We start from the raw sequence: 72089 nt of genomic DNA, 5'->3' as shown, positions 1-72089 counted from the left end.
TAGGAACAAACTAAAAGTAGGGTTTAGGCGTTTAAAGTTAACGCGAATAAAGCAAAAAGAAGAGGCATCGCAACAATCTCTATAGAGATTTCCAATGATGGAAGATTACTATGATTACCATGATTACTATGATGCTGGTTTTTGAATTATTCCAGGTGTTTATAGCAAGATGACTCTGTACTCCATTTTATTCACACACACATCAACTGCATTCTAAACATTATGTAACTGTATTGATAAACAGTCTTATCTTCATTTTGCTAGGTGTTCATTAATTTTGCCAAGCTGCAGACAGACTTGTTGGATGATGAACCAGATCAAAAGGAACTGGATAAAGGTATGTTAACATGTTAGACACAGGGACTGGTAGACACACTGGACACTGTGTACGTGGACACACTGACCACAGACTGGAAGACCCACTGGACACTGTGTACGTGGACACACTGACCACAGACTGGTAGACACACTGGACACTGTGTACGTGGACACACTGACCACAGACTGGTAGACACACTGGACACTGTGTACGTGGACACACTGACCACAGACTGGTGGACATGTTAGACACAGGGACTGGTAGACACACTGGACACTGGGTACGTGGACACACTGACCACAGACTGGTGGACATAATAGACAAATGGACTGGTAGATAATACACTGACACTGTGCAGGTGGACACACTGACCACAGAGTGGGGGTAATACTGAACACAATAAACTGGTAGATACTACAGATGGAAACACTGACCACATACTGGACACAGAAAACTGGTAGATACTACAGGTGGACACACAGACCACTTACTGGACACAGGAACTGGTAGTTACATTGGACACAGTGCAGACGGACACACACTGGCCAGACTGGTAGACACACTGGACACTGTACCTGGACACACTGACCACATACTGGACACAGGGACTGGTAGTTATGTTGGACACCGTGCAGACGGACACACACTGGCCAGACTGGTAGACACACTGGACACTGTGTACCTGGACACACTGACCACATACTGGACACAGGGACTGGTAGTTACATTGGACACTGTGCAGACGGACACACACTGGCCAGACTGGTAGACACACTGGACACTGTGTACCTGGACACACTTACCAAATACTGGACACAGGGACTAGTAGTTATATTGGACACAGTGCAGACGGACACACACTGGCCAGACTGGTAGACACACTGGTCACTGTATGTGTACAAACATGACTGATGAACTGTGATTTCTGTACAAATATGACTGATGAATTGTAATGTCTGTACAAATATGACTGATGAACTGTAATTTCTGTACAAATATGACTGATGAACTGTGATTTCTATACAAATATGACTGATAAACTGTAATTTCTGTACAAATATGACTGATGAACTGTAATTTCTATACAAATATGACTGATGAACTGTAATTTCTATACAAATATAACTGATGAACTGTAATTTCTATACAAATATGACTGATGAACTGTAATTTCTATACAAATATGACTGATGAACTGTAATTTCTATACAAATATGACTGATGAACTGTAATTTCTATACAAATATGACTGATGAACTGTGATTTCTATACAAATATAACTGATGAACTGTAATTTCTATACAAATATAACTGATGAACTGTAATTTCTATACAAATATGACTGATGAACTGTAATTTCTATACAAATATGACTGATGAACTGTAATTTCTATACAAATATGACTGATGAACTGTAATTTCTATACAAATATGACTGATGAACTGTAATTTCTATACAAATATGACTGATGAACTGTAATTTCTATACAAATATGACTGATGAACTGTAATTTCTGTACAAATATGACTGATGAACTGTAATTTCTGTACAAATATGACTGATGAACTGTGATTTCTATACAAATATGACTGATAAACTGTAATTTCTGTACAAATATGACTGATGAACTGTAATTTCTATACAAATATGACTGATGAACTGTAATTTCTATACAAATATAACTGATGAACTGTAATTTCTATACAAATATGACTGATGAACAGTGATTTCTATACAAATATAACTGATGAACTGTAATTTCTATACAAATATAACTGATGAACTGTAATTTCTATACAAATATGACTGATGAACTGTAATTTCTATACAAATATGACTGATGAACTGTAATTTCTATACAAATATGACTGATGAACTGTAATTTCTATACAAATATGACTGATGAACTGTAATTTCTATACAAATATGACTGATGAACTGTAATTTCTATACAAATATGACTGATGAACTGTAATTTCTATACAAATATGACTGATGAACTGTAATTTCTATACAAATATGACTGATGAACTGTAATTTCTATACAAATATGACTGATGAACTGTAATTTCTATACAAATATGACTGATGAACTGTAATTTCTATACAAATATGACTGATGAACTGTAATTTCTATACAAATATGACTGATGAACTGTAATTTCTATACAAATATGACTGATGAACTGTAATTTCTATACAAATATGACTGATGAACTGTAATTTCTATACAAATATAACTGATGAACTGTAATTTCTATACAAATATGACTGATGAACTGTAATTTCTATACAAATATGACTGATGAACTGTAATGTCTGTACAAATATGACTGATGAACTGTAATTTCTGTACAAATATGACTGATGAACTGTGATTTCTATACAAATATAACTGATGAACTGTAATGTCTATACAAATATGACTGATGAACTGTAATTTCTGTACAAATATGACTGATGAACTGTGATTTCTATACAAATATGACTGATAAACTGTAATTTATGTACAAATATGACTGATGAACAGTAATTTCTGTACAAATATGACTGATGAACTGTAATTTCTGTACAAATATGACTGATGAACTGTGATATCTCTACAAATATGACTGATGAACCATAATTTCTCTACAGATCTGGATGCGACTACAATGCCCGTTACTGGAATGTCTGGTGAAACAAATATTGATGAAGAAAGTGTTGCAGGCAGTACTCTAGATCTTCTTCCTGGCAGGAACAGGAGTGTATCAGGTGAGTAAATATAACCGACCCAGTCTATATTCAATCCTAACACAACCCAGTCTATATTTAATCCTAAAACACAACCCAGTCTATATTTAATCCTGACACAACCCAGTCTATATTTAATCCTTACCCAACCCAGTCTATATTTACTCCTAACACAACCCAGTCGATATTTAATCCTAACCCAACACAGTCTATATCTAATCCTAACGCAGCCCAGTCTATATCGAATCCTAACACAGCCCACTCTATATCTAATCCTTACACAACCAAGTCTATATTTAATCCAAACACAACACAGTCTAAATTTAATCCTAACACAGCCCAGTCTATATCTAATCCTAACACAACCCAGTCTATATTTAATCCTAACACAACACAGTCTATATCTAATCCTAACACAGCCCAGTCTATATCTAATCCTAACACAGCCCAGTCTATATCTAATCCTAACACAGCCCAGTCTATATCTAATCCTAACACAACCCAGTCTATATCTAATCCTAACTCATTGTTCGGTTTCCTGATATTCCACAGTTGTGTGGGTGTATTTTACATGGATGAGAAAAGAATGGTGGCAAAAGGATAAACATTCGGCATGTTGGTAAAAAATTGTGATATTGTAAAGCTTCCTATATACACTAACAGGAATAACATTACAGTACCACTGTATCTATATGTGATACAGCTGTCAGGCACCCAGTCCAGGAGTTAGAGATATTTTATCAATTAAACAGGAACCAAGAGGCCATCAAGTAAAATTGTTTGGGATATATGGGCCCTTTTTGCGTATCCAGTTCAACCGGTTTGTCTGTCTTTAAATGTAACATTTTCTGGTATAATTCTTGGCGGATCTGCAAATGCTTATGAAGGCCTTGCAAGGCTTCGTCAAGGCTCGCCTGAAAAAGCACCATCAAATTACGAAGTGTGACCTTATTTCATAAATGAACAACTCTGGTCCAACTGGTTCAACTGTTTGGATTGAGATGAACGAATGCGACCTTGGAAATGAAAATTGAGAAAATTGAAAATAAATGACTTTTGATCAGTAATCGTATTAAATTTGATAACACTAAATTGTTATCTTTCGTAGAAGTTACCAGGTATAAGGGTATGCCATTTATACGAGTACAATGTGACCTTTTAACCATTCAGATGTAGACCGGACGCTGAACCTGAGAGAGATAAACAATCGCTATGAGTACACAGACGAGGAGAGTTTAGCCGGCAGTACAGTTGACCTGATTCGCCCTGGCAGTGCTCGTAGCAGTCAGCGCAGTACTCTCCAATCAAACGATTTCCCAAACGTGGATATATTCTAACTGTGATGTGTGGATCGTGGTATCCAAAACAGACATTGTCTTGTGGATCAAGACAATATTTATTGATGTATATAAAAAAAATGCATTTCAAGGTTCATTTATGGATGTTACATAAACTCCAGGCTTCTTCTTATGGATCAAAACTTTACCTAAAGTGCTGTTTTGTGATGGACCAATAATAATTATAATATAAGTGGCACACAGAAAACTATCTGTAAATCATATTTTTACTTTGTACATATAAAATGGCATCACACGACATTCTGTAAAGCCTACTATTACTTAATACATATGAAATGGCGTCACACACAAGACATTCTGTAAAGCCTACTATTACTTTATACATATGAAATGGCGTCACACACAAGACATTCTGTAAGGCCTACTATTACTTGGTACATATAAAATGGCGTCACACAAGACATTCTGTAAGGCCTACTATTACTTAGTTCATATGAAATGGCGTCACACACATGACATTCTGTAAGGCCTCCTATTACTTAGTACATATGAAATGGCGTCGCACACAAGACATTCTGTATGGCAAACTATTATTTAGTACATATGAAATGGCGTCACACACAAGACATTCTGTAAGGCCTACTTTTACTTTGTACTTACAAAATGGCACCATCATACACAAGACACCATCATACTAAAGCCTACTATTACTTTATACATATGAAATGGGGTCACACACAAGACATTCTGTAAGGCCTACTTTTACTTTGTACTTACACAATGGCACCATCATACACAAGACACCATCATACTAAAGCCTACTATTACTTTATACATATGAAATGGGGTCACACACAAGACATTCTGTAAGGCCTACTTTTACTTTGTACTTACACAATGGCACCATCATACACAAGACACCATCATACTAAAGCCTACTATTACTTTATACATATGAAATGGCGTCACACACAAGACATTCTGTAAAGCCTACTATTACTTTATACATATGAAATGGGGTCACACACAAGACATTCTGTAAGGCCTACTATTACTTAGTTCATATGAAATGGCGTAACACACATGACATTCTGTAAGGCCTCCTATTACTTAGTCCATATGAAATGGCGTCGCACACAAGACATTCTGTAAGGCCTACTATTTCTTAGTTCATATGAAATGGCGTCACACACATGACATTCTGTAAGGCCTCATATTACTTAGTACATATGAAATGGCGTCGCACACGAGACATTCTGTATGGCCTACTATTATTTAGTACATATGAAATGGCGTCGCACCCAAGACATTCTGTATGGCCAACTATTACTTAGTACATATGAAATGGCGTCGCAGACAAGACATTCTGTATGGCCAACTATTATTCAGTACATATGAAATGGCGTCACACACAAGACATTCTGTAAAGCCTACTATTACTTTATACATATGAAATGGGGTCACACACAAGACATTCTGTAAGGCCTACTTTTACTTTGTACTTACACAATGGCACCATCATACACAAGACACCATCATACTAAAGCCTACTATTACTTTATACATATGAAATGGCGTCACACACAAGACATTCTGTAATGCCTACTATTATTTAGTACATATGAAATGGCGTCGCACCCAAGACATTCTGTATGGCCAACTATTACTTAGTACATATGAAATGACGTCGAACACAAGACATTCTGTATGGCCAACTATTATTGAGTACATATGAAATGGCGTCACACACAAGACATTCTGTAATGCCTACTATTATTTAGTACATATGAAATGGCGTCGCACTCAAGACATTCTGTATGGCCAACTATTACTTAGTACATATGAAATGGCGTCGCAGACAAGACATTCTGTATGGCCAACTATTATTTAGTACATATAAAATGGCGTCACACACAAGACATTCTGTAAGGCCTCCTATTATTTAGTACATATGAAATGGCGTCGCACACAAGACATTCTGTATGACCAACTATTATTTAGTACATATGAAATGGCGTCGCACTCAAGACATTCTGTATGGCCAACTATTACTTAGTACATATGAAATGGCGTCACACACAAGACATTCTGTAAGGCCTACTTTTACTTTGTACTTACAAAATGGCACCATCATACACAAGACACCATCATACACAAGACACTATCATACACAAGACACCACCATACACAAGACACCACCATACACAAGACATTCTGTAAGGCCTACTTTTACTTTGTACTTACAAGATGGCACCATCATACACAAGACCCCATCATACACAAGACACTACCATACACAAGACGCCATACACAAGACACCACCATCCACAAGACACTCCCATACACAAGACACCATACACAAGACACCACCATACACAAGACATTCTGTAAGGCTAACTATGGATTATGCTATGATGGGAATTTTACACGTTACCCTCATATTTTAGCAAAGCATTTGTGATGAAAACTTATGGATCCGACATGTAGTTTGAATATCAATTTTTACTGACATAATAATTGAAGTGTGTTTTTATTTTCATCTGACATGAAGATTAATGCCATGACAAAGCCTTCCTTTCCTGGCTATGTTGTCGACTTTTTCACATTTTCTTAATACAGATTTCACCTCACTTGCTCAAGCATTGCACACACTTAGAAAACAATGTTTCACATATTGGCAATACTCAATATTCTTTGAAGTTCTATAACTGTCAATGCTTTTGATATTATTATAATTATAACAAATATATATATACATTTTATACTGTTCAAACTTGGGTCACTAAAGGGTGATGCCCTAAGAAAATTAAGCTCATTATGAACAAAAATTATTGAAAAGTTTAAAAGAAATGGTGTTGGTTGGTGAAATCCTAACAAGTCGGTGTCAGTAAAGCAGACCTGTTAGTTTTTGTTTACTTTACAGATAAAAGAACACCAAGGATCTGTTTCGGCACTGTTTCCTCGTAGCCAACTCTACCCCTATATAATGACTCGTGAGTTTTATTGTAGATGGTACAGATCCGCAGTTTTTTTTAATATTATGATGATGAAATATATCAAATGTTATGTTTCGCATACAACTGTTGTCTAAGCTCTATAGATCATTGTAGGCTTTCGAATCAATTCTGAAATTAAGGTCAAGACATCATTCCTGAACATGCAAAAAGAGTTTTTTCCGTCCTGATTACGTAATTGACTGCTGAAACATATGTCATGATGACGTAATTCATGGGCTAAACTTATTTCTGGGGTTTAACATGCAAACGTGATGTTATCCATGAATTAGAATTAGTTCATGGGTTAAATATGTGATCATGATGTAATTTACTGCTTAAACATGTCCTAGTGGCGTGATTCATGGGTTAAACATGTCATGTTGACATGACAACATATCCTTGTGGCGTTACTTATAGGTCAAACACTTCATGTTGACATGATTTACTGTTTAAACATTTCTTTGTGATATAACTCGTGGATTAACTATATATCCACATATGATGTCTTTCAGAAATCTGTAGTTGGATTCAAGTTGTTAAGGATTTTATTATTTTCACTTTTGTTAATTGTAGTAGGCATTATATTTGGTAGTCAAAACAACTGTATGGCAAAAGTTAAGTAGAGGATAAGCTTGTTCTTTGATTAGAGACTGTGCCATGTGACAGGAATGTCATGTCCTGTCACAGGGATGGTGTAACTTGTGGCAAACAAAAATGGTGTCTTTGATGGGGATGGTGTGACTTGTAATTGGGATGATACAGGGGATGGCATATTCTGTGGCTGGGATGGTGTGTTCTGTGATCGGGTTAGTGCATCTTGTGAGGGGATGGTGTGTCTTGTAACGAGTCCTGTGGCAGATGAAATGTCGGGCAGGAATATTGTTTCTGTTGATGTCATTGATCTGAAAATAATAAGTAAGAATAACCTCCCTATTGGCTTTATAGAGTGAAAACATACAATTCTTCTAAAGCAGAATTACTGCGTTTGTGTTTATGAATGCTCAGACAGTGATGCTGTTTAATTAATTTAATAGAGCTGACAAGGGCAGCGTAATGTGAAAGTATAGGTTCTTTACAAATTTGATAATGGTTTTATGTATAAGGATTTCTTTTTTCTACAGTATTTGCAATATGATGAAATGAATTTTGATGGCATTAAAAGACTAATTTCTACAATTAAGTGCACTTCATTTATAAATATATATATCCAAATGTCAAAAGACTTACTTCAGTTTCCAATTGGATTCTATGTGAATTTACGGGGTTTTATTACAAAATATTTTCGAGACTTTGTTCGATATCCAATTTTACTAAAGATTGAAATCCGGTCTGATAATCATCCAATATTTTTTGTGGTAATATTTATATTATTGTCTGTGCATCTGTTGTTGAGGTACAACTCTCCATGCCAGCGTAAACAATTATAGTTATTCCCTTAGACACAATGTTAAATTTTGCCTTAAAATTGTTTTGCCCAATTTACTCATCATGGTTTAAATTCTAGGAAACAGGTAATTATTTAAATATTACCAATAGAAGCGCTAGATAATTCTCCAGCTCTGTGTCAAATGTCATCATTTTTTTACTGAAAATGAAGCCAGGATAACTAATTTTCATAAAGATTAACATGGAGTCTAATGGGAAAATGACGTAACATGTATTTCATGTTTATTGCTATGTATCTCATGACATTTATTGGTTTTATATAATGTAATGCTAAAAAATCAAACTAAATTCAGTGATAATCATGTGATATATTGGTGAATGAATCACTCTCTTGTTTAACTGTACTGTTTGTTACGCTCTATTGAAATGTTTAAATTACTATAATGACTATAACAGGAATGCCATAACCTTTGTGATCACAGAGTTATACATGTAGCATCACTGTTGGACTTTGTTTATGATAATGGAAATCCCTTTGTCGTGTTCACAATACTTTATTATTTGGAATTTTATTTGTAACCTGTTTTGATTGTTTTTATTGTTATGTGTTACCAAATTATGTACTTAATATTGTTTTATTTTATGTTAAAATATGAGTATAGAATTTTAATATCATAACATACCTGCATAATGCATTGTTATCTTGTGTATGTGATAGATCACTTGGCTCATGATTCACCTTAAGTTTCGATTTCCTACATTCCAACATATGTTGCCTGCGTTTGGCTTTAGCAGTAGAAATGATGGATGCTTTTGTGTCGCGTCATTGGATTTAATGCCAAATTTGATTTTGTTGATATTTTAATATGTATGGATATACATCAATTTGTTTTATGTAATGGACTGGTATAAGTAAATTTAATTGCAATCTGATTAAAACTGAATCTTTAATTCCACTCCAATACTCTAAGTTCCAGTCCAACTGGAGCATAGAGTATCAGAGTGGAATAAAAGATCTGGTTTTAATCAAATTGTTTTAATGGGCACTTAATTTCCTCAAGAATAGATGTTGTGTATAGGAAAATATGATACACTGCATTGGTATGTATATTTCCATTCATTATACAGAAATACATACTTGTCAACTCTCCCTATTTAAGAGTGAGACTCCCGATTTTGGACCCTAAAATTAAGGATTTTCAACCTGTGAACTTGCTGGACTATTCCTATTTTCTAAGATCTGGTGATATTATCTGATAGAACAGCTCAAAGATGTCGTTGAAGTATTCATTTTTCTCCTAGGGTGTACATACAACCATTATATTTATGCTTATAGTTCTGAGCACATCGATCTCCCCCATAGGTGAATATGGAATTTTAGGCAAAGGACGAAAGTTGGACTTGGCGAAATTTCCCGGGTTTACATTAGTACCACTGACTTAGTACGATACATGGAGAAGGTTGGAGTTCATCAATATAAACCTTTTGGCTGTGCTATTTCTCTGTGCTGCCTGTAATATTCTGTGATCATCGTGATTATACAGTAGATTTTGCTTTTTGTATAATCAAGAGTTTGTGTGAATATGTACATGTTTGTATGTACTGTTTGTATGTACATGTTTTATGTACTTTTTGTATGTACATGTTTTTATGTACTGGTTGTATGTACAGGTTGTATGTACATGTTTGTATGTACAGTTTGAATGTACAGGTTTGTATGTACAGGTTTGTATGTACAGTTTGTATGTACAGTTTGTCTGTACAGGTTTGTATGTACAGTTTGTCTGTACAGGTTTGTATGTACGGTTTGTATGTACCTGTTTTTATGTTCAGGTTTGTATGTACAGGTTTTATGTGCAGTTTGTATGTGCATGATGTATGTGCAGGTTGTATGGACAGTTTGTATGTACAGATTGTATGTGCAGTTTGTAGGTACAGTTTGTATGTCCATCTAGTATGTACAGTTGGCATGTACAGGTTGTATGTGTAGTTTGTATTTACAGATTTTATGTACAAATTTGTATGTACAGGTTGTATGGACATGTTTGTATGTCCTGTTTGTATGTACATGTTTTTATGTGCAGTTGTTATGTACAGTTTGTATGTGCATCTAGTATGTACAGTTTGCATGTACAGGTTGTATGTAAATCTAGTATGTACAGTTTGCATGTACAGGTTGTATGTGTAGTTTGTATTTACAGATTGTATGTACATCTAGTATGGACAGTTTGTATGTACATCTTATATGTACAGGTTGTATGTGTAGCTTGTATTTACAGATTGTATGTACAAATTTGTATGTACAGTTTGTCTGTACAGGTTTGTATGTACAGGCTTTATGTGCAGTTTGTATGTACATGTTTTATGTCCTTTTTGTATGTACATGTTTTTATATACAGTTTGTATGTAGTTTGTATGTACAGGTTGTATTTGCAGTTTGTATGTACAGGGTGTATGGACATATTTTTATGTATAGATTGTACATGTTTTTATGTGTAGTTGTTATGTACAGTTTGTATGTACAGGTTGTATGTGCAGTTTGTATGTACAGATTTGTATGTACATGTTTTTATATACAGTTTGTATGTAGTTTGTATGTACAGGTTGTATGGACATATTTGTATGTATAGATTGTACATGTTTTTATGTGCAGTTGTTATGTACAGTTTGTATGTACAGATTTGTATGTATAGATTGTACATGTTTTTATGTACAGTTTGTATGTATAGTTTGTATGTACTGTTTGTATGTACAGGTTTGTATGTACAGGTTTATATGTACAGTTTGTATGAACACTTGTTTGACAGTATATCGAGGTGATACACTGTATATGTTGGTTGTCTTTGTACTTATGGAATAATTTTCAAAAAACAAATTGTAAAGTATGTTTCAGGAATCTCTTATATTAACAAGTAATATGATGTGATAAGTGTGATGAAACAAATTATATTCAGTGTTTTTTTTATCTGCATGCTTGTTGGTGTACATATTTTCTATCTTCTATAAAAGTACTAGGCAACTTTGAATTCTAACAGTTATATACTTGATATATTATATACCTGTGTCTTTCAAATGACTTTGTAATTCCTGTCTGGCATATCAATCCCTTCGTCAATTTAATCTTGTTTCATCATTTAATTGAAATTTTCTTTTCTTTCTCCACTTGTTATTCATTTTATGATATACAAAAGTACATTTGTAAGTCTACAAAACAGGCATGATAGCAGTAATTGAATTTCCTTTAACTTGAAAGTGACGTTAATAAAAGCATTAAAAACATGCATGTAAATTTACTTATTTCCCATTATGTCTGTGAGCGGGAAAAAACGACATGTAAAAATTGCAAAAATTAAAACAGTTACCAGGTAGTCACCATACAATAAGTTCTTATAATTTGTAGTTGTATTGTGTTTTTGAATTAGAAAAAGAGCCATATTTGTATTTTGGTAATATAATAGAGATGCTTTACCAGTTGTTATTTCTGATTCATTCAGGATTTTACATTGTCATTATCAACATTTCATTGAAAATAAATGTTATTCAGTGTTATACTTGTGCATTTTGTGTCATTATTATACAGGAGACGTTTAAACATGTGAAGTCTAGAGGGCTGAAACATTTTAACTTGTGATATCAGGCTACTCCTGCAAAGAGCTGTTGAAGAAATATTTCTTGTCTGCGCATCCACAGGTACTAGCCTCATCTGTCAATACAGTGGCGGATCCAGAGACCTATCTGGGGGGGTTTCCAAATTTCCTGGGGGGGGTTCATGTAGGGAAAAATTGAGGAAAATGGTGAAAATACATGATTTTTAAAGAAAATTCTCAGGGTGGGGGGTTTTCCTGAAGCCCAAAAACCCCCTCTGGATCCGCCACTGCAATACACCTATAATAAATAGGTGTATTGACAGACGAGGCTAGTACCTGTGGCACATCAGTTTATAATACAAATGTTTATGCTAAATGTAACAGAATAATGACAGAAGTATACTGTCTTTATGAGTGGGGAATCAAGTGTCGGTTTACTTACCGAAATGGTCCAAGATAATTTAAGCTCGGCACAAAAACATCTAAGTCATTAATTGAAGCGAAGAGTCTGTTAAAATGCTGCTATAAAAAGAAAAACCGATCTGCAGAAATCCTCTGATGTGAATTCCAATATCACCAGATCTCACAAAATTGATGTAGGGCTGACTTAGGGATGCATGTCCACAAGAATCTTCATCGTCCAAGGATTCAGCTCTCGTATCTTCTCAACTTTCAAAACATTTCAAAACCCGTAGGTTTGTGCTTTCATAGATTTTGATAAAGTGTTTGACAGTGTCTGAAGAATAGGGTTGTGGAACAAATTAATAACAAATAATGTAGATGAAAAATGTTTTAAAGTTATTGTTAATATGTACAATGGAATTGAGGCTAAAGTCATGAAAGATGGAACATTCTCCAATATCTTTACCTGTAATTCAGGAGTTAGGCAGGGTGAAAATCTTTCCCCATTTTTATTTTTATGGTATCTAAATGACCTTGAAATGTTTTTAGAATCTAATGACTGTACAGGCCTATCAAATTTGGCGGGAAAACTTGAGAATGAGTTACACGTATATCTCAAGTTGTATGTAACGTTATATGCTGATGACACTATTTTGTTAGCAGACACCCCAGAAGATTTACATATTCAAAATACAAAATTATCATTTCTGGTGTTGGAACCAAAGGAAACTTGGGATAGGCTGTAGCCTTGGTATCAACTTTCAATATATATCTGCGTGAATACTATCGGTCTCTGCTGCCTAACCTCTTTTCACAATCCAAATGACCACCTCGGTTTGACGTTGATAAGGTCTTCCTCTGGTGTAGAGGGTCAGTGGTATAATTAGTGTATGATCCTTTGAGAACCTCTAAAAATATGCATCCATGTTTATTCCCACTTCGGCTTTGAGGTCACCGATTACCAGAAGGCAGCATACCGCGCAGCACGACCTTGACGACGCCGCAACGTTAGCCTTCAGTTGCTCACAATAAAGATCTTTCACTTCCTCGATTGTGCCGTTCGTAGGTGCATGACGCTGAATGATGGACACGGCAAGCCAAGTTGTCATTTATTTATGGAGCAATGTTGATCCAGTACTTAACCAAATTATATAGATGGATAACCAACAGAACTCAATCATTATAATACCAGTCTCAAATTAGCAAGTTCCCATTCAGAGATACAATATTACTCCGACCAACAATGAACCATACAATGTGAAGGACTGTTGTTCCTGAATAACTCTGTCTTCGGTCACCTGTTTTTCCTGGTCCCTTTCCATTGGTTCTCGCTGATTTGTAATGTGTCCATGCAGATTGTATACTTTCGTCTCTCTTGGCCTGTACAGCCTTTGAGAGTGCGTACACCGTTCTGACATTCATAATTTTTAACATACACACCCAGCAAAGGTACTAGCCTCGTCTGTCACCTAGCAAAGGTACTAGCCTCGTCTGTCACCTAGCAAAGGTACTAGCCTCGTCTGTCAATACACCTGTACGAGTATATTATAGGTGTATTGACAGACGAGGCTAGTACCTGTGTACCTAGCATTCAACCGTCACCTGCATGATTTATAATTGTATTTTAACATAGACCCTGATGTTCCTGTAGTATGCTTAAGAATTTCCGTAAAACGTGTTAGGCTGAAGGTGTTATAAGCTAGTAGGTCCACAGTTATCATGTTGCTGTTTTAATTACCTAGCCACATTATTCGGTTATGTGAAGGAGCCGGCTGCCCGCCTTTTACCATAGTTTCTCATTGGAACATTACACATAGTTGGACGTGATATGTTGGTAAAGTATTAAGCATCAAGAAGGCAAAATCGGTACTAACAATGTACTCGTATGTGGCACCAGATCTCACCGTCAATAGTTGGTTTAAAAAGCTCCCATAACACGTAATATCTCATCTATATATTACACTGTATCTGAATGGATTAATGTAATAGTCGTCTTTTATCGTGGATATACGACAACTCCTGGGTTCTTTTCTCAGTTAATTTATTACGTAAGTAAAAACCCTGTAACATGAAATACATCATATTACTACACATATAACATTTATACAATCACATAAGCTAAGACATGTCAAACAACTACCTGGCCGTAGCCAGTTACATAAGTTACAATAATGGAATACGTATTACAACTGTTACATTCAATCTATATATTATATAGAAATACAGCATAATTACAAATATATTAAAATACCCACCTCTTCAATGTGAAGAGGGTTTTCTCGGACAAAGCCCGCCGAGTCCTCAGTCTTACTCGTTCAATGTAAGCTATAAAAGGAAACAATATATATTAAAAACTTGCTTCTTCGAAATCACTTGTCTACTAAATTGACCACGCCCGATTTCTAAATTTACAAAGACTTTCAAAATATTAACTTTACTTTTAACAAAAATATTACGTTAATTAAATATATTATTGAATAGATACTATAATGAATTAAACTTATATTTATACGCGAGTACTTACATTATTTGCTTTTGGCTCTAGTGCCCGCTACCTCTTTTAATTCCTATGCTGGCTAGGTAAAGATATAGGTGTACAAATGTTCGCTGTGCTCGCTCTGGCCGCTCTGTTCAAAGTGACCAGTGCACCAGGTAAATTACCCTACATTCCACACTAGGTATTCTATACATAGACAATACGTGCTGGACAAACAGGATTACAACACATTACATCACATCCGCTCAGTACCTTACTCGCATTTACGCGTGCTATTTCCGCGCGCGCGCTAAAAGTTTTGCCGCAATGCGTGACGTACAAAATTACACGGAAGGCTGATTTCCGTTACATACGAACGCGTATAGCTAAATACCACAAATATATTAAAAGTAATAATGACAAATAATGACACTACTACATTAAGTTGAGCACATGCCGAAACTATCGTGTATCTCACGCGCTCGAGTTTTCCTTGGCATACTTTCTTCATTCGAGGTCCCTCTATAAAAATGAGTTTAAATCATCACATTTTTGTTCGGGTGGCTGACGCAGACGACAACAATGGCGCCTAAGCCTATTCATCTTTATTGATGAATCATTTGAAGAAGATACTTATTTGATAAGGAAAACTGCTTATTAATATTGAAATTGAATGGTCCAAAAATAGAAAACCAGTACTCTTATGGAGAAAGGAAAAAGTATAGTCCCACCGGCCTTTGAACTGTAGTGAAAAAATAGTTTCAATTCATACAAACATCACCATAGGCCAAAAATAATTACGTGACAGCCTTCAATTAAGATATAAAATTTGATGCAGAATACACGTTTTGTTTGTAGTTAAAAAACTTTCTGGTTAGAGATATAATAGCTATACCGAAGTACGTGTTCCTTTCGGGGTACAGTTACGCCGTTTTTTCGCGTTTTATTTATAGACCATGCGCCCGATATATCAACTTGTAATAGAAATGGAAAGTGTATAGTATCTATTTATGATAAATGAACAAATATTTTTTGGAACTGATAGTATGGTATAAAGAACATTGATATTTACATAAAAAGTTCCCGATTTGGGTACAGTGACGTTAGGCCCAATAAGAGCGGCATTATGTCCATTTTGAGAAAGGCAAAATTTTGAAACTGTTATGTTACTGAATTATCCCTAAGTAGGCCTAGTACAATGAAAGAATTAAGATATTATTACTGAAATTAGCAATGATTTCCCTCCAAACGCACTTATATTTCTGAAGTCAACATTTCAATAATTCTTCCCAAGGTCATTTCTCAAGATTTACTTAACACATTCACCCCTGAAATTTCATAATGAACTATTCCAACCTTTGAACTGGAAGAGTTCAAATGTGTCTTCAGGGGTGAATGAGTTGACCATCAAAAAATATTGCAGCACATAGATCTTCCTGCAAATCTTGCATACTTTGCTTTTGACGGAAACAAACGAAAACTTTCAATATATACTAGTGGAAAAAAAGAAACTGTGCATGCCTGAAATGTGTTATAAAAATAAATATGTATGATGTAGAACAACAAGGTTTTCAGAGACAATTTATTTGTTATTTATTAACAGTTGCATTCCATTTTCCATGTAATCAATAAGTTCCGCTCAGGAGTGACGTAAACACAGTAGGGGTCAATACTGAGTTCACAAAGTTAATACCTCGTATGTCCACCGTTTGCCCGAATGCAAGCCTGGAAACGTCGACGCATGGAGCCTATCAAACAGTTCAAGAATGCTTGTGGGATGGCATTCCAGATCTGTACCAACGCTGCAGCCAAATTAGCCAACATCACCGGTTGATTAGGTAATGCCCGTAATCTGCGCTTCATTTTATCCCAGACGTGTTCAATGGGCGACAAATCGGGGGATACAGCAGGCCAGGGTAACACGTCAACGTTCTGCTTGGCCAGAAAGTCAATAGCGACACAAGCTGTGTGTGGCCTGGCGTTGTCCTGCTGTAGCGTAATGCGACGTTGCTGCCCTTGCACGAATGGAACGACGTAGGTCTGGAGGATCTCGTCACGGTAATGTAGCACGTTCAAATTCCCGTTAACAACCACCAGAGGCGTTCTCCCGTTGGCTGTGATGCCACCCCAAATCATAACGCTTCCTCCGCCGAAAGAACGTCGTTGTACCACACACGCGTCACGGAAACTTTTTCCAACGCGACGAAACCCTCTTGAACGTCCGTCACTACTATCCAGGTGGACTCGCGACTCGTCCGTTAACAAAATACCTGCCCAATCCCGTCGAGTAAATCGCAGATGCCTTCTGCACCAGTCCAGATGTGCTACATGATGACGTGGCAGAAGATTGCATGATGTCGCGGACGGATAGCTCGTTCACGCAATCGGTTCCGTACAGTTCTCGGGCTTATTGGTAGCAACCCAGGGATTGCCGTGCAGTCAAACTTGCCGTTTGGAAGCGATTTCTCAAATGGACAAGTCGAATATGGTTGTCCTGTTGACGTGCCGTCACACGTGGACGTCCCGCACATGGTCGATCGCCGATGTCGTCTCCACAAATCCCGGATTGTGTATCGATGGACATGACAACGTGTAGAGACAACGGCTTGGCCCATACCAGCTTGAAGCATACCAATAATCCGGAGGGGGTCATGCATTTTCATTAAGCCTCGGTATAGCATTAATCACAAATAAAACGTTATAATACTGTTTTTACTGTTCACTGGTCTCAACAGAGTGACCCAACAGTTGAAAAATAAACTTTCATTGTCGAATTGGATGGCTGGATGAGAAAAATGTGCTAACTGGTCAACGCCTGTAGAGAGCAAACTGCACGGGAAGAACTGTCAATGACACACGGATAGTGTGTAACTGTGTCATATCATCGGGTTACCGGTTTCCGCGCACTTAAGAATCATCCGCGATTTAGTACTCATATCGGCAGAAAATTTTGAAATTACGTGAAGACTGTCATAAACATGTATACAATCTACTAAAGGAAACAAAAAAACAACAACATAAAACTGTATTTAAAAAAAAATCAGAACAAACAATTTCTAATAAATTTCTCCCGTCGGAAGAAGCCGTTATAGGTTTCCGTGTGTCTATTTTGATTTAGTGTTCAAAGAAAGATAACTTGAATACGCACGCTAAAAGAACAAAAAAGCTTCGTTTGGAATAAAAACAAAAAATCTTTGATCGTCAAATTAATTATCAAAACTTTTTTTTTTAAATCTCACATTTTTAATTGATTTTTCAAGATGTCAAATTGAATGAATTCATGTAATTTTATAAATGTATTTATTATATTTATTTAGTTATAATATAGAATCTGTTAATATTTTGTTTTCTGCAGTCTTATATCGGTTTTGGTTGATATCATCATAGTAAGTTATTTCTCATTTTGTTCTGTTTGAAATTGGTGAAAATTGGAAGTTCATTATATTACAAGGTTAACGTTTCATTGAAAACACTGTTTATCGATATAAGAATGTCTTCTTCGGAAGTGGAAAAGAATCGTCGAGGAGATGTGACCTCATTTGCATACGACATTTTCGTACGTTTGTCAGACTACAAAAAAGACTGGTTCATGACCGATTTTTCAGGTATGGGTTCATTTTGAGCAAGAAAAAAGTGCATTAAGCAAAACTGCATATTTATGAGTGTTATTTTAATCGGTGATTAATTCTTATGTTTTCCGGACGAACTTCCGGTAATTTTTGTGTCAGTTTACAGACGATGGCCACATGTCTAAAATATCCTTGTGTTGTGTCCAGAAGGTCACGTTGTTACGAGATATAGCGTGATAAAATGGCTGCGCGGAAATACATAACGCGCGGAAACTGATGTCTAGACGATACTCTGTCATGTGTGTGAAGTTGGTTATACATGTTCTATAACAATTCTCCGCATGCACAGTTTCTTTTTTCCGCTAGTACATCTATGATGTAAAATTCTTAATAAATACGTTTCACATATGAGCATTTTTTCATATTATAAATAAAGTTGATGTGTCCACAAAGATATTCAAAACCACAAGACCGTGGAAACTAAGAATTGGGGTACTCTTTCTCCTTAACACCGGACCCGAGTTAGTCTCGTTCAACCAGACGCTTGATCACTTGTAATTCAAGCGAAGGCAACAAGAGTCTGATTGAACGAGACTAACTTTCGGGTCGAGTTAGCAACTTTCGCGTAGGAATATTTTACGACATTCAATATAAGATAATTTCGTTCTGTATGGAACAGAATAAAAATATGCCAACATGTGAATGCAATTATTCAGGTTTTTGTTACAAAATATTTCATCAATCCGTTTGCTCTTGCCTGTATATATATAGAATACTTTCTTTTTCTAACGCGACAAATAAATGACCAGTTTCTGGCATTTCAAAAAATCTGGAAACACGTGAGACGGGGAGCCCTGTCAGCTGGCTGTCGATGATTTCGATGCATGCATGATGCATTATACTCAGTAGTTTGATTCGGACATGGAAACAGGTGCTGTTCGCCAATCCTTTGGTAGTGCTGATAGATTAGTTTTATATACTACAAGATAATGTTATGATGCAATAAACAATCTGACAGTAATGCTGGTTTCCAAACTTTGAAGGACACGGGGAAAGTTATTCATCGCAAAAGGCATAATAGACGTATTCAGTGAGAAGATGTCATCAGTTTTGAACAAGCTGTTTACCAGGTATCTGTTTGTAACAAACACTCTGGCGACAGGCGGGTTATTGGCTTTAGGGGACTGCATTACACAGACGATGGAGAAGGCCTATGCCAGGCGGGAGAGTGGAGATCTGGATAAAAAGGTGCCCATGACCAACCACAACTGGGGAAGGACGGGTATGATCAGAATAGTTCATATGTGTTCACTCACAATTTTTTATATATCATATCATATATTAAGTACTGTACCCATCTTTAATTCCAAACCAGGTGCCAATTTCGTTTTATTACAGAAACCAAGTTCAAAGAGGCCCTGAACAAAATAAGTAAAAAAAAAAAGTGAAAAAAAGTATTGAAATGAATAAAATCATAGTCCATTAACAAGTTTGCCCTTAAGTAAAATTGCTGGCAAGAGAAAGATTTAGAAGTTAAGATGAAATAACTTTTCAATCTTCTTTTTCAACAGACAGTAATGTACTTGTAATGAATTATATCAATATATATCATAATAGTACAATAATGTTTTTTTTTTTTATTGTTAACTTTAATTGTAACCACATATTAAAAGTTGTTAACCCAGGGTAATACCGTTATGACAGGGAGAATGTTCACCATTGGAGTGATGGTAGGCCCGTTCAACCACCTGTGGTACACTAAGATAATTGACAAGATTGTGAAAACTGGAGGAGTACAGGGAACAGTGAAGCGAATCCTGGCTGATCAGGCTTTCGCTGGACCATTCTTTTGTTTCTCATTCTTCTTTGGTAAGTTTAGAATTCTTCAAGGTATTATGAATACCACACTACCATCTCCTTAAAACAAGCTTTGATGTTGCAATGACCAACACCCTGGTACCCTTGCCTTGATCACAGTGACATAAAATCTATTAATGCCTAAATGGTATGAATACATTTGTAGATGCATGTATACACATGCATGAATGCTAACTGCACAAGACCTTTATATTACACACAGTAAAATTACAGCATGTAGTTCATAGTTAAAACCTTCAGATCAATATAAATTAGTGTACATCATGCTTATATTGTAAAGAATATCAGGGGAAATACTAAATTACTAAGCTAGTTTTTCTGGTAATTTGTTATATATGCTGGGACTCAGTGGTTAATTAAGCTACAGTAAGCATGGTTTGGATGGGTGCCTGCCCACACTTACCTCACTCCTGTATCACATTTCATTACTACATAGCTATAGGTAGATGTAACAAAATATGGATCAATACTCGCAGGGCTTATAAAAAAGGTGAAACACATAATTTGGCTTCATTTCTAGCTCGCCTATTCGGGGAATAGGGGGCTCATGTAATCACCCCAGCGTTTGCGTCCCACTTCACTGATGAGGTTAAAGTTTTCCAGACAGTGTTGGATCATCCCACTCAATACACTGTTGTCTATTATAAGGTTGACATATTTGTATGGAGTGTTAGCAATGTGCTGAACCATATTTTCATACTTAAGGGGCCAAAAACAGCTTAATTGGACTTGAAATATATAAAGGAATTCTTAAGAAAAACATAATTAAGGAACAAAATATGTAAGTGAGGTGGAAAATGAAATGACAGGTATTACATCAAGGTTTTACTGTATATGTGTTTCTATTGATATTTGCTATCTTACAACATATATCACCAATAGGTGAGCTATGTTGTTCTCTAACAGCTCTTGTTATCAAATGGGAAGTCATCCTAATAAGACTTCAAAAATAAGAAAGTGAAGTACCCCAAAAATCAAGGCGCTCCCCATAGAAATGATATATATTATAATAAAAGTTTTTCCTCATGCAGGTATGGGGATGTTGGAGGGCCGTGGTGTTGATGGGGCACTGCAAGAGGTCAAGGACAAGTTCCTTACTGTTTATGTGGTAGGTCAAGGTCATCACAAAAAATTAGGTCACTTGCATGTAAATGAAAACATGTTGCATTAAAATAACTATTCAATTGTTCTGTTCTCTTAATTCTGAAAGTATTGTATTTGCTCGAAGGCAATTGTATTAATTGTACAGCTTGCGTGTAGAAAATAAACTGCACCCCTACATAAATATACATTTTATAGCAATATACAAATGACTGCATTTTGACAGACAACATGTGTAATATGTGTAATAAGCTAGTGGTATTATAAAGAACTAAAAACAGTCTTGTCTGACAGAACACTAACATCTATAAATACAAGATTTTCAAGTGCGCTTTATTTGAAACCTACTTTTGGTCAAACAATCTTCAATAATTGCAGTTACATGCCACATTAAGACTGTCTAGCTCACTTAAGGAAATTTGTCAACTGGACTATGAACTGTCATTGTAGAAATTCATCTGAAACTGCCATTGTAGAACATATTGAATAAATATTGGTAATGAAGAATTCAATGTGTCTACCATTGCGACTCCTGTCATAATATTTTTATCGTCATCATCTTCCATAAAACATTACCAGTATGGTAATAAAATCTCTTTTCCACAAGGCGTACATATATTAGGTTACCTATTCGATTTTATCTCGCTATTCTTTACAGATTGACTGGTTTGTGTGGCCTCCAGCCCAGTTTATCAACTTCTACTACCTCCCCGTAAAGCTTCGAGTGGTGTATGTGTCCTTTCTGACTTTGATCTGGAATACGTTCTTGTCCTGGTACAAACACAGGGTGAGTATTTAAAGCCCTGAGATAAATATCTACAGACCTGTATATAAACAGACAGTAATGCTGTGGCTATAATTGGTTGTGTACTTGTAAATTAATTCATTATACGAGGGACACCTACAGGGCTGGAAATTAATTTTAAATACCACCAGTCTACTGGGGTAGTAGTTTCAGATCTTAACTAGTCCATGTGCAAATACTACTATTAAAACCAATATTATTCAATCAAAGATCAAATTTTGACTAGCCAATCAGGCTAGCGGTTTTTAGAGCCACTAGTCCAGCTGGAGATTTCACTAGTCTCAGACTATTGCGCTTCCCTTATTGTATAGCCCTGCACCTATATTTATTAATTAGGGCCCCGTATCGGAGATACGGGTGCCCTATAGTAATCACTCTGTCTGTCTGTCTGTCTGTCTGTCTGTCCACAAATTCTGTTCCTGGCTGATAACTTTAGTATTTAGTGACCGATGTACATGAAACTAAGTCAAGATGTTCAGTTTACAAATATACACATTGAGGTAAAAAATCAAGGTCAAAGGTCAAGGTCAATTTTACATCTTTTCACTGATGAACATTTTGTTATGACATCATGAAGCAAAGTTGATCAGAATTAAACAAGGAGTCAACTGACCAAAGGTCAAGGTCATCGGGTCAGGGGTCAAGGTCAAATTTCGTAGCTTTTCACTGGTGAATAGTTCGCTATGACATTATGAAGCAAAGTTGTTCATTAACACAGAGTCAACTGACCTTAGGTCCAGGTTACAGGGGTCAAGGTCAAGTGATTTTTTTTTCACTGATGAACATTTTGTTATGATATCAAGAAGCAAAGTTGGTCGGAATTAAAGAATAAGTCAACTGACTAAAGTTCAGGGTCACTAGGTTAATGGTCAAGGTCATTTGGGTCAATGGTCAAGGTCATTTGGGTCCAAAGGTCAAAGACAAAGTGGATCTCTGACTTTGACCTTGGCTCTTGATGTAGGAGGTATATAAGGTGAAATAAAACAAATCAAAGCTAACAAATGAGTATTGCACCGTTATTTACATTTCTGTTAGCCCAGCAAATATGGAGGTGGAAGGAAACAAGACTCACATCATAGTACATGTAAAATGTATATTTTGCTTCCTTGCGATTCTTTTTGAAGTCCAAATGACAAACGTTAAGCTCAGCTATATGGGCAGATTGCTTCTTGATGATTATGGGGGATATATTGCCACAAGACGGGGCCCTTACTGACCTGTCAGTGTTCTAGTTTAATCTTGTGTACTTGTAAATGAATCCATTTTACAAGGGACACATGTAATGTAATGTCTCATAAAATATCAACCTTTTTGTTGTCTTTACAGGAGATATCACATCAGCATGAAGAATGACCCTGGTGACTGGACGAGGGGCTACTACGTGTTGAGCGTCTAGCTTAGCCACTATTGTAAAAGTTCTCTTTTTGAATGCGAGGTCTAGACCAGGTCAGGGTAGTATTGTCTGTGATAGGTCTATCTTTACAGCGAGGTCTAGACTAGGTCAGGGTAGTATTGTCTGTGATAGGTCTATCTTTACAGTGAGGACTAGACCAGGTCAGGGTAGTATTGTCTGTGATAGGTCTATCTTTACAGCGAGACCTTGGCCAGACTGGTATTACGTATATCAGTAGTGTTTTTGTGTGTGACGTTCAAATTTTTAACCCAAATTACTTTTTCGGAAAATATTGTGTGTCAAACTCGATTTTGAAGAAATGATGAAAAAGAAAAGAAAAAGTAGGTATTTATTCAGAAAAGAAAAAGTAGGTATTTATTTACTTACTATGACTATATACATTCTTATGGGTGTGCACTATAATATACACTGTAGTACGTACAGGTCTATGTGGTCACGATACAATGTTGGTAGCGTCTTTATGTAAGTAACTCTTGAGTGTTCCAGTCTAACCAGCTGTATAAATTTGTACCAGCAAACTGGGAAGTTGTTCTGCAGGATACTGGCTTCTTCCAGGAGAGATTTATTCATTCTGTCATTTTCATGTCATTGAGGTTATGACAGATGTTTAAATTTTATAACAGTTGAGATATGGTGCTAGCATCAAAGAGCTGTTCTCAGTGCTTGCTGATAATAGTTGTAAACTATATATGCATTCCCCTTGAGATTTATTTTTATTTGTTATAATTCATTCACAAAATTTAATTTCCTAATGAGTACTACCGGTATATAATCATGGCTCTGGTATCAAATGAATTAAGACTGCATGAAATAGGTTTAAGTGACTGAAAAACCATGAGTTAATTGATTTATATAATGTTATGCAAAAATATATGATGAAACGAATACATGAATTGTGCAAAACTCTCAATAAGGATGGCAAATGTACTGTAAGTAACCTGTAATCTACTATGTGTTTTCTGCATTTCTTAAAAGAATGGACATGCATGATATTAGCTCATGGTTCTCTATCTGCTAACACTGCTTTCTTAGCTATCGTTGTCACGTAAATAAAACAGTGGAAGGGAGGGCTTGGCATTGTAAAGAGTTGGTTTTCATGTATTTAGTACTGCACACATTTATTCATGAGTGAGGACAAGATTGCCTTATGTTTGCCAATTGTCCATATAAGACATTTGGGCCCGTATTCATGAAACCGCTCTCATGCTCAAGCATGGATTTTTGTAACTCGGTTAAATCTTGTCAAACGATCAAAATGTCAAATGTTAACATTGAAAACAGTTTTCGGCTTGAAGTCTCTTCAATGTTTTTCCAAGTCATTGAAAAAATTAGATTTGTTTATGAAGTTATAACTAAAACAAGAAATTTTGCTTGGGCACAAATTCCTTACTTGAGCATGAGAATGATTTCATGAATACGGGCCCCAGTGTCTTAGACAATACTTTTCTCTTACCCTGGACAGGCCAATCAACTCTTATCCTGGTTTGAGATATCCTTGTCTCACCCTCAGGGTTGAGATGGGGGATTTCCCTGTAAAAACAATTTCATGTCGTTGTGTCAATAATACATCGCAATGCATTAACATCACGTCAACATTGCATTATGAACATGACAGGGTCAACAGGGTAAGAGAAAAAAAATCTTTAGCTACCTATGACTCGGCAAGACTCATTTTTGGCAACTCCTATCTCATCTCCGAGGGGGTGAAAGATTCTATTAATCCCAACCTCTCTGAAGATACATATAGGGACAAATACCTCACCAAAAATTGATGCTGATAAATTTCTATATTTGATCTCAAAGAGAGGAGGGAGACCCTTTGGACTGCAGTTGATATATGATGAGGTCTCTGGTCAGGCTAAATACCGTGGGAGGGTTTGACCACTGGGCACTCTTCCATCCATAAGAAAATCAAACAATTCAGTTAAATTGAATTACATTAAAGCACAAGTTTTAAAGTTGTTGATGGTCAAGTTGTTGATGGTCCAAATACTGGTAAGCAGGAATTTTTAAAGTGTAGTTGTTGATAAACGCCAAAGGTACCACCCAATACCTAATTACCTGGCAAATAGTCCCATACCTGGCAAATAGTCCCATACCTGGCTAATATGCTCATTAAACTTTTATTTGATGTCTCTGAAATTTTAACAAGCATTATAAGAATAACTAGATTTATAACGCATATCTGACTATTGGAGAATCTCTTTGTGATTATATTGACTTGTTAATATTTCAATATGTTTATTTTCTATGATTTTATATTTGGTTGTTTACTTCTTTTATTCACATATTTAACCACAAGGACATATATATTTCAAGCAGCTGAATGTACTTTTTGATTATTTAAACTGATCTTGCCATACAAGTCTTACATTACTTTTATCTAAGTAGAGTGCAGACACTTAACTTTGCTACCTAGGATCACCATATATGGTAACGACGCAATGTGATTTTATCTACCATTAGGTACCTATGTCATAAGAAGGAGCAGCGTTTGCCGTATATCTAATTTATTTTAACAACTTCTCCTGAATGGCCTGTTCTCTTTCATTGTATTCAACAAACACGTATCAACAGTGGTATCTTTACAACAAATATCTGAAAAGAATGTGACAAAATCGTCCTTTGCAAAGTTTGTGTTTGTTCTTTGGATCAATTTAAAAATCTTAGACAGTCATAAATACCCTACCAACTGTTGATACTTATTTCATTTAATAAAGTACACAATTTAAATTGCCATACAAGGAAATATCCACACTTTTACCGGTGTGAGATATCCTTGTCTCGCCCTAGGGTTGAGATGGGGGGGATTCCCCTATTCATTACAATGGTATGACGTCACTTCAACAATACAATGACGTGGCGCCAACAATCTATCAACGTCACGTCAACCCTGAATTTAGCCTGTAACGTTAGCATTACATTGTGTATATGATACACATGGGAAAACAGGGTAAGAGAAAAAGAATCATTCACCCCCTTGTGTGTGAAATAGGGGAATCTCAACCCTCGGGGAGGGGGGGATTCTGAAGTTGCCAAAACTCGGCAAAGCTTCATGTTTGGCAACTTAAGAATCTTCCCTCTCAAGTTGAGATTCCCTTATCTTGCCCCCAAGGGGGTGAGAGATTCTATTATTCTCATTAGTTAGAAAATGAATTGGAAGAATTAAAAAATAAAAGACAGGTGCTAATTTGATCCAATGAGATTAGTATGAGTTTATTTTTACTGTCATTTAATATTTTTATTTTGCTCAAGGATAATACTAGTTGATGTATTTTGTATTTTATGTGTTATTTTTTTTTTATTGGAGATGGCATACTGCACCATTTGTTTTGAATTTACTGGTAGTGTTTGTCTACAAGGTCATGTATTTATGATATATTCATATCACTACATTTTGTTACAGTGTTTCTGAGTTCTCTATTTAGGTCATGGTGTACTGTGTAGAATAGAAGATTTTTTCGTCAGATTATCTCCCTTGTTGCTTTTCTGGATTGTGTTACTCATGATAGTTTAACAGAGAAAATACTTGTTAAATATGTTGAATTCAGCACATATATACATTATCTAATGTATAATTAAAATCATTTACTTTGTATGTTAAAGTACAGATTTATTTAAACAAGACTATTTATTTTGAATAAATTGTTTAAATTTTCATGTGTGTTTTTTAAGTTTAGGATACAGGTTTTATTTAAACAAGACTTATTTAAACAAGACTATTTATTTTGAATAAATTGATTAAATTTTCATCTGTTGTTTTTAAGTTATTTCGTAATATTGCCATATTAAGGAACTATCCTGACTTGATAAAGGTTTCATTGAGAAAAATGAAGAAAAATTGTGATAACTTTATCAATTACGATATTAAAATTATTGTCACAAGCTTCGTTATATATGATAACTAAGGAACCAATGGCTCCAAGTCAGCACATCTGAAGAACAACAGAACCTACATCTTGCTTGAAGTCCACTAACAAAACTGTTGTACGAGGAATGTATACCATGTTGACCTCGTTTTTGTATAAAGTGTGTCACAGCAGTTGTTTCACTGTGAACCAAATCCATTTAGGGGAAACTTGCTTTTGGTACACTTTTAGTTTAAACAATATTCTATTTTTTTATGGCTAAATAATTTGAAGGCAGGCAGGAAACGTTTTATGAAAAAGACATCTGCTACAGTTTGATGACATCAGTCAGGTCAGTCCATGAAAGTGATGTATTATGTATATAAGATGTGTACATATTTATGTAGATATACCTGATGCCCAGAGGGTAGGAAATATTTCTATGATTACCACAACGGGTGTACGAGTTGTACTATAAGCAAGTGTTATATACAAAACTCCTATTTCTTGACCAGAAGAAGTTGATCGATATAAAACCTATAGATTTGTAAACATAAATTACAGTTTGACCTGTCTAATATGAACCCTGTACATTTGTATACATAAATTACAGTTTGACCTGTCTAATATGAACCCTGAATATTTGTATACATAAATAAACAGCTTGACCTATCTAATATAACCCTATAGATTTGAATACATGAATAACAGCTTGACCTGTCAAATATAAAACCTATAGATTTGTAAACATAAATTACAGTTTGACCTGTCTAATATGAACCCTGTACATTTGTATACATAAATTACAGTATGACCGGTCTAATATGAACCCTGTACATTTGTATACATAAATTACAGTTTGACCTGTCTAATATGAACCCTGTACATTTGTATACATAAATTACAGTATGACCGGTCTAATATGAACCCTGTACATTTGTATACATAAATTACAGTATGACCGGTCTAATATGAACCCTGTACATTTGTATACATAAATTACAGTATGACCGGTCTAATATGAACCCTGTACATTTGTATACATAAATTACAGTATGACCGGTCTAATATGAACCCTGTACATTTGTATACATAAATTACAGTATGACCGGTCTAATATGAACCCTGTACATTTGTATACATAAATTACAGTATGACCGGTCTAATATGAACCCTGTACATTTGTATACATAAATTACAGTATGACCGGTCTAATATGAACCCTGTACATTTGTATACATAAATTACAGTATGACCGGTCTAATATGAACCCTGTACATTTGTATACATAAATTACAGTATGACCGGTCTAATATGAACCCTGTACATTTGTATACATAAATTACAGTATGACCGGTCTAATATGAACCCTGTACATTTGTATACATAAATTACAGTATGACCGGTCTAATATGAACCCTGTACACTTGTATACATAAATTACAGTATGACCGGTCTAATATGAACCCTGTACACTTGTATACATAAATTACAGTATGACCGGTCTAATATGAACCCTGTACACTTGTATACATAAATTACAGTATGACCGGTCTAATATGAACCCTGTACACTTGTATACATAAATTACAGTATGACCGGTCTAATATGAACCCTGTACACTTGTATACATAAATTACAGTATGACCGGTCTAATATGAACCCTGTACATTTGTATACATTCATAATACAACCGATTTAATATGAACCCTGTGTAAACCAAATTTTTGACTAGGTTCCATTATGCATTTGTCTGTTAACTTAACCTGTGTAATCTGGAAACCAGGATGTAGTTCATTAATTGTTAAAAGAAACTTCTTTTTTTAAGTGAGAAGAAAATATAAGTATTTGTCTGTTACCGGTTTCTGAAGGGGTTCATTTTGCATTCCTGGACATCCATACTAATTGTTCAGTTTTGATAATTATGATTATTAAGAAATAATGAAAATATAGACTACAGTATCACTATATTCTACTGGATCATTGTAATTTTAAAATTCTAATTATCATCAATGAATTAATTTATTTTATTTCATTTTCAGAAATATTTAAAGAAATCTTTTTACCAACTGATATCCTTATAGGATCACAATTATGAATATGCTGATTGACAGGATAAGGGATCTGACACCTATATATCTATATTGTCAGTGGTTTGAGAGGGCCCTGGGCCAGGTTTGTAAATAATCCAAAGATTTGGGGATAGATAGGGGTAGCAGGGTAACACACACGACTGACTGTGTCACACCCATAGGGCTGTTGACACTTGACCTCAGTGTTAGATGATGATCACAGAAATTAGTACTGATTTAAGCCTCCTAGCACTGTTGACTTTTGGTAGAGGAAGACATTGCAGATTTAAAGCCATCAACAACTTGTTTTAATTAGCAGTTTGTCACATGTTTTGGTACATGTAAAGAAAAAAATCTTTCTTATATTGTCAAAAAATTTAACATGAAATTCAAAGATATCACATGATCGTGGGGGTGATTTACAGTTAACTTTGTTAAAGTCAAATGATTTAGAGATATAGTCAAAGTGTAGTAGAGTTATATGTATAATCTCGAGCCAAATTGAGCTTTATTATGGTGTGTTTCAATGTCATAATCTATTTCAGCACATCCTATTCTATTAGATGATGAATACTACATAAATGCCTCATTCTTGAAAAAAATGATCTTTTATATTATAAGACTGTAAGAAAGTAAAAAATAGAGGTATTAGAATCATATATCTTGAATAAACATCTAAGACATTTAAAGTCTATGACATGTTTTCAATGCTATCTACACAACAATTATAGACCAGCTACGGTATGCTTTTTACCATTCTTGTGGTATAGTGAAACACAATTTGTTATGCTGTTTTCATGATAACAGAAAGAATGGATAGGATAGATACTCATTGTCCTTAGTTTTTCAATTTCTTTAATGTCCATGCTGTAAGAAGAAAAGACAAAACTGGTGCAGAATTTTTCCTGTGAAGATGATGTAAGGCGTTGACTGCAGGGGTAGGTCTTGATGAGACAGTGCACACTTCACCATACCTGGCCTGAGGTGCTACCTGTGATGTTAGGACCAGGAAGTGGTTAGACTGCATGTCATTGGGTACCTGGCCCACTACAGGTAGATCACTTGCTCATACCTTACATCGTCACTATCACTCATCCCTCAACATAACCTACCTCACTGCAATGTTTTAATCATCTTCCTTTGGACTAAAGCTGTAAACAGGAGATATTGGTGAATTCAGTGCTGCATTTCTCTGAGGAGTTAAATAATTTAAATCATGGAAGTGAAGTTGGTGTAAAAAGTAGGGATGAAATTTTTATGGTTGATGTGAAGATCGGATATTGTGCAAGGCTGTGTTAACATATTTTGTGAATCGTAGTGAAATTCTTCGAATAAACATGAACGTTTGAAGTATGGATCTGAATAATTATTTGGAGTCATCTTTTAACACTTGATCATGCAGGACAATGGTGGGATTTAATTGAAAACTAAGCAGGAACAACAAGAGACATTTATTACCGGTATGTGTTTAAAATTATACTTCTTACATATGAAGCTATATGTATATGTGTTTTGTTTTCATAGCCTGAAACTTTTTTTCATTTACCAAATATTTGAAATATCTGTTGTTTCAATTTCTTCCTTTCAGGATATTGTATCAATATTTGGCCCTGTAGAGGTCTAACAAGATGGGGTTTGGAAATCAGCTGTCTTTACTTTTGTGGAAAAACTTCACTTTGAGATGGCGTCAAAAGGTAAGTTAGTTGTTTGTGTATATGCGATTGTGAATTTCTATTTAGGGTAAATGGATTGAGAGATGGGACAAGTGGGCGTTTTGACAGTGAATTCTTTGACATCATCAGCTGGGTCCAATTGTTTCGTAAGATGCTTTAATCCTTGTTCTGGGACATCATCTATATGGGGGTCCACTGTAGGATATATCCCCCTGTGATTCCTATTTAAGGCCACAATATTTTTTTGGGGGTAAAATTGTATGACCGAATAGTAATTAAGCTGTTAAAATGTCAGGATTTCATATTGCCACATTCACAGATCTGGCTGTCCAATGTAAATTTAGAGCTAGGGTTTTGATCTCTTAATTCAAGATCAACCTTCATGTTTTGTACAAATATTCTTTGATATGATTGAATATGAAAATATGAATACCTTTACAATTTCTTTTGAGAAAGTAAAAGAAAACACTAACCAAGGACCTTTTCCCAAAGTGACTTGTATTATATTTACGGTAGTGGAGATGTTGGCCTCCCCTCCCCCCGACCCCAACCCCCTCATCCTACATTGTATAATTATCTTATGTCTGTCCAACAGTACCGTGTGATTGCGGAGGTGTTGGCCCCCCTTATCCTACTCTTTGTACTTGTGGGAGTACGTACTCGCCCGGATCTCAAGTGGAACCACCCAGAATGTATGTAAAAGTTTGAGTATAGAAAACATTAACCAAAGTCTGATATAATCAATGTTATTATCATATTTGTTTTGAAATTTTAAGAGTATACCTTACGTAAAAGATATTTTATATTGCATTTAAAAAAAAAAATGGAACAATCATTCTCTCCTTAAATTTTGAATGAAATTCTACTTATTTACAAAACATGAATTATCAGCACAAAATATGGCATGTACATGTATAATATAGCAATCATGTTGAAACATCTCATGACCTTGGATGTTCTCTCTACCATACAAGGTCACTTTGATGGCAAGTCCATGCCGAGTGTGGGTATTGTGCCTTTCCTACAGTCGTTCTTCTGTACCTTCAACAACACGTGCTACGAGAATGTCACTCCAAATGAAATGGCGGGAAACACAGATGACTACAAAGATTCTTTGTAAGTACATTGTATAGTGTTTTGTTTTATGTTGCATCCTTTGATATGTTTATTTTAATAAAATTACCTTTTCTAAAGAATTCAAGATAATTCTGGACCAATCTATATATAATACTTAATATGTAACACCAAACTTTCCCAGTGTGTTTACTATCATGGTTTTTGAGATTGCACTGGAACTGTGAATGTACAGTTAAACCTGTATTACTGTAAGAGACCACACTTGAAAAGTCCAAAAAGTGGTCTCATAACACAGGTGGGATCTTGATACAGGTTCAGTTCACAATAAAATCACTACAACGAGGAACATTAAAAGTGGTCTCTTAACACAGGTGTTCTCTTAATACAGGTTCAGTTCACAACAAAATCATTACAACGAGGAACATTAAAAGTGGTCTCTTAATTAACACAGGTGGGATCTTGATACAGGTTCAGTTCACAACAAAATCACTATAACAAGGAACATTAAAAGTGGTCTCTTAACACAAGTGTTCTCTTAAGACAGGTTCAGTTCACAATAAAATCACTACAACGAGGAACATTAAAAGTGGTCGCTTAACACAGGTGTTCTCTTAATACAGGTTCAGTTCACAATAGAATCACTATAACGAGGAACATTAAAAGTGGTCTCTTAACACAAGTGTTCTCTTAAGACAGGTTCAGTTCACAATTAAATCATTTCAATTGGGAATTTTTAAAGTGGTCTCATAACACAGGTGTTCTCTTAATACAGGTTCAGTTCACAATAGAATCACTATAACGAGGAACATTAAAAGTGGTCTCTTAACACAGGTGGTCTCATAATACAGGTCCAGTTCACAATAAAATCACTACAACGAGGAACATTAAAAGTGGTCTCTTAATTAACACAGGTGGGATCTTGATACAGGTTCAGTTCACAATAAAATCACTTCGAGGAACATTAAAAGTCAAAAGTGGTCTCTTAACCAGGTTTTCTCTTAATACAGGTACAGTTCACAATAAAATCACTATAACGAGAAACATTAAAAGTGGTCTCTTAACACAGGTGGTCTCTTAATACAGGTTCAGTTCACAATAAAATCACTATAACAAGGAACATTAAAAGTGGTCTCTTAACACAGGTGGGATCTTGATACAGGTTCAGTTCACAACAAAATCACTACAACGAGGAACATTAAAAGTGGTCTCATAGCATATAAATCATTTGTTGATAGAGGTGGTCTAATGAGCAGGTTTGATTCAATAAATATTCTAATAATCTAAAATTGAAATGTAACTTATATGTATAGACTGTGAAATACCAACAAAATAGTTTGTAAACATGAAACTGCAACAGAAGTATATGGCTATACTCATCCTTGATGCTTATGGGTTATGCTCACTTACGTTCTCTTCACCCCTGTAATATATCATAATAGCAAAATTGAGTGCTCAGTGTGCACCACCTTGTGGATGAGACAAGAAGACTTAAGTTTGATCTTTTGATTTTCATCAAATGAATCCAACGGTAGCACAACGGTAAAACAACTTGCTTTGAAGTAGAATGTCACTCCTCTGTAATCTTCAAAAGACGGGTATCAGTTTAGCGATTGGTCAGGCTATCTGAGACCAATTAGATAGCTAGCCATGTGCCCTCAATTTTTCTATGACATATTCAAGGGGTGCACAGAGTTTAAATGAATATAACCCTGGAGTATCGAGGTTGAGCAATACTGGAATTGATAACTAATTTTGCTTTCATTATGTTTTACTGACAGGATGACAAAGTTGGTTGAAGATATCACAGATGTCCTCAACAATAACATGGACCGGAAACTGATCCTTGATCTGATAGGAACCTGGGATATTATCAGCTCCCTGTCTGCTAAAATCCTCAACGGCTCCACAAAAGGTAAACTACCATGGGGTCTGACAAATCAGAAGCATTATTTTTCAATGAACTAGAGTTTTATCTTTGTTTATTTGGAACATAGTTGTTAAGAGAACATGCAGATTGTCATTAATTTATTAAAAGTCTAAAAAAAGTTTAAATACAACCTTACCTATAAAACAAGCACTGTTGAGATAATGAATGTTTTGTGTGTTTATTTCAGGCCATGTTAAAGTGCTGAGCCTTTTTAAGAATCCTCGAGAGCTTGTTCAGGAAATCGTGAACAATAGCATCACTTTGTCAGAGGGGGCTTTAGTGCACCTTCTTAATGCATCAATAGATTTCGGTCAGGTGAGTAAAAATCACGGATTACCGTGTAACAGGAACATTGATACAAAGTATAGGAAAAAATTACCTGTTACTGAGGTAAATGTGGAAATAAATGTGAGGGGAGAATTTACATGTTGTTTATGTACTAATTTAAAATTTAAAAATGTTCACATTGTCAGTCTTCAAACTGATCACTGTGTGAAAATGTTCATGGTGGCAATGATTCTGAAATCTAATCACTCATTGGTATTTTTTCACACTAAATCGCTCATCAGCATTTCCACACCGCAATAACTTTACAGTACTGAAAATGTGTATGTATAGGCCTCAGATAGCAAGAAAATTAAACGAACATGAATTGTGATTGAAGTCGTAAAAAATGAACACCCAGCAGAATTATCCATATTAACATTATTTTTGTATGGATATCTCCCTTATGGTGACATGTAGTTGGCATAGAGGGTGTAGGTAAGTTTACTGGGGTGTAAGCAGGCACTGATAAAACATCAACACTACTTGTTTGGCAATTCTCTGCTAGAGGTTACAGTACAGCTCACCAACCGGTACTACCAATAATTAAGGTTAAATTGTTCATTTTGTTAATCAAAAGGTGTCAGAGGTTCAATAATTTCACTCTTTGATGATCCATTTACCTTATCCAGTTAATTGTGTAATATTATTTTTTTTGTCAATATATTGTAACACATGTTAATTTTCAGTTCAATCGTCCACACCTTAGCGATGTTTTGCGTGACTTCGAAGTTTGTCCCAGGGTTGGTAAGTCTGTTGGACCAAAGAAATCTGCAGCGCAGGTTCGTGACTTTGTGTGTTCCTCAGATTCCATGCTAGAGTCATTCAGGTTCAAGGACGTTGCTGCCCGACGTACAGTTCAGGCCGAACTTTGTCGCATACCTGAAGCACAACTTGTCAGTTTGTATGACCTCTTCAAAAACAAATACAGCATCCAACATTTCATATTTCAAGTAAGTGCATTGCATAATTTTCATAAATCTCAATTTTTTTTCATGTAGTACTGTTGACTTTATATAAGTACTGAGAATATTTCTTATGAAATATACTGCAGACCTTTCAATTCGGGAGCCACAAACTTAGAAATTAAATTAATATCTTTCAATATAAATATGAAAATGTGAAAAGAATATTGATACTGTACACAGTCTAAGCTTCTTGCCATTGAGAATGTCTTCAATTAGACAAGCTTTTGTCTATTAACTCATTCCCCTCATTAACCCCTGAAGACACTTTTGAACTCTTCCAATTCTAAGGTTGGAATAGTTCATTATGAAACTTCAGGGGTAAATAAGTTAATGCAACGTTTGTATAATAAATGTTTCACTGCTCCTGACACTTATAGACTAATAGAAAAATCTACTTCAATCATCTTTACAAAACTATCTCTAATTACATAATCTTCAAATGGAAATTCATTCATAGGTTTTCTTTGGAAATAATTTTCTGCTTTTTGAAGTTTGATTTTATATTCTAAATTTCAGGTTTTGAGGTTTGTTTTTCTCAATACTGGAAAAATACCAAACGTTACTAAAATCTACGGAAAGTTGAAAGGCTTATTCAAAGATGTAAGTATTTTTTTAGAATGTTACCACTATATATGTATATCTACATAATAGGGCCCCTTTCACATATCTGGTTCAACCAGTTTGTCTGTTTTTAAATGTAACATTTTCGGATATAAATCCTGGGAGACCTGCAAATGTTTATGCAGGCCTTGCAAGGCTTTGTCAAGGCTCTCCTGAAAGCAGCATCAGATTACTAGGTCCGACCTCATTTCATAAACGTTTGGATGGCGATAAACGAATGCGGCCTAAGTATAGCAATGATAAAATCAGAAGCAGTCACAAAAGCAGTAAATGTATACCTGATATCAATTTGGTTGGAAATTATTGTTGCCTATCTTTACGGAATTTCCATGTAATGTTTGATTCACTATTGACTGTTGTAAAGTACTGTATGCCAGGACATTTTCACTGCAGTTAAACTTTTGAGACTGTGTACTATAATGCACCTTCTGGTCCCTAGCCATCAGGAAATGGCCTTACAAGGTACCCCAGGGACAAGACGCTTCAACTAAATGTAACTTGAAGACAGACACCCATTCAGCCACTGGCCATGCTTGCCATTGCTTAACCACTGGGAGAGTTCCAGGATAATACCGCATTACTAGAAAAGCTAGCTTGTCATTAACTCATTCACCCCTGACATTTCATGATAAACTATTCCAACCTTTGAATTGCAGGAGTTCAAATGCGTCTTCAGGGGTGAATGGCTGCTACAGAAGTGTATATGTTTTACTTCATGCTATTTCAGGTAAAGGATCTGGACTCTACAGATGCAGCCACTTTCGAGAAGCCAATTCAAGACCTCATAGCATTTTTTTCAAAGACCGGAAAGCCTAGCCCAGAAGTGATAATGGAACAAATGGGAAAGTTTGTCTGTGGGAGAAACTCCTTCATGCAAATGACATCAACTAAGTCAAAGGATATTCTAGATCGATTTAATTCCTTCAAACGGCCAGACATCAAGGATGACAAGGACAAGGGGGGGAATGATTATGGACCGAACTGTAAGTGAATTTTGTTAGACCGGGTATACAGATTATATCATTACTTAGAGGCCTTACTGAAATGCAGTTTACATTATTTCTGCAAAAACCAGAGGTGCTTCACATGCATATTTTAGGAATTGATATAAGATTTAGTCCATGCCTAAAAGAAGGGACATGCTATTGTTTATATATTGTTATTTACTTGTCACAAAACTCTGAAACTGTGGATTTTTAGCTCTGACTGTAAGTTTGGCATTGTTCTGGTCCAAGTGTGTTCATTTATCTCGGAATATTTCTTAACCACCAGAACCTTTTCAGTTGCAATACGCAAAAGCAATCTTAAATAACATCTTGGTATATCGCTTGATACCAGGTACATAAAATATCAAATGTTAAATCTTCCTTGAAACCATAAAATTGAACCTATAGGAATAAAAATTGGATATAGATTGTGAATTGCATCTTGTTAGCCGTATAATATTTTGACAGCGCCGGTTTGTATGGAGTTGGTGGAGTTGATGAATGCCAATATAAACACACAAATCTTATGGAAACATCTGCGCCCAGTTGTCCTGGGAAAGATTCCCTACGCACCGGACACTGCAGCTGTCAGGGAAATTATCAAGGGGGTAAGGTTTTACACCTGTTCTGATTCAAGCATTGTAGTTAGATCTGTCAGATATGCGTTTATGTCGCACAAAATATTTATCTACTTGGTTTAGTCCTTGTCTATAGGAAGTAAACGGCGTTATCTTATCTTTGTTAATGTAAAAGTCAATTTTTTTCATGGTTGGAAATGCTTATTTTGTTAGTTTGAGTAAATAAGCACAAAATTATCCACATGCACATATTCAATTATGGATTATACAGGTGGTAGATATACAATACATGTATATAGATTTCTGCATCATGATCAGTTTAAAGAGTCACAATGCAAATTATTCCACATGCAAGAAATTCCACTTTTTTACCATTAGTAGTGCTGACTCTTGTTCTCATCCACTTATCAAAAATTTAAAATCTTTGAGATATATATATCTAACTTAATCGGAAGGATTTAACCTATGCTGCATTGAAATGCTATATAGTGCTTTAAGTTTGCTTTCTGCAACAATGTTATACACTGCTGATATTCAATATTTCTTCTTAACTCACTGGTCGAAGGGAAACTAAATAATGGGGTGAATTTTTCCATTAAAAGCACTTGAAAGGTGGCTGCAAATGTTCTGGTTGTATCAATAAGTGGAAAATATTTATTTTTTGTTTACATTCTAGGCCAACCGGACATTTAGTGACCTGGCAAGGATGGTGAAACTGGCTGAAGACTGGGAGGATTATGCCGAGTACCTTGAGAAGTATCTCAAGACTAGTCCCACCATGGATATGATCCGGGTAATAATCACTTAAATGTTCAATTTGGGAGAAATAATTACCATGTTATACAATCTATGTAGTTTTTCTTTCGGTCCTTTTCAATCCTTTTGACTTTTAAAGTGTTAGGTTGGAACCAAGCATTCAGACTTTTAACAAAATGGCTACTTCTCTAATTGTAGTCTTGAATTAGAAAATGATCCGTTGAATAGCTTACGTATCATAATGACCATATAATAGCTTTTTTCAGTCAGTAACTTAGCCTTACTGATTTTAATTTCTAAAAGTTTGGAGGTCTGCATATCTGTCCGCAGTCTTCAGATGAAAATGTAGAAGAAACTCCATGAAAAATGTTTGTTAAAATTATCATCTAGGCAACTTACAAAAACATCAATCTGGTTGTTTTTTTTTCAATTATATATGATCTGAAGTAGCCAGAATGATTTACCTCTGCCCACTTATCTAATGTTTGTTTATTTATTTTAGGCGTTTGCATCGTCGTGTTTGTGCGATATCTTGGAGAGCAAGACAATGAACCTGATCAAGTCAAAAACAAAATCCAAGAATGTGTGTCGGTTCCTACAGACCTACCTCAGTAAGGACCCAAAGGCCGACGGCAACTTTGACTGGGAGAAGACTCTCCATTACACCAAGATATTTGCCCGAGTAGTGGCTGAGTATGGCAAGGTAACCGTCATATTGATCATGGTTGATGCTGATGATGAGATATGCAGTAATTAAAATTGAGTGATTTGTTAATTAATCTGGTCATAAAATAGTTCTAAGGAACTATGTATCGTTATATGGTTTGGGCCAAATCCATCAAAATTCAAAACTGTTCAAGGAACTTTCAAACAAATATTTCTTTAATTTTGAATGCTTCCCTGATGCGATTATGAAATTTTGTTTTTGCATTCTTTATTACGGATGCTGACCTAGAATTGCCAAAGACTAGCTACAGCACTAGTTGGAGCAATATGTTATCAACTGATCAGAGCAGCCTCTGGTGGCAAAAATTAGAAAACTTATGTTCTATTTGAATACGAATTTGTGAAGTGTTATTTTCCTGTTTATGTTGAAAAGTATGCTTGCAGACTTGCTTAATTTTGAATTGAGGTTTCCATGATCATTGTAGCTATAATGTGATATTTGACTGACTGAGATATTATTTTTTGTGTTAAGTTCATTGAAAATATCATTTCCAGGAAGTAATCCCATATAATATTGTACCCAGTGTTATAACAATGACCTAGCTGGCACTATAATCTCACAATTCTGATGTAAACTAGCAGCATTGGAGATTTCATTATGTCATGTTTAAAGTATTAGCTATATAGTATATATTCAGACTTATTCCTGTTTTCCACAGTGTTTCCAGTTTGACAAGTTTGTTGGTTACTCCTCGGAGGACGAGCTCATTGAGAACAGCCTCGACATGATTGAGGCTGACAACTTTTGGGGAGGTTAGTAGTAGTTGGACACACATGATATTTTGGCAGTGATTTAATTTATGTTCTGTATATGATTTCAGTTTTAAATTGCCTGTCATTAACAGAATGTTCTTGTCTTAACAATTTTGTGATGATAGTAAAAAGAAAAAAATAGTATGTTGATTTATCTTTGATTTAATCCGATGGATAAACTGGACATTAGCTGGAATTGTTCTGTTGTAAATGGTTATGAAATGTGTCATACCCTTTGAATTTTTGATTTCTAAATTTGGTATAGAATAATCTGAATTCAGGGGGAAAAGTTTTTCAAGATTTTGTTCTTTCTTTAACATCAAGGACTTAAAAATCAATGAATTGGTAAAAAATAATGTTGAGAGAAAAAAGGAGAAAAAGGCTCACATACTGTTACTGACATATGTACTGATAACACAGTCATTTTGATTGTAGCCCTGGTGTTTGACGTGAAGCCTGGAGCAGATCCGCTCCCTACCCATCTCTCATACAAAATCAGGATGGACACCACCAAAGTGGACGACACTAAACGCGTTACTGACAAGTAAGGATTTTTTTTCAAGATCTATCGTCAGCCTACTGAAGGCTAAAGAGATAAATTGTTTCAGAGATGGTGTAATATTTTCATAACATAGGTGTCAACCTCTGAAACCTCCAATGAGGGAGATTTCCCTCATTCCCTGTTTCCAATGAGGGAGATCTCCTCGTTTCCAATGAGCGAGATCTCCTTGTTTCCAATGAGGGAGAAAGTGCTGAAATACGAGTGAAACTGCTTTGTCCAATTTATTTTTCCCTTCTTTATGTCAAAATAACTCCAAAAAGCATTCATTTGATTAAGACACACCTGTTAAGATCATTACACATATCCTGCAGTAATTTGGAGACCACAGGATGTAGGTTTAAGTTTGTGTGCGTTTTGACTTGAATGAGGGAGTTTCGAGGGAGATTGGTATATTTTGGGCAAAAGGAGGGAGGTTTCCTTCCTAATGATGGAAGGTTGAAAGCAATGTCACAATCTCTGGTAAAATGAAGTAAAATGTTGTTGTAAGTTCCCATAATGTCACTGTCTTTACCTATTGTAATGACCTCTGTGTAATTGTTTTAGGTATTGGCGCCCTGGCCCCCGGAGACGTGCGGGAATGGAGACTAAATATCTGACGTACGGTTTCGCCTACCTACAGGACATGGTGGATCATGCTATTATCAAGTACCAAACAGGACGTGAGGATGATACAGGCGTCATTCTCCAGCAGTTCCCCTATCCTTGCTATGTAGAGGACTCGTAAGTTAGCCCTAAATTCATACACAACGATGTTCTGTTAGGATGGGTCAGTCAGGGTTGGTCAGTCAGGGTGGATCAGTCAGGGTTGGTCAGTCAGGGTGGATCAGTCAGGGTGGATCAGTCAGGGTTGGTCAGTCAGGGTGGATCAGTCAGTGTTGGTCAGTCAGGGTTGGTCAGTCAGGGTTGGTCAGTCAGGGTTGGTCAGTCAGGGTGGGTCAGTCAGGGTGGATCAGTCAGGGTTGGTCAGTCAGGGTGGATCAGTCAGGGTGGATCAGTCAGGGTTGGTCAGTCAGGGTGGATCAGTCAGGGTGGATCAGTCAGGGTTGGTCAGTCAGGGTGGATCAGTCAGGGTGGATCAGTCAGGGTTGGTCAGTCAGGGTGGATCAGTCAGGGTGGGTCAGTCAGGGTGGATCAGTCAGGGTGGGTCAGTCAGGGTGGATCAGTCAGGGTGGGTCAGTCAGGGTGGATCAGTCAGGGTTGGTCAGTCAGGGTGGATCAGTCAGGGTTGGTCAGTCAGGGTGGATCAGTCAGGGTGGGTCAGTCAGGGTGGATCAGTCAGGGTGGGTCAGTCAGGGTGGATCAGTCAGGGTGGGTCAGTCAGGGTGGATCAGTCAGGGTTGGTCAGTCAGGGTGGATCAGTCAGGGTTGGTCAGTCAGGGTGGATCAGTCATTGGAGACTATCAAAGTACTTATGTCAAACTAACCCCAAGAAAAATTGAGTGTGTAGATGTTTTATAATCTTGATACTATAAAAGTGGAAAATCTTATATGTGGAAATGTTTACATTGTGACTCTTTAAACTGATTGCCGTGTGGAAATTTTTAAATTTGACAATGGTTCTAAAATCGATATATATTCTATATATCTATAATCTTTAAAGATATATTCCCATGTACATATTTTTGAGTTAATTTAAATTCAACGTGAAAAATTGAGAGAATTTCCACACTGCGAAATTTTTCACTTTTTTTAGTTGAAGAATGGTTATCAATATCATGCATTAAATTATACCTTTGATATTTCATTAACTGACCTTTCAGGAAAGATAAACACTTTGTAATGGGAATAACTGAAGCTAGTTTGATGATATCTATTAAGTGTCTTCAGAAAATAGCCTCTGTTTTATTGAAGCGATTCGTATTACTCTGACAAAGCACTGTTTTGATGAACTGTCTTTTTTAGGTTTATGGAAGTGGTCTCCAAGACGTTGCCGCTGTTCCTCGTCCTGGCCTGGATCTTCCCCGTAGCCCTGCTGTGTAAGAACATCGTGTACGAAAAGGAGAAACGACTGAAGGAGATGATGAAGATTATGGGACTAGGGAACGGTGTCCACTGGATGGCCTGGTTCATCAACGCCTTCGTCACAATGTTCATCACCGTCAGCTTGCTGGTTATCATTTGTAAGGTAAGAAAGTATTGTCAGGTAGTGTGATTATTTATTTAACCCTTTCAACCCTATGTATCTTCAGTAGACTTTTACCTGGATGAGTCCATGATGGTCTACAGTGATGAAAGGGTTAAGTATGAAAAGATGAAAGGAAAGAAAAAAGTCATTTTAATTACAGGAAAATTATACAGTATTTGTTTCTGTATGGGAAGGTCATACGAAAATTTAATGTTTTTGTATGGTAGGATCATACAAAAATTGTATGTGTCAGTATAGAAAGATCATACAAAAATTGTCTGTTTCAGTATGGGAAGATGATACATTTCTCGTCTGTTCCAGTATGAGATGATCACACAATATTTGTGTGTTTCAGTAAGGAAAGATCATACATTATTTGTCTGTTTCAGTATGGGAAGATCATACAACAATCTGACCCTGTGATTCTGCTGCTGTTCTTCACCTCCTTCGGTGTGGCTACCATCAGCATGGTGTTCATGATCAGCGTGTGTTTCTCCCAGGCCAACCTGGCCGCCTGCTCAGCAGGCTTCATCTACTTCATCATGTACCAGCCATACAGCTTTGCTAAACGCTGGGAGGATGTCCTCAGCGGTTGGAATAAGATGAGTGTGGTAAGTATTGTAATAAAGATGTATGATCAGCTGCTGTATCCTTGTAAACAGATAGTGTATGTGTCCCTGTATGTACTCTTTCTCAGAGAATTTCCCTTCATTTTGGTCTGTAAATCACTCTATTCATTGTCTGTTTTCAGTGTTTCTCGTCAAATGTGGCGTTTGGGTTTGGCTGTACCTACATTGCACGGTTTGAAGAACAGAACATTGGAGTACAATGGAGTAACATTGCCAAGACCCCTCTGGTGGACGATGAGTTCAGCATGCTTTACTGCATCCTCATGTTGTGGTTGGACGCCATCTTGTACGGACTTATCACTTGGTACATAGAGGCCGTTTTCCCAGGTACACACAGTGATATGTCAAATAATATTTAAGATAGCCCAGCGAGTAGAGCATCAAGGAGCTGAAACCTCAGATGATGTGGATATTACGAAACTGCAATTTTATAAACATGTGTATTAAAATGTTTTTCAAAAAGTTTGAGAGATGTGGTTGATAATTAAACTAACAAACTGACACCTTTGAAATACTATAGAAAGTTGATTTTTTAGAATTTTAAATTGCGCAACATATACAGGAAAATGATACACGTGCAAAGTTTGTCTGAATGGTACTTTTGATTGATTTTTTTTTTTTTTTGTAGGACAATATGGGATCCCTCGACCATTTTATTTCTTTTTTCTCAGGTCTTACTGGTGTGGTACTGGAAACAGAAAGGTCAAAGGTGAAGGTGGAGAGGAAGAGGAAGAAGAATCTACATATGAGCCTGAACCAGTTACAGGTATGTAATGTTCTAAATTCAACACCTTGATAACAATTTCTAAACATTTTCCTCAGGTTGGTAAGTATGGATTATGAAAAATCTTTTTGACAGAACCAATAAAATGTTCTATGTGACGTTTCGATGACTAGAACGACACTGTCACCTTCATCAGACAAATGACCAGTGAAGTGTATGCAAACAAAGGTGTAAAATGTGTACGAGTTGTCCACAAAATCGATGTCGATTTCAGCTATGCTGTAAACAAATGTACAATAGTTGTTATATATGTACCGAAATGGATGTACGAGAGCCTTTGAGCCCCCTCGTCTCGATTTAGAACTGGCCCACTGCAGCGTATCCAGATGGCTTCCTTTATCTGCCACTTGAACAGATTGCTCTCTCTGTCCAAAACTTTGGAGTTATCCCAGTCAATCACATAATTTTTTTTGTATGGCATGGTCTGTGATTGCCAATTTATTTATCTGGGACTCCGACTGCTTCCTTTCTGATCTGGTTAATTTCCTACCTTCTTGGGTTTCTGTATCTTTCTGTTGTTCACCAAGGCGGACCCCAAAAATCCTTCCAGTCTCTCCAATATACGACGCATCGCAGTTTTTGCTTCCGATTTTGTATATGCATTCTGCAGTGCGTCGTATAAGTGTTTTATCCTTAGGGTGTACTGGGATATTGCAAAACGTCTTGTGGGGCTTCATGGCTCTTGCTATGCCATGAATGCGATATATCCTCTGGATGGTTTCGGATATACCCTTTGCATACGGGATGACCACTTGACCTTTGGTTTTGTTCTTATCCTTGATTGGCTTTTTCTTGTTCTTCTCCTTACTTTGACACTGTTTTTGTACCCGTTTTAGGGCCCATTCACTGGTCATTTGTCTGATGAAGGTGACAGTGTACATATCATACTAGTCATCAAAATGTCACATAGAATTTTTTATTGGTTGTGTAAAAAAGAACTTTTCATAACCATATGTGTCTGTCATAACAGGTCAGGTAGACTTTTATCCTCCATCATGTGAGTCTGTTGTACAGGTTTGGGTAGATTTGTGTCCTCTCTCATTTATCTCACTTATAGATTATTCATTTGAAATCCTGGCTTCCATTTAGGCAAACACACTTTTCATTAATACCGGGGTACCGTCCATGGTAGGAAATTGAGGGAATAGTGTTTTACATTCACTGGAGATAGAAGAGTTGTAGTAGAGTTGTTTCTTTTCTGCAGGCATCAACATGGAAGACGAACCAATGGGGCGTCCCCTTGGAGTGTCAATCAGAAATCTCAGGAAAGCCTATGGAAAAAAGATGGCAGTTGATGGTCTTAGCATCAACTTCTACGAAGGTCAAATTACATCATTTCTGGGTCACAACGGTGCAGGCAAAACCACCACAATGTAAGTCTGAAACTGATATGAAAGATTTTGTAGATTACATGTGTGAAGTTTATAGAAGATGGACAGTACATGTACATCAAAACAGAATGGTTACTTCTGTATTCATGAATGTTTTATTTTTCCTACTGTTTTATATTATACACTGTGTCTGCATTTGTAGGTCGATACTGACAGGCTTGTTCCCACCGACTGAGGGTACGGCCTACGTCTATGGGAAGGACATCACCACCCACATGGAGGACATCCGATCGAGTCTGGGGTTATGTCCGCAGTATAACGCCCTCTTCCCTTAGTAAGTGACACTTATCAACCCTTTCACCACTGTAGACCATAACGGCCATAAAATGTAAATGTACAATATTTTCAGAATTTGTGTTAATTTAAAAAAAAATGTTGCTGAATACTTAAATGTAATTTTTTGCTTCTCCACCTTAAGAGGAATCATAAAATGTACCTGTCCATAATGTGTGTGTTTCAGTTTGACTTTGAAAGAACATCTGTGGTTCTATGCACGGCTGAAGGGGCTGACCAACGTCCAGGCCAAGGCCGAGGCCAAACAGTTGATACAGGACATAAAGCTACCCCACAAGAAACATGCCTTTCCTAAAATGCTCTCAGGTAAGCTTGTTGATCAATATACGGTATACCAGGAAACTTTTGTCAAGTCAAAAATTCGCCCTTTACTGGTAAAATCCATATTTGCCCAGTGTTATTTTTGCCCTTCTCTTGTAATGACAAGTTTGGTGTGTTTTGATATTCGCTTTCAGGATAAATTCGTCCCTCATTACAGAAGGCAAAAAAATGCGAAGGTTAAACTGCAGCAAAAATTTCCCAGTAAACAATTTATTTTAAGATCTTGTGGTATACCTTGCATAAAATAGTACTTGTTTTTTGGTTGTAATTGTCTCATTACGAAGTCTTATTTTTAATATTCAACAATGATTATTCATTTTAATGATTTGCTTCTTGATAAAAGCTGGATTTTTTGTTGGAAAGAAAATAGTGATTTATATTTCAATTATTCATTGTTTTCACCCTTTGTTATCGTTTTGTAGGTGGTATGAAAAGGAAGCTCTCTGTTGCTATAGCGTTCGTTGGAAATGCCAAGACTGTGATCCTGGATGAGCCAACGGCAGGTGTTGATCCTTATGCCAGGCGGTCGATCTGGGAACTCCTACTTAAGTTCAAAAAAAGTATGTCGCAATAAGCCATTATCATCTACCCTGTTCCAAAAAGATTTGTTTTTTTCCCCCCAATACATATGTTGAAACTGTTTCATTATCGTATGTAAGATATATGGACATAGTGGCAAATTTATGCCAGACTCCATAAACAAACTGAATATGACAGAGACATTTTGTTGTCTTGACTTTCCATTTTTACTTCAAACTTTGAACTGTTTAAAAAAAATGTTTCCATAATAGGAAGTTTTTTTATTGTTTTAATTGTTCATTGAATTTTATGTCCTTGGAGTGCTGATAGAGTTGAGTTGAGGGCCCTGAGCTCTCCACTGTACAAACAAAAAAACATCCAACCATCATGCCTTTATTATGCGCCTTTCACACTCCGACCTCAGATCAGACGAGACTACCCGCTGAATTTAAGCATATCACTAAGCGGAGGAAAGCCTTCCACTACTCATTTATCTAACTATTAGTTTGTGTACTCTTCCAAGCAGTATTAAAATTCCATTGAATATATATTATTTTATTGTGTTATGTTTATTTTATTTCTTTGATTTCACTCACATTCAGTTGTCACATTTTGTCATGAAATTGGTAGAATTACGATTTTTTCTGTGATTCTGCTGAAACGTGCATTCCTGTTTAAGATGTCCTACTGTTCATCCCCATCCAACCTGCTATCCTTGTTCTATTTTCCATTACAACTCAAGGAAAATTTCCACATATAAGTCTAAAAGATAACCCTTATCTATACCTTGTGTTTTGTGTAGACCGTACAATCCTGTTGTCAACTCACCACATGGATGAAGCCGACGTCCTCGGAGACAGGATAGCGATCATCTCACAGGGAAAGCTCTGCTGTTGTGGCTCCAGCCTCTTCCTCAAGTCTCTCTACGGTAACGGCTACTACATGACTCTGGTGCGGGAGGGTGCGGAGGAAATAGACGAGGAAAACGACGAGTACGAGATGATATATGAAAATGTCCTGCCATTATTGAAGCCAAAACGGAGAGAGGTATTCTACAATTACATGTAACTGAACATTTTTTAATAATTAATTTCAATAAGATTACATTGATAAAAAAATTACGGTACAATAAATTAGTGGCAGAAAAATATATATTTTTATGGAATTAAAATTTATGGAAGGGATTTGATTATAATACTTAATATTACTGCAAAAACCATCTATTCTGATTAGAGAATATATATTAGAAGAATAATTCTTACAATGTATTTGAGCTTGGTATTGATTTTTTTTTATTAAGGGTCGTCTAGATGTGGATGAAGGATTTGCAGAAAGGTCTAATGATAATGACATTTCTTTTCTGATGCCGACTCCCCCGCCTGATGGTGATCTGAAACCAGGTGTGTATACATATACCATTGACTTCAAAGTACTTACATGTCATCTCCATTACATACTAGTATATACAAGTACATTCAGAGATTGATTTCAGTGTTATAAGATAAATTAGTTGTAAAAACTAGGCTGAGGACAAAGGTATAACATGCATGTCGTAAAGATTTATATCAAATGCGTTTTACCCGTTTCCTGCCTATAACTTAAAGATCCCTGTCCCACTGTACTGTGTTTTTTCCTATATAGAGTAATCTCCCCTAACTTCCCTTTGGATATAGCTGTAGCATAGCTAGGCAAAGAAACTTCTGTTGACCAGGTAGCTCAATCAGTTATAAAGGTGTAGTACACATATATCAATTTGATGTCCAGGGTCTGGCCCTGCTGAGTTTTTTACGCTCAAAACACTGTTATTGATTATATTTTGTTTATCTTATATTCATTATAGAAGTCTCGCAAGATATGGTTTTCTTTTCAGAAATAATTTATCAAAACTATAGTCATGCCAGAAAAAATGGTTTCGAACACTTCGTTACAGTTTTTGGCAGTCGAAAAATACACATACTACTTACGTCATATAATTATCTTAATTTTGTCTTTATATCGTCAGCATTTTCTGAGAAGCGATTGACAGCCTTTATAAACAAATTTGTGATTGAGGCAAAGCTTGTGGAGAGCAACAAGTCAGAGCTTACGTACCAGCTGCCAGACTACGGCCCACAGACGGGCGATTTTGTGTTTATGTTCCAAGAACTGGAACGCTGTCATAAAGACATGGGCATTTCCAGCTTCGGAATCTCAGATACCAGTCTGGAAGAGGTGAGTCACTTAACTAGTCTTAATGTTTGTTTGTCTATTTCTAAACTGAGAAAATGGTCAAGTAAGAAAAATAAAAAGCGAAAGCAAAGAGACAAAAATATTTAAATATTTTGGTTTCTGTTTTCTCAATTATAATAAAAAGAAAATAAACAGTTATGGAAGAAGTGAAAAAGATGAAAAATTCTTAGAATTGACCATTACAATATTCCATTTTAAACACTTTATGAAATTAGTCCTACCTCATTGCGTTTGATTGTTAGGTGTTCCTGAAAGTGGCAGAAACTGCTGATGAGAATGACAAGGAGACAATAAAAAACCCAAATGACGAGGTAAAGAGGAAGAGACTAGAGGAAGTATCTGATGGTAAGAGTCATGTGACACATATAAATTTGTCTATCTTTAGGAAGTGATTTTGGGTACATTCACGTATCCAGTTGAAATGGTTGAACCGGTTGAACCTGTAAAGAAAACGACAGGTACAGATCTGAACCGAGGCTGACCTCAGGAAATTTTGGCATGTGTAGATTGAGGGGTCCGGACGTACCTGGCCGAAACTAAAATGCTGACTATTGCTAGTTTGCGTTATTTCTTTCTTAAACAATGTTAAACCACATGGAGTTTTTAAGATACGTTATGTAATTCAGTGGATGCGTGAGAGAAGGGCACAATATTCTTGATACATTGTTTTTTATTCTCTGAAACTGTGCATTTTTAGCTCTGCTTATAGAAAGGTACAAGTGCATTTGTTTATTGTGGAATATTTCTGCACGACACGTACCGTTTCAACCGGAATATGCAAATGTAGCCGAGGTTTGTATACTGGTACTGTATACCTGGAAAAGTTTGCCCAGTCAAACTTTTGCCCTCTGTCGATATAATCAATATTCACCAAGTATTAATTTGCCTTTCACATTTAATTACTAATCTCTCTATGTATATTATGCTGTGTACTAATGTTTGCTGTAGCGATACATTCACCCTCAATACAGAAGGCTGAAAAGGTGAACATTCCCCACTACATACATGTTATTTGTTGCATTGCCATTTTAGTTAAGCATAAGGACCATATAGCAAGAAAATCCTTTTCCCAAAAATCTAAATTGTTTTTCAATGAAATAACTATTTACATAGCAAAATATGTTTATAACAAACCACAGGGAATAAAATATATTAGTTTATCATAGGTGTTTGTTATAGTTTTCGATCTATCTGAGACATTTCCTTGTCCGGGGAAAAAATATATCCTTAAGAAATAATTCACTGAACACCTGTTACTTTATACATATTGATTTTTAATGTTTAAGGTGGGCGTGTACCTAGACCTGTCACTCAGATGAGTTTCCGTAGAAACAAGCGTCAATCATTCCTGAGAGTAACGCAAAGACAACAGTTACAGGAGATACAGGAACAAGAAGTTCAGCAACAGATGGAAAACCCTATAGAAACAAGGGAGGAAGTGGTATATCTAGGTAAGTATTGGTGTGTGTGTGTGTATGTATGTATGTATGTATGTATGTATGTATGTATGTATGTATGTATGTATGTATGTATGTATGTATGTATGTATGTATGTATGTATGTATGTATGTATGTATGTATGTATGTATGTATGTATGTATGTATGTATGTATGTATGTATGTATGTATGTATGTATGTATGTATGTATGTATGTATGTATGTATGTATGTATGTATGTATGTATGTATGTATGTATGTATGTATGTATGTATGTATGTATGTATGTATGTATGTATGTATGTATGTATGTATGTATGTATGTATGTATGTATGTATGTATGTATGTATGTATGTATGTATGTATGTATGTATGTATGTATGTATGTATGTATGTATGTATGTATGTATGTATGTATGTATGTATGTATGTATGTATGTATGTATGTATGTATGTATGTATGTATGTATGTATGTATGTATGTATGTATGTATGTATGTATGTATGTATGTATGTATGTATGTATGTATGTATGTATGTATGTATGTATGTATGTATGTATGTATGTATGTATGTATGTATGTATGTATGTATGTATGTATGTATGTATGTATGTATGTATGTATGTATGTATGTATGTATGTATGTATGTATGTATGTATGTATGTATGTATGTATGTATGTATGTATGTATGTATGTATGTATGTATGTATGTATGTATGTATGTATGTATGTATGTATGTATGTATGTATGTATGTATGTATGTATGTATGTATGTATGTATGTATGTATGTATGTATGTATGTATGTATGTATGTATGTATGTATGTATGTATGTATGTATGTATGTATGTATGTATGTATGTATGTATGTATGTATGTATGTATGTATGTATGTATGTATGTATGTATGTATGTATGTATGTATGTATGTATGTATGTATGTATGTATGTATGTATGTATGTATGTATGTATGTATGTATGTATGTATGTATGTATGTATGTATGTATGTATGTATGTATGTATGTATGTATGTATGTATGTATGTATGTATGTATGTATGTATGTATGTATGTATGTATGTATGTATGTATGTATGTATGTATGTATGTATGTATGTATGTATGTATGTATGTATGTATGTATGTATGTATGTATGTATGTATGTATGTATGTATGTATGTATGTATGTATGTATGTATGTATGTATGTATGTATGTATGTATGTATGTATGTATGTATGTATGTATGTATGTATGTATGTATGTATGTATGTATGTATGTATGTATGTATGTATGTATGTATGTATGTATGTATGTATGTATGTATGTATGTATGTATGTATGTATGTATGTATGTATGTATGTATGTATGTATGTATGTATGTATGTATGTATGTATGTATGTATGTATGTATGTATGTATGTATGTATGTATGTATGTATGTATGTATGTATGTATGTATGTATGTATGTATGTATGTATGTATGTATGTATGTATGTATGTATGTATGTATGTATGTATGTATGTATGTATGTATGTATGTATGTATGTATGTATGTATGTATGTATGTATGTATGTATGTATGTATGTATGTATGTATGTATGTATGTATGTATGTATGTATGTATGTATGTATGTATGTATGTATGTATGTATGTATGTATGTATGTATGTATGTATGTATGTATGTATGTATGTATGTATGTATGTATGTATGTATGTATGTATGTATGTATGTATGTATGTATGTATGTATGTATGTATGTATGTATGTATGTATGTATGTATGTATGTATGTATGTATGTATGTATGTATGTATGTATGTATGTATGTATGTATGTATGTATGTATGTATGTATGTATGTATGTATGTATGTATGTATGTATGTATGTATGTATGTATGTATGTATGTATGTATGTATGTATGTATGTATGTATGTATGTATGTATGTATGTATGTATGTATGTATGTATGTATGTATGTATGTATGTATGTATGTATGTATGTATGTATGTATGTATGTATGTATGTATGTATGTATGTATGTATGTATGTATGTATGTATGTATGTATGTATGTATGTATGTATGTATGTATGTATGTATGTATGTATGTATGTATGTATGTATGTATGTATGTATGTATGTATGTATGTATGTATGTATGTATGTATGTATGTATGTATGTATGTATGTATGTATGTATGTATGTATGTATGTATGTATGTATGTATGTATGTATGTATGTATGTATGTATGTATGTATGTATGTATGTATGTATGTATGTATGTATGTATGTATGTATGTATGTATGTATGTATGTATGTATGTATGTATGTATGTATGTATGTATGTATGTATGTATGTATGTATGTATGTATGTATGTATGTATGTATGTATGTATGTATGTATGTATGTATGTATGTATGTATGTATGTATGTATGTATGTATGTATGTATGTATGTATGTATGTATGTATGTATGTATGTATGTATGTATGTATGTATGTATGTATGTATGTATGTATGTATGTATGTATGTATGTATGTATGTATGTATGTATGTATGTATGTATGTATGTATGTATGTATGTATGTATGTATGTATGTATGTATGTATGTATGTATGTATGTATGTATGTATGTATGTATGTATGTATGTATGTATGTATGTATGTATGTATGTATGTATGTATGTATGTATGTATGTATGTATGTATGTATGTATGTATGTATGTATGTATGTATGTATGTATGTATGTATGTATGTATGTATGTATGTATGTATGTATGTATGTATGTATGTATGTATGTATGTATGTATGTATGTATGTATGTATGTATGTATGTATGTATGTATGTATGTATGTATGTATGTATGTATGTATGTATGTATGTATGTATGTATGTATGTATGTATGTATGTATGTATGTATGTATGTATGTATGTATGTATGTATGTATGTATGTATGTATGTATGTATGTATGTATGTATGTATGTATGTATGTATGTATGTATGTATGTATGTATGTATGTATGTATGTATGTATGTATGTATGTATGTATGTATGTATGTATGTATGTATGTATGTATGTATGTATGTATGTATGTATGTATGTATGTATGTATGTATGTATGTATGTATGTATGTATGTATGTATGTATGTATGTATGTATGTATGTATGTATGTATGTATGTATGTATGTATGTATGTATGTATGTATGTATGTATGTATGTATGTATGTATGTATGTATGTATGTATGTATGTATGTATGTATGTATGTATGTATGTATGTATGTATGTATGTATGTATGTATGTATGTATGTATGTATGTATGTATGTATGTATGTATGTATGTATGTATGTATGTATGTATGTATGTATGTATGTATGTATGTATGTATGTATGTATGTATGTATGTATGTATGTATGTATGTATGTATGTATGTATGTATGTATGTATGTATGTATGTATGTATGTATGTATGTATGTATGTATGTATGTATGTATGTATGTATGTATGTATGTATGTATGTATGTATGTATGTATGTATGTATGTATGTATGTATGTATGTATGTATGTATGTATGTATGTATGTATGTATGTATGTATGTATGTATGTATGTATGTATGTATGTATGTATGTATGTATGTATGTATGTATGTATGTATGTATGTATGTATGTATGTATGTATGTATGTATGTATGTATGTATGTATGTATGTATGTATGTATGTATGTATGTATGTATGTATGTATGTATGTATGTATGTATGTATGTATGTATGTATGTATGTATGTATGTATGTATGTATGTATGTATGTATGTATGTATGTATGTATGTATGTATGTATGTATGTATGTATGTATGTATGTATGTATGTATGTATGTATGTATGTATGTATGTATGTATGTATGTATGTATGTATGTATGTATGTATGTATGTATGTATGTATGTATGTATGTATGTATGTATGTATGTATGTATGTATGTATGTATGTATGTATGTATGTATGTATGTATGTATGTATGTATGTATGTATGTATGTATGTATGTATGTATGTATGTATGTATGTATGTATGTATGTATGTATGTATGTATGTATGTATGTATGTATGTATGTATGTATGTATGTATGTATGTATGTATGTATGTATGTATGTATGTATGTATGTATGTATGTATGTATGTATGTATGTATGTATGTATGTATGTATGTATGTATGTATGTATGTATGTATGTATGTATGTATGTATGTATGTATGTATGTATGTATGTATGTATGTATGTATGTATGTATGTATGTATGTATGTATGTATGTATGTATGTATGTATGTATGTATGTATGTATGTATGTATGTATGTATGTATGTATGTATGTATGTATGTATGTATGTATGTATGTATGTATGTATGTATGTATGTATGTATGTATGTATGTATGTATGTATGTATGTATGTATGTATGTATGTATGTATGTATGTATGTATGTATGTATGTATGTATGTATGTATGTATGTATGTATGTATGTATGTATGTATGTATGTATGTATGTATGTATGTATGTATGTATGTATGTATGTATGTATGTATGTATGTATGTATGTATGTATGTATGTATGTATGTATGTATGTATGTATGTATGTATGTATGTATGTATGTATGTATGTATGTATGTATGTATGTATGTATGTATGTATGTATGTATGTATGTATGTATGTATGTATGTATGTATGTATGTATGTATGTATGTATGTATGTATGTATGTATGTATGTATGTATGTATGTATGTATGTATGTATGTATGTATGTATGTATGTATGTATGTATGTATGTATGTATGTATGTATGTATGTATGTATGTATGTATGTATGTATGTATGTATGTATGTATGTATGTATGTATGTATGTATGTATGTATGTATGTATGTATGTATGTATGTATGTATGTATGTATGTATGTATGTATGTATGTATGTATGTATGTATGTATGTATGTATGTATGTATGTATGTATGTATGTATGTATGTATGTATGTATGTATGTATGTATGTATGTATGTATGTATGTATGTATGTATGTATGTATGTATGTATGTATGTATGTATGTATGTATGTATGTATGTATGTATGTATGTATGTATGTATGTATGTATGTATGTATGTATGTATGTATGTATGTATGTATGTATGTATGTATGTATGTATGTATGTATGTATGTATGTATGTATGTATGTATGTATGTATGTATGTATGTATGTATGTATGTATGTATGTATGTATGTATGTATGTATGTATGTATGTATGTATGTATGTATGTATGTATGTATGTATGTATGTATGTATGTATGTATGTATGTATGTATGTATGTATGTATGTATGTATGTATGTATGTATGTATGTATGTATGTATGTATGTATGTATGTATGTATGTATGTATGTATGTATGTATGTATGTATGTATGTATGTATGTATGTATGTATGTATGTATGTATGTATGTATGTATGTATGTATGTATGTATGTATGTATGTATGTATGTATGTATGTATGTATGTATGTATGTATGTATGTATGTATGTATGTATGTATGTATGTATGTATGTATGTATGTATGTATGTATGTATGTATGTATGTATGTATGTATGTATGTATGTATGTATGTATGTATGTATGTATGTATGTATGTATGTATGTATGTATGTATGTATGTATGTATGTATGTATGTATGTATGTATGTATGTATGTATGTATGTATGTATGTATGTATGTATGTATGTATGTATGTATGTATGTATGTATGTATGTATGTATGTATGTATGTATGTATGTATGTATGTATGTATGTATGTATGTATGTATGTATGTATGTATGTATGTATGTATGTATGTATGTATGTATGTATGTATGTATGTATGTATGTATGTATGTATGTATGTATGTATGTATGTATGTATGTATGTATGTATGTATGTATGTATGTATGTATGTATGTATGTATGTATGTATGTATGTATGTATGTATGTATGTATGTATGTATGTATGTATGTATGTATGTATGTATGTATGTATGTATGTATGTATGTATGTATGTATGTATGTATGTATGTATGTATGTATGTATGTATGTATGTATGTATGTATGTATGTATGTATGTATGTATGTATGTATGTATGTATGTATGTATGTATGTATGTATGTATGTATGTATGTATGTATGTATGTATGTATGTATGTATGTATGTATGTATGTATGTATGTATGTATGTATGTATGTATGTATGTATGTATGTATGTATGTATGTATGTATGTATGTATGTATGTATGTATGTATGTATGTATGTATGTATGTATGTATGTATGTATGTATGTATGTATGTATGTATGTATGTATGTATGTATGTATGTATGTATGTATGTATGTATGTATGTATGTATGTATGTATGTATGTATGTATGTATGTATGTATGTATGTATGTATGTATGTATGTATGTATGTATGTATGTATGTATGTATGTATGTATGTATGTATGTATGTATGTATGTATGTATGTATGTATGTATGTATGTATGTATGTATGTATGTATGTATGTATGTATGTATGTATGTATGTATGTATGTATGTATGTATGTATGTATGTATGTATGTATGTATGTATGTATGTATGTATGTATGTATGTATGTATGTATGTATGTATGTATGTATGTATGTATGTATGTATGTATGTATGTATGTATGTATGTATGTATGTATGTATGTATGTATGTATGTATGTATGTATGTATGTATGTATGTATGTATGTATGTATGTATGTATGTATGTATGTATGTATGTATGTATGTATGTATGTATGTATGTATGTATGTATGTATGTATGTATGTATGTATGTATGTATGTATGTATGTATGTATGTATGTATGTATGTATGTATGTATGTATGTATGTATGTATGTATGTATGTATGTATGTATGTATGTATGTATGTATGTATGTATGTATGTATGTATGTATGTATGTATGTATGTATGTATGTATGTATGTATGTATGTATGTATGTATGTATGTATGTATGTATGTATGTATGTATGTATGTATGTATGTATGTATGTATGTATGTATGTATGTATGTATGTATGTATGTATGTATGTATGTATGTATGTATGTATGTATGTATGTATGTATGTATGTATGTATGTATGTATGTATGTATGTATGTATGTATGTATGTATGTATGTATGTATGTATGTATGTATGTATGTATGTATGTATGTATGTATGTATGTATGTATGTATGTATGTATGTATGTATGTATGTATGTATGTATGTATGTATGTATGTATGTATGTATGTATGTATGTATGTATGTATGTATGTATGTATGTATGTATGTATGTATGTATGTATGTATGTATGTATGTATGTATGTATGTATGTATGTATGTATGTATGTATGTATGTATGTATGTATGTATGTATGTATGTATGTATGTATGTATGTATGTATGTATGTATGTATGTATGTATGTATGTATGTATGTATGTATGTATGTATGTATGTATGTATGTATGTATGTATGTATGTATGTATGTATGTATGTATGTATGTATGTATGTATGTATGTATGTATGTATGTATGTATGTATGTATGTATGTATGTATGTATGTATGTATGTATGTATGTATGTATGTATGTATGTATGTATGTATGTATGTATGTATGTATGTATGTATGTATGTATGTATGTATGTATGTATGTATGTATGTATGTATGTATGTATGTATGTATGTATGTATGTATGTATGTATGTATGTATGTATGTATGTATGTATGTATGTATGTATGTATGTATGTATGTATGTATGTATGTATGTATGTATGTATGTATGTATGTATGTATGTATGTATGTATGTATGTATGTATGTATGTATGTATGTATGTATGTATGTATGTATGTATGTATGTATGTATGTATGTATGTATGTATGTATGTATGTATGTATGTATGTATGTATGTATGTATGTATGTATGTATGTATGTATGTATGTATGTATGTATGTATGTATGTATGTATGTATGTATGTATGTATGTATGTATGTATGTATGTATGTATGTATGTATGTATGTATGTATGTATGTATGTATGTATGTATGTATGTATGTATGTATGTATGTATGTATGTATGTATGTATGTATGTATGTATGTATGTATGTATGTATGTATGTATGTATGTATGTATGTATGTATGTATGTATGTATGTATGTATGTATGTATGTATGTATGTATGTATGTATGTATGTATGTATGTATGTATGTATGTATGTATGTATGTATGTATGTATGTATGTATGTATGTATGTATGTATGTATGTATGTATGTATGTATGTATGTATGTATGTATGTATGTATGTATGTATGTATGTATGTATGTATGTATGTATGTATGTATGTATGTATGTATGTATGTATGTATGTATGTATGTATGTATGTATGTATGTATGTATGTATGTATGTATGTATGTATGTATGTATGTATGTATGTATGTATGTATGTATGTATGTATGTATGTATGTATGTATGTATGTATGTATGTATGTATGTATGTATGTATGTATGTATGTATGTATGTATGTATGTATGTATGTATGTATGTATGTATGTATGTATGTATGTATGTATGTATGTATGTATGTATGTATGTATGTATGTATGTATGTATGTATGTATGTATGTATGTATGTATGTATGTATGTATGTATGTATGTATGTATGTATGTATGTATGTATGTATGTATGTATGTATGTATGTATGTATGTATGTATGTATGTATGTATGTATGTATGTATGTATGTATGTATGTATGTATGTATGTATGTATGTATGTATGTATGTATGTATGTATGTATGTATGTATGTATGTATGTATGTATGTATGTATGTATGTATGTATGTATGTATGTATGTATGTATGTATGTATGTATGTATGTATGTATGTATGTATGTATGTATGTATGTATGTATGTATGTATGTATGTATGTATGTATGTATGTATGTATGTATGTATGTATGTATGTATGTATGTATGTATGTATGTATGTATGTATGTATGTATGTATGTATGTATGTATGTATGTATGTATGTATGTATGTATGTATGTATGTATGTATGTATGTATGTATGTATGTATGTATGTATGTATGTATGTATGTATGTATGTATGTATGTATGTATGTATGTATGTATGTATGTATGTATGTATGTATGTATGTATGTATGTATGTATGTATGTATGTATGTATGTATGTATGTATGTATGTATGTATGTATGTATGTATGTATGTATGTATGTATGTATGTATGTATGTATGTATGTATGTATGTATGTATGTATGTATGTATGTATGTATGTATGTATGTATGTATGTATGTATGTATGTATGTATGTATGTATGTATGTATGTATGTATGTATGTATGTATGTATGTATGTATGTATGTATGTATGTATGTATGTATGTATGTATGTATGTATGTATGTATGTATGTATGTATGTATGTATGTATGTATGTATGTATGTATGTATGTATGTATGTATGTATGTATGTATGTATGTATGTATGTATGTATGTATGTATGTATGTATGTATGTATGTATGTATGTATGTATGTATGTATGTATGTATGTATGTATGTATGTATGTATGTATGTATGTATGTATGTATGTATGTATGTATGTATGTATGTATGTATGTATGTATGTATGTATGTATGTATGTATGTATGTATGTATGTATGTATGTATGTATGTATGTATGTATGTATGTATGTATGTATGTATGTATGTATGTATGTATGTATGTATGTATGTATGTATGTATGTATGTATGTATGTATGTATGTATGTATGTATGTATGTATGTATGTATGTATGTATGTATGTATGTATGTATGTATGTATGTATGTATGTATGTATGTATGTATGTATGTATGTATGTATGTATGTATGTATGTATGTATGTATGTATGTATGTATGTATGTATGTATGTATGTATGTATGTATGTATGTATGTATGTATGTATGTATGTATGTATGTATGTATGTATGTATGTATGTATGTATGTATGTATGTATGTATGTATGTATGTATGTATGTATGTATGTATGTATGTATGTATGTATGTATGTATGTATGTATGTATGTATGTATGTATGTATGTATGTATGTATGTATGTATGTATGTATGTATGTATGTATGTATGTATGTATGTATGTATGTATGTATGTATGTATGTATGTATGTATGTATGTATGTATGTATGTATGTATGTATGTATGTATGTATGTATGTATGTATGTATGTATGTATGTATGTATGTATGTATGTATGTATGTATGTATGTATGTATGTATGTATGTATGTATGTATGTATGTATGTATGTATGTATGTATGTATGTATGTATGTATGTATGTATGTATGTATGTATGTATGTATGTATGTATGTATGTATGTATGTATGTATGTATGTATGTATGTATGTATGTATGTATGTATGTATGTATGTATGTATGTATGTATGTATGTATGTATGTATGTATGTATGTATGTATGTATGTATGTATGTATGTATGTATGTATGTATGTATGTATGTATGTATGTATGTATGTATGTATGTATGTATGTATGTATGTATGTATGTATGTATGTATGTATGTATGTATGTATGTATGTATGTATGTATGTATGTATGTATGTATGTATGTATGTATGTATGTATGTATGTATGTATGTATGTATGTATGTATGTATGTATGTATGTATGTATGTATGTATGTATGTATGTATGTATGTATGTATGTATGTATGTATGTATGTATGTATGTATGTATGTATGTATGTATGTATGTATGTATGTATGTATGTATGTATGTATGTATGTATGTATGTATGTATGTATGTATGTATGTATGTATGTATGTATGTATGTATGTATGTATGTATGTATGTATGTATGTATGTATGTATGTATGTATGTATGTATGTATGTATGTATGTATGTATGTATGTATGTATGTATGTATGTATGTATGTATGTATGTATGTATGTATGTATGTATGTATGTATGTATGTATGTATGTATGTATGTATGTATGTATGTATGTATGTATGTATGTATGTATGTATGTATGTATGTATGTATGTATGTATGTATGTATGTATGTATGTATGTATGTATGTATGTATGTATGTATGTATGTATGTATGTATGTATGTATGTATGTATGTATGTATGTATGTATGTATGTATGTATGTATGTATGTATGTATGTATGTATGTATGTATGTATGTATGTATGTATGTATGTATGTATGTATGTATGTATGTATGTATGTATGTATGTATGTATGTATGTATGTATGTATGTATGTATGTATGTATGTATGTATGTATGTATGTATGTATGTATGTATGTATGTATGTATGTATGTATGTATGTATGTATGTATGTATGTATGTATGTATGTATGTATGTATGTATGTATGTATGTATGTATGTATGTATGTATGTATGTATGTATGTATGTATGTATGTATGTATGTATGTATGTATGTATGTATGTATGTATGTATGTATGTATGTATGTATGTATGTATGTATGTATGTATGTATGTATGTATGTATGTATGTATGTATGTATGTATGTATGTATGTATGTATGTATGTATGTATGTATGTATGTATGNTGTAGACTATATAGATAGGACGTACAATTGTACTGATGTGTCAGTTGTAGACTATATAGATAGGATGTAGAATTATACTAATGTGTCAGGTGTAGACTATATAGCCAGGACATCCACATGGGATTACAATAGGACACTAACCCAGGATTGTAATGCTGTGGGTCAGTTGTAAACTACGATATACCGGAAAATTTTGGCCCAGTAAAACTTTCGTCCTTCACCATAATAATCAATATTAATACTTATATAATACATTATAATCAGTGTTAATTTCGGCCTTCACATTTAATTTTCACATCTGCATATTATATTGTTTACTAAGATTTGCTGTAAGGATCAATCCGATCCGGTTACGACAAGCGAAAAAGGCGAAAATTGAACTTCAGCCATTTCCTGGTTTACAGTATAAAGCTAGGACAATGACTTGTCAGTTGTATACTTTACAGCTAATAAACCTTAGCATTGTATGGATGTGAGTATGGTTACAGTAATAAGACGTTACGTTTTACCTGTATTTCAGATCTAGACGGCATTGTAAACCCCTTAGGGTGGGGACAAGTTGGGAGGAACCTTTTCTCAATGTTTGTCTGTGGCGTTGTATTCTTCCTGCTTAACATCCTAATAGAACATAACTTCTTCATTCATAAAAAGTAAGTATCAGTATTGTAACCATATAGTCATTTAACAAAGGCCTACAAGGTGCCAATACAGATTAGTAGTTGTAATATTCTATTATAAACATGTTCACTAAGTAATTTATACATGCTAAATAAATATTACATAAATGGTCACAAAAGGTTGTCAGCAAGACTCACTTATAAAGGTTATAGAGATAATTTTTTTGAATTATTATTAAGTATTTATATTGTATGGGAACTCTCATGTAATCTATCTATTCACACAGGGTAGGACCAACTCCCGAGGAGGAGGTGGAGGACGAAGATCAGGATGTCGCCCGGGAGAGGGCACGGGTCCTCTCAGAGGAAGGGGAGAATGACATCATTCGGATAGACAACCTCACCAAGGTAATACTGGATAAACATAACATTCAAACTGTTTGTAAAAGACTATTGCAGACTTCAGCATTAGAAAGGATTCGACAGTACCTCAAATCAAACGTTTGTGAGAAACTATTGCAAACTGCTTTGTTACAAACGTTTGTGAGAAGCTTTTTCAGACTGATTCCACAAACATTTGTGAGACTTTTGCAAACTGCTTTTTTAAAATATTTTCGAGAGACAACTGCAGACAGTTTCATCACAAACGTTTGTGAGAAACTATTTCAAATTGCTATATTACAAACGTTTGTGAAAGACTGCTTCATTTACTTTTGTAGGTGTACAAGGTGCCGGGTGGCAAGGGACGCCATGTTGCCGTGGATAGGCTCTGTCTTGGTGTGCCAAAAGGACAGTGCTTCGGACTGCTGGGTGTTAATGGAGCAGGCAAGACCACAACCTTCAAAATGTTGACTGGCTACCTGGGAATGACTCATGGAAATGCCTACATCAATGGATTCAGGTAGATCTATATCATCAATGTGTGTTCATGATACAACAAAAAGGCCCAAGTCAGACATGGTAGAAGGAAAATCTTGTATATGTTCATGAACCCTGTGTTATACATATCTATTGTTTTGAAATGCTCATGATTATCGTTATACGTTATACATATATACGTTTTTGATTTGCTGCACTTATTTGTACAACCTACAACCTCTATCTCTTCAGTATTGTGATCTTCTGACCTTTGTAAAACCTCCAATCCATCCCCCAGGTATTGTGACTTGATATGACCCTTGTGTGACCTAACATTTATGTCCCAAGTAATGTGACCTGGCCCTGGGATTATGAAACCATCTTAGACTTACGTTTTTGCTTGGCCAATAACGTCACTTTTCATAATGTAATTTGTAATTGGCTTAGTCAAAATGTAAGACAAATTTAGACTTAAGATCATTTCATGATCCTGGGGTCAGATTACCCTTGTGTGACCTCTGACCATACTCTCCCCCAGGTGTTGGACTTGATGACCCTACAGCTTACGTTCATATCCTCAGTATTTTGACCAGACTACCCTCATGTCATTCTAGACCTCAGTCTCCTCAATATTGTGACCTATTGACCCTTGTGTGACCTCTAACCTTTGTCTCTCCAGTATTATGGCTAGACTACCCATGTGTATTGTAATCTCATGACATTTTCCATGACTTTCTTGTGTAATCGCTTGACATTTCTCCCCTCTGACCTTATGACCTCTGTGTAACTAATTCTAACATCCATATCCACAGTATTGTTACGGCGGTGAAGGAGGTCCGACGCAGCATCGGTTACTGCCCCCAGTTTGATGCCTTTGACCCGCTAATGACTGCCAGGGAAGTGCTCTACTTCTTTGCCAGGATTAAAGGGATCCCTTCATCAGATCTCAAAGATGTATGTATAGCACTCGTTTATCATATCCAGTAGCGACCTAAGCTATTTTATTCACAGTTGTATATGATTCTTTTAATTGTGGAGGAAACAGTCCTTGCTTGAAAGACTAATAGATCATGTTCATTATTGATGACTGTTTTTTTAAGTGCAATTAGTATACAGACTGATGCATTAGATGATTTCATTAATATCTTGACTGAGAGTTAACAGAAGACAGAATTATTTTTGATACCATCCAAAGGAAAGAGATTCTGTTCCTTTGTAGCTGTTAATAGAATGAAATGTTTGGCCAATGAAGTCTGGCTTTTATTACAGCTGTGTTCTCCCCTGATTTAGTGCATGTGTATATTGTCCACATTTTGTAGGTTGTAGACTGGGCCATCACCAAGCTGGGACTGACGCAATACGCTGACAAACCTTCAGGAACCTACTCCGGGGGAAATCGCCGCAAACTCTCAACCGCCATAGCTCTCATAGGCAATCCTTCCGTTATATTTCTGGTGAGTATACCAGGGATACATTATGAAAATTTGGATTTGAGAATATGCTTGTTTTATCAATCAGTTTGGTTAAAAGTATATGGACCTCTGATTTACATTTTGGAAGGGTGAGAATGGGAGATATTTTGGCCTCTCTCACTTTGTATTTAATTTTGGAAAGGTAAGATTGGAAACATTTGGACAGATGACTGACACATATGATAGGATTTATTGAATGAATGTTTCTTAATTAAATGAGCAGTTATTAAGATCTAGTTATTGTGATGACAATTTGTTTGCCTTCTGTTTAATAGGATGAGCCGACAGCAGGCATGGACCCAGGAGCCAGGCGATTTCTATGGAACTGCATTAACAATATTGTCAAAGATGGCCGCTCCGTCATCCTAACTTCACACAGGTACAAATTTAGGATCATGATCTCTATATAAGTTTGGAATTTGATATTAATGACTAAAGCAAGAGAGTTGTGTTAAATTTTCTTTCATGCTGGTGAAAAATGAAGAATGGAGCTACTTGTACCTCTGATTTACAGTTTGAAAGGATGAGAATGGGAGCTAGATAAATGGGCCTTTCTCACCTCTTCAATGTATTTAGGTTATGAAAGCAGGGAGTGGGGTGAGGATGGGAGACATTTAGAGTTTTCTTACTTCAACATTGTGTTGACAGTATGAAATGAGTAGGGGTAGTTGAGAATGGGAGACATTTGGACTTCTCTTACCTTATCATTGTATTTACATTATGGACGGATGATAGTGGGCAACATTTGGACCTCTCTTACTTTATCCTTTTTGTTACAGTATGGAGGAGTGTGAAGCCCTGTGTAGCAGACTGGCCATTATGGTGAACGGGCGATTTAGAGGCATTGGTAGTATACAGCATCTCAAAACCAGGTAGGAGGACTCTGAATGTGTAACAGATTTTATGAAATAATTCAGAGGATCTCAAATAAGATTCATTTGTCAGATATGATGTTTCTGATACAGGTTACATTTTGTCTTTGATTCTTTTCTAAATATCGTCAATCAATTGAGGTCATTGATTCCTCCACAAGAGTATTCTATCGGTTATAATTGTAATTTTAAAAACTGCACTGCAACTTGATATATTCTGTTTTCCATAAACAATTAACTTATTCCTGGTACCTTCCTTATATTTAGGTTACTTCACCTCTAAGCCACGAGTCAAAAAGGTGTAAATCAACAAAATATGCATATTGGCAATATTAAAGAGGAGACATGGGTTTGTTCACAAAACAAATTTCTAGTTTAATATTGCTTTTTTCACTCCATGGCCAGCTGGCAATGAATTTTGGCGTTATCGTTGTGTTTTTTGTAATCTTTCAGGTTCGGGAATGGTTACATAGTGATAGTGCGAATAGCTGGGGATCGCCCCGACCTGGATATAGTGGACAGCTTTATAACGGAAACTTTTCCGTCTGCCAACCTCCGGGAGAGGCATCACAACATGCTACAGTACCAGCTGGGATCTGAAGTACCACTGTCCCACATCTTCTCTGAGATAGAGGCTGTCAGGGAGAGCTTCAACATAGAGGATTACTCAGTCTCCCAGACAACGCTCGACCAGGTAAGATTTTACATTTCACAGAAATATTAATACTCAACCAGGTGAGGTAGGTGAGAAACAATACTTTCTGAATAACCACTGAACTTGTGATAATGGAATGGTGTTTTGACTGACCCGTTCCCCTTTTCTTTCAACACACTTGAAGAAAGGGCTAGCAGAAAACATTATACATAGCTGTTTATTTGTTTATTTAACTTTCCTTAAAAAGAATTGGAGTTTTTGTTATTCAGGATCAAGGTCAGTGCATAGGGGCCGGGAGAGGGGGGGTTGCAAAGGTCAAATTATTTTTGATGCTTCTCTGAACCATATTATCTTCCGACATGTATGGCCAAACCTTTCCTTATGCACTTCAGGCAAGATATGTGGTGTAAGGTGAAAGGTCAAGGTAAAGGCAAGGGTTGAAGTTGTTATAAAACTAGTCTGTACCATTACTGATAGTGCATCTTTAATGCTACTAGTATGAAAGTTTCAATTAACCATAATACCATGATCCTCTTTAAAATGTTATGAGGAAAATTGAAGATAACAGTAGTACTTTTAAAAGTAATACATACCTCCAATAATAATAGTACCTCCAAGAACAGAAATAATAAAACAGGTAAGAATATAACACTAGGAACAAAATCTTGACCAGACAAGAATTTATTTCTTGAAAGTGTAATGTTAACAATATGTTTTGCTCAGGAAATCTTAGCTAAGGGAAACTGCAATCATGGTTTGTTATTAAGGCAAATAAGTGATAACTATTTTTGTTAGTGATCGGTACAAGTAATTGATGAATATATTAGTATTGTGCTATATATCTTGTATACAACTTTTTACAGGTGTTCATAAACTTTGCCAAAATGCAGACAGATTCTTTGGACAGTGAAGCAGCTACAGCAGAATCGGAGGATACCACAGGTATTGTGTTAAATGTATTCCAGCATCAACATGGCTTAATATAACACCTCACTGTATATTGTGGTCATTATTTTGTGCTTATTTTTGCAAAGACCCTTAATCAATGAATTTAATTCTACATTAAAATTTCTAAAAAAATATATCCTATATTTGTTTTCATAATCCGTTGCTTTGAGGATACCTTGTACATGTACAATTTTATGTCTTACACATGTATTCTGATGTGTGACACTATAATAAACATATTTGATTGATTTGATTTGACCTAAAAAAAAATCTTATTCTCATGTTTATTTCTTTTCTTTAACCGTTTGCTGTACGATTTTATTCTTTAATAGATGGATTACAACACGACAACTTAAGTCGCGCAACAAGTATGACGACTGTAAACATGGACAGGAGAATGAGTTCATCCACACTAGGGGGCGCTAGTAGTGCAGAGGTAGTGGGTGATGGTTACTCCACCATCGCGGCTGTGCCACCAAGGGATGGAACAAACAGCGAGGGCTACACCACTATTAAGGAGTTGAGCAGTCCTGTCAAATATGCAGCACCTGCACCTCGACTAAAACGCAAACCCAGAGTACTAGAGTCTCACAATGATAACAATAAGGACGACGGATTCAATATATAGAGGCAAAATGTGGTGTGTTCTGTTAAAAAAACAGAAATATATCTGTTGTAAATTTTAGTTTTGTATGTCGCAGACATTAAACTGAAATGAGACGTACTTCCACAAATGAACAATGAATGACTGGACTTTTGTGTCTTCACTGCCTGGTGGTCTACAGAACTAAAACAGATTACCTGGTGGTCTACAGAACTAGAACAGATTACCTGGTGGTCTACAGAACTAGAACAGATTACCTGGTAGTCTACAGAACTAGAACTGATTACCTGGTGGTCTACAGAACTAGAACAGATTACTGGTGGTCTACAGAACTAGAACAGATTACCTGGTGGTCTACGGAACTAAAACAGATTACCTGGTGGTCTACATGACTAGAACAGATTACCTGGTGGTCTACAGAACTAGAACAGATTACGTGGTGGTCTACAGAACTAGAACATATTACTGGTGGTCTACAGAACTAGAACCAATACCAGGAGGTCTACATAACTAGAACAGATTACCTGGTGGTCTACAGAAGTAGAACAGATTACCTGGTGGTCTACGGAACTAAAACAGATTGCCTGGTGGTCTACAGAACTAAAACAGATTACCTGGTAGTCTACAGAACTAGAACAGATTACTGGTGGTTTACAGAACTAGAACAGATTACCTGGTGTTCTACAGAACTAGAACAGATTACTGGTGGTTTACAGAACTAGAACAGATTACCTTGTGGTCTACAGAACTAGAACAGATTACCTGGTGGTCTACAGAACTAGAACAAATTACCTAGTGGTTTACAGAACTAGAACGGTTACCTGGTGGTCTACAGAACTAGAACAGATTACCTGGTGGTTTACAGAATTAAAACAGATTACCTGGTGGTCTACAAACTAGAACGGATTACCTGGTGGTCTACAAACTAGAACGGATTACCTGGTGGTCTACAAACTAGAACGAATTACCTGGTGGTCTACAGAACTAGAACAGATTACCTGGTGGTTTACAGAATTAAAACAGATTACCTGGGGGTCTACAGAACTAGAACAGATTACCTGGTGGACTACAGAACTAGAACAGATTACCTGGTGGACTACAGAACTAGAACAGATTACCTGGTGGTCTACAGAACTAGGACAGATTACCTGGTGGTCTACAGAACTAGAACAGATAACCTGGAAGTCTACAGAACTAGAACTGATTACCTGGTGGTCTACAGAACTAGAACAAATTACTGGTGGTCTACAGAACTAGAACAGATTACCTGGTGGTTGACAGAATTAAAACAGATTACCTGGTGGTCTACAGAACTAGAGCAGATTACCTGGTGGTCTACAGAACTATAACAGATTACCTGGTGGTCTACAGAACTAGAACAGATAACCTGGTAGTCTACAGAACTAGAACTGATTACCTGGTGGTCTACAGAACTAGAACAAATTACCTAGTGGTTTACAGAACTAGAACGGTTACCTGGTGGTCTACAGAACTAGAACGGATTACCTGGTGGTCTACAGAACTAGAACAGATAACCTGGAAGTCTACAGAACTAGAGTCTACAGAACTAGAACAGATTACTGGTGGTCTACAGAACTAGAACAGATTTCCTGGTGGTTTACAGAATTAAAACAGATTACCTGGGGGTCTACAAACTAGAACGGATTACCTGGTGGTCTACAAACTAGAACGAATTACCTGTTGGTCTACAGAACTAGAACAGATTACCTGGTGGTTGACAGAATTAAAACAGATTACCTGGTGGTCTACAAACTAGAACGGATTCCCTGGTGGTCTACAAACTAGAACGAATTACCTGTTGGTCTACAGAACTAGAACAGATTACCTGGTGGTTGACAGAATTAAAACAGATTACCTGGTGGTCTACAAACTAGAACGGATTCCCTGGTGGTCTACAAACTAGAACGAATTACCTGTTGGTCTACAGAACTAGAACAGATTACCTGGTGGACTACAGAACTAGAACAGATTACCTGGTGGACTACAGAACTAGAACAGATTACCTGGTGGACTACAGAACTAGAACAGATTACCTGGTGGTCTACAGAAGTAGAACAGATTACCTGGTGGTCTACAGAACTAGGACAGATTACCTGGTGGTCTACAGAACTAGAACAAATTACCTAGTGGTTTACAGAACTAGAACGGTTACCTGGTGGTCTACAGAACTAGAACAGATTACCTAGTGGTTTACAGAACTAGAACGGTTACCTGGTGGTCTACAGAACTAGAACAGATTACCGGTGGTCTACAGAACTAGAACAGATTACCTGGTGGTTGACAGAATTAAAACAGATTACCTGGTGGTCTACAAACTAGAACGGATTACCTGGTGGTCTACAAACTAGAACGAATTACCTGTTGGTCTACAGAACTAGAACAGATTACCTGGTGGTTGACAGAATTAAAACAGATTACCTGGTGGTCTACAAACTAGAACGGATTCCCTGGTGGTCTACAAACTAGAACGAATTACCTGTTGGTCTACAGAACTAGAACAGATTACCTGGTGGTTGACAGAATTAAAACAGATTACCTGGTGGTCTACAAACTAGAACGGATTCCCTGGTGGTCTACAAACTAGAACGAATTACCTGTTGGTCTACAGAACTAGAACAGATTACCTGGTGGACTACAGAACTAGAACAGATTACCTGGTGGTCTACAGCACTAGAACAGATTACCCGGAGGTCTACATAACTAGAACAGATTACCTGGTGGTCTACAGAACTAGGACAGATTACCTGGTGGTCTACAGAACTAGAACAGATAACCTGGAAGTCTACAGAACTAGAGTCTACAGAACTAGAACAGATTACTGGTGGTCTACAGAACTAGAACAGATTTCCTGGTGGTTTACAGAATTAAAACAGATTACCTGGTGGTCTACAAACTAGAACGGATTCCCTGGTGGTCTACAAACTAGAACGAATTACCTGTTGGTCTACAGAACTAGAACAGATTACCTGGTAGTCTACAGAACTAGAACTGATTACCTGGTGGTCTACAGAACTAGAACAGATTACCTGGTGGTGTACAGAACTAGAACAAATGTCAGGAGGTCTACAGAACTAGAATGAATACCAGGAGGTATACATAACTAAAACAGATTACCTGGTGGTCTACAGAACTAGAACATATTACCTGGTGATATAGGTCTACAGAACTAGAACGGATTACTGGTAGTATACAGAACAAGAATGAATTACCAGGTTGTATACAGCAATAGAAAGGGACAGATTACCTAGTGGTATACAGGATTAGAATGGATTATCTGATGGTGTACAGGATTAAAGTGGATTACCTGTCATTGTAAGGATAACATGGATTAACGTGTGGTGTACAGGATTAAAGTGGAGTACCTGATGGTGAACAGGATAAGAATGGATAAGATTACGTTGTTTGTATAGGATTAGAATGGATTACCTGACGATGCACAGAATTGAAGTGGATTACATCAATTTGAAATGGATTACAGCTTTGCATATCAGCAGTTATTTAGGCCCTAATCTATTTGACATTCCAGGATGTGATGCCATTGCAAGGTTTTTGAGAAATGATTCCTTTACGTGACGGTGCAATGAAGCTTTTGACAATCTCATTTACCTATAAAACAGTGACTCACAAGTCTTTTGTTTAATTGACTT

General features: G+C 34.6%; 3 protein-coding genes across 5 annotated transcripts in view; all 3 read left to right on the top strand.

Moving 5' to 3' along the window:
- LOC110442797 (ATP-binding cassette sub-family A member 7-like) overlaps positions 1-5040 on the top strand; it is a 57873-nt gene extending 52833 nt beyond the window's left edge. For all 3 annotated transcript variants that reach the window (XM_021486585.1, XM_021486583.1, XM_021486584.1), the window contains 3 exons: positions 265-337; positions 2958-3074; positions 4224-5040. In XM_021486585.1, coding sequence (XP_021342260.1) covers positions 265-337; positions 2958-3074; positions 4224-4390 — 357 coding nt within the window. In that variant the 3' untranslated portion in view covers positions 4391-5040. The remainder of the gene's footprint in view (positions 1-264; positions 338-2957; positions 3075-4223) is intronic.
- A 14219-nt stretch (positions 5041-19259) lies between these two features.
- LOC110442817 (mpv17-like protein 2) lies at positions 19260-25216 on the top strand. Its single transcript, XM_021486626.1, has 5 exons — positions 19260-20049; positions 20472-20636; positions 21677-21753; positions 22405-22533; positions 23878-25216. Exons 1-5 carry the CDS (start codon positions 19866-19868, stop codon positions 23902-23904), a joined length of 582 nt encoding a protein of 193 aa, XP_021342301.1. The 5' UTR covers positions 19260-19865; the 3' UTR covers positions 23905-25216.
- A 6297-nt stretch (positions 25217-31513) lies between these two features.
- On the top strand, positions 31514-69022 carry LOC110442822 (ATP-binding cassette sub-family A member 1-like). The gene is made up of 37 exons (XM_021486631.1): positions 31514-31579; positions 32154-32250; positions 32533-32674; positions 34414-34547; positions 34750-34877; positions 35576-35839; positions 36371-36454; positions 37203-37458; positions 37930-38069; positions 38716-38832; positions 39298-39498; positions 40181-40274; positions 40710-40818; positions 41380-41556; positions 42739-42961; positions 43351-43572; positions 43713-43917; positions 44219-44356; positions 45579-45747; positions 45908-46039; positions 46226-46365; positions 46803-46940; positions 47702-47946; positions 48200-48299; positions 48902-49110; positions 49371-49473; positions 50415-50579; positions 62916-63045; positions 63300-63420; positions 63732-63913; positions 64683-64824; positions 65190-65324; positions 65618-65721; positions 66122-66214; positions 66668-66908; positions 67733-67811; positions 68150-69022. Exons 1-37 carry the CDS (start codon positions 31514-31516, stop codon positions 68443-68445), a joined length of 5721 nt encoding a protein of 1906 aa, XP_021342306.1. The 3' UTR covers positions 68446-69022.
- The last annotated feature ends 3067 nt before the right edge of the window (positions 69023-72089 follow it).

Source organism: Mizuhopecten yessoensis, unplaced genomic scaffold (genome assembly GCF_002113885.1).
Source record: "Mizuhopecten yessoensis strain PY_sf001 unplaced genomic scaffold, ASM211388v2 scaffold716301, whole genome shotgun sequence".
Classification (NCBI taxonomy): domain Eukaryota; kingdom Metazoa; phylum Mollusca; class Bivalvia; order Pectinida; family Pectinidae; genus Mizuhopecten; species Mizuhopecten yessoensis.
Note: the sequence above shows the minus strand (reverse complement) of the source record. Positions and strands in the feature narration are given on the sequence as shown.

What these genes read in the sequence shown, in the direction of transcription:
- LOC110442822 (XM_021486631.1), top strand. Translation starts at nt 31,514, where the DNA reads ATGGGGTTTGGAAATCAGCTGTCTTTACTTTTGTGGAAAAACTTCACT. An exon ending in ACTAGAGGAAGTATCTGATG is followed by an intron (nt 49,474 to 50,414) that starts GTAAGAGTCATG and finishes TTAATGTTTAAG; the next exon opens with GTGGGCGTGTACCTAGACCT. An exon ending in GGATAGACAACCTCACCAAG is followed by an intron (nt 63,421 to 63,731) that starts GTAATACTGGAT and finishes TTACTTTTGTAG; the next exon opens with GTGTACAAGGTGCCGGGTGG.
- LOC110442817 (XM_021486626.1), top strand. Translation starts at nt 19,866, where the DNA reads ATGTCATCAGTTTTGAACAAGCTGTTTACCAGGTATCTGTTTGTAACA. An exon ending in TTGTTTCTCATTCTTCTTTG is followed by an intron (nt 20,637 to 21,676) that starts GTAAGTTTAGAA and finishes TTCCTCATGCAG; the next exon opens with GTATGGGGATGTTGGAGGGC. An exon ending in TGTCCTGGTACAAACACAGG is followed by an intron (nt 22,534 to 23,877) that starts GTGAGTATTTAA and finishes TTGTCTTTACAG; the next exon opens with GAGATATCACATCAGCATGA.